The sequence below is a fragment of the Rutidosis leptorrhynchoides genome, chromosome 3, assembly GCF_046630445.1.
Source record: "Rutidosis leptorrhynchoides isolate AG116_Rl617_1_P2 chromosome 3, CSIRO_AGI_Rlap_v1, whole genome shotgun sequence".
NCBI classification, from domain to species: domain Eukaryota; kingdom Viridiplantae; phylum Streptophyta; class Magnoliopsida; order Asterales; family Asteraceae; genus Rutidosis; species Rutidosis leptorrhynchoides.
Window position 1 is genome coordinate 131,163,872 of NC_092335.1, and position 72,089 is coordinate 131,235,960.

The 72,089-nt window shown below is 34.3% G+C and overlaps 2 protein-coding genes across 2 annotated transcripts; one reads left to right on the top strand and one right to left on the bottom strand.

Annotated features, from left to right (window-relative positions):
- The first annotated feature begins 24,500 nt into the window (after positions 1-24,500).
- LOC139896820 (uncharacterized) lies at positions 24,501-27,908 on the top strand. Its single transcript, XM_071879459.1, has 4 exons — positions 24,501-24,691; positions 25,854-26,513; positions 27,036-27,167; positions 27,264-27,908. The coding sequence occupies exons 2-4, from the start codon at positions 25,996-25,998 to the stop codon at positions 27,361-27,363; spliced, it is 750 nt and encodes a 249-aa protein (XP_071735560.1). The 5' UTR covers positions 24,501-24,691; positions 25,854-25,995; the 3' UTR covers positions 27,364-27,908.
- A 16,272-nt stretch (positions 27,909-44,180) lies between these two features.
- LOC139896821 (ninja-family protein AFP3-like) lies at positions 44,181-47,030 on the bottom strand. Its single transcript, XM_071879460.1, has 2 exons — positions 46,125-47,030; positions 44,181-44,861 (listed from the first exon to the last, which is right to left on the bottom strand). The coding sequence occupies exons 1-2, from the start codon at positions 46,714-46,716 to the stop codon at positions 44,458-44,460; spliced, it is 996 nt and encodes a 331-aa protein (XP_071735561.1). The 5' UTR covers positions 46,717-47,030; the 3' UTR covers positions 44,181-44,457.
- Between the last annotated feature and the right edge of the window lie 25,059 nt (positions 47,031-72,089).

The window sequence follows — 72,089 nt, forward strand, 5'->3', positions numbered from 1 at the left end:
ACATTAGAGATTACATAATCGTCATGTCGAACGAAGATAAATGATGTAGAACGTCATGTGGAATGATGATTATGCTCGAGGTACAGATTGTGATGTTGAAGCATGTGTTTTTGATGGTACTGGTATTGATGTTGATGAAGCTGGTACGTTTTGCACCATATTTTCCAAGGCTACAACTTGGGCGCGAAGCTCGTTGACTTCTGTTATTACTCCGGGATGATTGTCGGTAGGAACGAGCGAATGAATAAGGTTTAGAATCTGATTTATGATATAGTCGTGGTGAGATACTCTGGAAATGAGAGAGAAAATGGTGTTTTGAACAGGTTCACCGGTAATTTCTTCAGGTTCTTCGCCAAGAGGGAAATTTGGTTGATGGAAAGGATCACCTTCTTTTTGTCTCCAATGATTAAGTAGACTACGAACACATCAGACGAATTGGGGATGGCTGATTGGTTGATTCATTCTGATGACACTGCTTCCGGAGCTTAGGTGAATATCCATGTCGGAATAGCTATCGGAATAACTATCGGAATAGCTATCGAAATATGAGGGACTCGAACTGGTTGAGGGATTCATCTCGTACGGTCAGATGAAGGATTTTTGATAAGAAATAGATTATAGGATGTAGATTAGTACCCTGCAATACATAATTTACATATGCATATATAATACTAAAATCCCATAAGTTACGGAGGAATCTACGGAAGCTGTCAGGCAAAGGTAACAATAACAGATACGCTAAGATATGAATTTATCTATACACTGTCTATGCAATAGAGGCAGTAAGACATATCTAGACTAAGAATGATAAGTAGGTAATTTTCTAAGGATGATAAGCAGATGATTTCCGACTAGAATTGATAAGCAAAACTTTTGACATGCAGACACGGTCGAAGTCCAGACTCACTAATGCATCTAAACGACTATCAGTTAGACACACTAATACAAGACCTGGTTCGCTAAGACCACCGCTCTGATACCAACTGAAATGACCCGTCCTAATCCATCTAGACGAATAAATTACATTTGGTTACATCGTGAGGTACTTGACCTCTATATGATATATTTTACAAACATTTGCATTCGTTTTTAAAAGACAAACTTTCATTACATCGATAGTTAACGGCATGCATACCATTTCATAATATATCCAACTATAATTGACTTAGTAATAATCTTGATGAACTCGACGACTTGAATGCAACATCTTTTGAAATATGTCATGAATGACTCCAAGTAATATCTCTAATATGAGCAAATGCACAGCGAAAGATTTCTTTAATACCTGAGAATAAACATGCTTTCAAGTGTCAACCAAAAAGGTTGGTGAGTTCATTAGTTTATCATAAATAATCATTTCATAATTTTAATAGACCACAAGATTTCATATTTCCAATTCTCATAAACATACGTCCCATGCATAGAGACAAAAATCATTCATATGGATTGAACACTTGGTAACCGACATTAACAAGATGCATATAAGAATATCCCCTATCATTTCAGGAAATCCTTCGGACATGATAAAACAACATCGAAGTACTAAAGCATCCGGTACTTTGGATGGGTTTCGTTAGGCCCAATAGATCTATCTTTAGGATTCGCGTCAATTAGTAGATCGGTTTACTAATTCTTAGGCTACCAAGCAAAAGGGGCATATTCGGCTTCGATCATTCAACCATATAATGTAGTTTCGATTACTTGTGTCTATTTCGTAAAACATTTATAAAAATTTCGCATGTATTCTCAGCCCAAAAATATAAAGGGTAAAAAGACAAATGAAACTCACATATTGTATTTTGTAGTAAAAATACATATAACGGCATTGAACAACTGAACAATGCAGGGTTGGTCTCGGATTCACGAACCTATATCATGTGTTTATATATATATTAACACATATAATGGGAATTGAACAAATTTATTTATTATTATTAGTGATTTATATGTTATTTATGATTTATGTGTTCCTTTAATAACTTAAATATATATTCATTTTATATATCTTACTTAAAAAAATATATATATAAAAATATAGTTAGGTTATATATATTAGATATATTAATATAGTTAAACATATTTTTATATAAAGATCATTTATTTGTTAAATTAATAATTGTAGTAATACTAGATTAAGGATAATAATAATAATGATAGTAATAATAAAAATGTTAATTTTTAAAATGATAATTTTAATAAAGAAAATAACTTTAATAAAAATGATAATTTTACTAAAATGACTCTTTTAATAATAATATAGTTGTAATAATAATAATAATGATACTAGTAGTAAAAATGATAATAGTAATAATATTAATAATAGTTTTTAATAAAAATGACATTTTTAATAATAATGATAAATCATTTAATCATAGCTTAATTATATTCATAACTATTCTTATATATTATCTTAATCTTAGTTATCTCATAATACTTGAATCATATACTTCATATCATTATAATTATAATTATATCCGTCAATATATTCATCATGTTTTAAGCAATAAAAATATTAATAATACAATATTACTAACAAGTAGATAATAATAATACTAATACTAATAATACTAATAATAATAATAATAATAATAATAATAATAATAATAATAATAATAATAATAATAATAATAATAATAATAATAATAATAATAATAATAACAATAATAAAAGGAGAACTACCTTTAAAAGTTTTCCCAACAAAAATGCCCCAGACAAGGCTCGAACCCAAGACCTTTCGTTCAACCCCCAACACCTTAACCATCTAAGCTATTTCATTTTTCTATTTTAATATCATACCCGTATTTATTTATCCCATTTTTCCTTCGGTTTCTTCTTCTTCACAAGATTCAATCGATCAGAGATCATTTATCTTTTCCTAATCCTAATCACCTCATCATCTAATATCTTTATCATCATGAAAACAATTTCATAATCGCCATTTTATCATTATCGTGGACTTCATTCATCTCCCATCACCCGTTCAAATAAAGGAGCAAGTGGGTTTGATTAGGGTGTATCAACTTAGGAAGCCCACAACAATTTGGCCCAATATTTGGCATTAAAGGTTTACGGCCCAAAATAAAGGAAGAAAACTGATGGCCCTAGATAATACCCATTTAGTTTATTCGATGATGTGTTCGTATTTAAACAGATTCGGTGCCAATCTTTCCTTGGTGGTGGGTTCTTGTTGTCAGGAGAATAGGAAACACAATATAACAATTGAATGATTATCCATTCCCTTTCTCATTTTCTATCATTATTTATAATGTAACTTTAATATATCCTACTTACTATCACCACGTAGCATTATTGTTTGTGGATTTAGAACTAACACAGAAAACAAGTATTAGTGTAGCAGCAATCTCGTGGTACCATGGTGAGGTTTGAAGTTTGGTTCGAACAATGATTAACAAAACAATAGCCGGTGATTCTTGGTAATTTACGTTTGAGAGTGGTGATGGGTTGAAGAAAACAGAAAACGAAAAAAAAAAATTATATATATATATATATATATATATATATATATATATATGGATGATGATGATGGTTTAGGTTGTTGTTGTGTTCGGAATAGGAGAAAAACAAAAGGGAAGTCTAATTGGTTTTGGTGGTTTACGAATATCATGAAATAACGATAGCAGCAAAAAAAATATATCAAGCAGGTGCAGCGGTTACAGTGGTTTGTAATTTATCATGGGCTCATCATCCTCTCTATATCCTGGCCCAATTCCTTTGATCCAAAAGTAATTATCCCAAGTCCAATATATATACAAGTCCAAAACATATATGGTTGGTTTGGTGGTACAGTGGGACAACCGCAGGAAATAAAGAATCAATATATATATATATATATATATATATATATATATATATATATATATATATATATATATATATATTATAAATATATATATATATATTGGCAGCTATGAAAAGTAGGTCGACCAGAATAAAGTGGTAGGGCTGTTATATATGAAAATATAAATAAGGAGACATGAGTGGTTGGTTGTGTGTGGGTCACGAAGCAAAAGAAAACAGTAAAAGGGATTTTGATATTGAATAATTGGTAACCGAATGACAGCTGTAGGGTATTATTGGGTTTGATTTTGAGATGTTTTAACGAAACAGAAAGTCAGAAGATTGAGTTGCAGGTTTTAGAGTTCTATTCGTTATCTTTAATGATGATGGTGATCGAGTAATAAAGCAGAGAAGAAGACATGATGAAGGTTTGTTTTGAAACTAAAAATTAAATAGAAAACTGGCTTGGTTCGAATATCAGTTCAACAAGGAGGTTTTGTTTGCAGGTTTTAACATGATTTCATGATAATGGTGTTTAGTGATTTTGTTCGAACGGAACTGAAGCAAAACAGGATGGTGATCAAGAGTGATTGTGGAGGTGAAGTGGTTTTCGAATAAGCATATAAACATAACGAGTAGTAGTGGGTTGTTATGATGGTTGAAATGGTAGTGATGTTCTTGTGGGTGAGGGTTTCATTGTAGGTATAGTAGCAGCAAATAGGAGCTCGATGGGAGATAGATGGAAGTGTTTGTTCCGGTCTGAACAGGAACCGTTAAAGAGAAAGAAAGTAATATCGAACATAAAGGAGGCCATAGTAGCAGTTTAGTTGGTCGATGGTGTTTATGGCTTAATGGTGTTGTGTGGGTTAATGAAGGTTGATCGACGGTGACTATTTTGCATCTCGAAGCATGTGATATAACAAGGAAATAAGTAGTTTGCTTGTGTGTGTCTCATGAGGACTGAACCAGAAGCCGTTAATGTTGCAAGATAGTTGGGTTGATGATTGGGTGTTGGTTGTGTTTTTGCTATATCCTTTCCATATAACCATATGCTTATAATATATAGAATGGAGAAAGAGATAGATTACTTATAAAATTCAAAAGTGATCATAAATATAATATACATATATATGTAAAAGTAAAATGTGTGGGATCCAAATTAATTCACACGCATGACTATTATGAACTTAATTAAGTCCGTGATTTTAAATTTGGATTTAACATGCCGACAGTTTTAAAATACTGTATTAATTCGTACTCCGTTGATAATTAGTGGCGGATAAGAGTCTTCGGAAAAATCCCATATTTTTAAATTAACTATTTTTATTTATTTTGGTCATTATGGTATAAAATTCGATTAATAACTATTAAATAAAAATTACATTAATTATTCACTCCCAATCCCAAGTAAAATATAAATTTTTTTAAAATTCAACAAATAGTTCCTAAATACATTTTTAATAAGCCTAAAATTTATATTACTCGTTATCGGATCACCGTTTATTTTAAAATTACCTATAAGTTTGAATTTAATTTGCTTAATATCAATCGAAACATCAAACGAGTATTACAATCATTTAATATTTATTTTTAATATACATTATTTATATATAGAGATATATTTTAAATAATAATTATTATAATATCCTATTTTTATTTTATTAATCTTTAATAACAACAACATATAATACTTCGAATTATATTTCGAATTATTATTTATATATACATACACACATATTTATTTACAATTAATTGTTCGTGAATCGTCGAGAATGGTCAAAGGTTAAATGTATACATGAAAACAGTTCAAAATTTTGAGATTCATTTAAATAGACTTTGCTTATCATGTCGAAACCATATAAAATTTAAGTTTAAATTTGGTCGAAAATTTCTGGGTCGTCACATCTCCAATCTCACCAATTCACCATCTCACTTTCCTTTTCATCACATCCATCTTTTCAGTTCATCCTTGAATGGTTTAATCAGCTTTCCATTGTTTTGGACTGGACTATGGTTGGGAATACTCGGTATAAGCTAGTGAAGAAAGGCTGGTTCGTTAAGGAAAGGCGGAACAAGAAGACAATATTTCGGAAGATTGATATTAAGGTAGGTAGCGATGACATAAGGGATGAATCGTTCTATGTTACTAATTTCCCTGAACATGCTGATGTTAATGCGCTATGGGATATTTTCGAATGCTATGGTTGTTTGACTGATGTTTTTATTGCGAGAAAACGAGCTAAATCGGGTAAACGGTTCGTCTTTATTAGATTCATGGGTGTAAGGAATGTTCTTGCTATGGAGAATAGACTAGCAGATGTTTGGATGGGTTCGTTTCATCTGTTCATTCAAGCTTCTAAGTTTCCAAAACCTACACAGGTACAAAAACCTAAAACTAACTTGGATACTAAACCAACATCGCCTAAAGTTGTTCAAGATGATCCCAAACCTAAGGTATTCATTGTCCGAGATGGCCATTCGTCAACATCTAAGACACCTGATGAGGTACCTATTTTCCAACCAAAGCAGAAAATTATACTCGATGATTCTGATCTCGTCTGAAATGTCCCGTTCTTATTGATTAAAAACGTTCCATATTAATTGATTTCGTTGCGAGGTTTTGACCTCTATATGAGACGTTTTTCAAAGACTGCATTCATTTTTAAAACAAACCATAACCTTTATTTCATGAATAAAGGTTTAAAAAGCTTTACGTAGATTATCAAATAATGATAATCTAAAATATCCTGTTTACACACGACCATTACATAATGGTTTACAATACAAATATGTTACATCGAAATCAGTTTCTTGAATGCAGTTTTTACACAATATCATACAAACATGGACTCCAAATCTTGTCCTTATTTTAGTATGCAACAGCGGAAGCTCTTAGTATTCACCTGAGAATAAACATGCTTTAAACGTCAACAAAAATGTTGGTGAGTTATAGGTTTAACCTATATATATCAAATCGTAACAATAGACCACAAGATTTCATATTTCAATACACATCCCATACATAGAGATAAAAATCATTCATATGGTGAACACCTGGTAACCGACATTAACAAGATGCATATATATAAGAATATCCCCATCATTCCGTGACACCCTTCGGATATGATATAAATTTCGAAGTACTAAAGCATCCGGTACTTTGGATGGGGTTTGTTAGGCCCAATAGATCTATCTTTAGGATTCGCGTCAATTAGGGTGTCTGTTCCCTAATTCTTAGATTACCAGACTTAATAAAAAGGGGCATATTCGATTTTGATAATTCAACCATAGAATGTAGTTTTACGTACTTGTGTCTATTTTGTAAATCATTTATAAAACCTGCATGTATTCTCATCCCAAAAATATTAGATTTTAAAAGTGGGACTATAACTCACTTTCACAGATTTTTACTTCGTCGGGAAGTAAGACTTGGCCACTGGTTGATTCACGAACCTATAACAATATATACATATATATCAAAGTATGTTTAAAATATATTTACAACACTTTTAATATATTTTGATGTTTTAAGTTTATTAAGTCAGCTGTCCTCATTAGTAACCTACAACTAGTTGTCCACAGTTAGATGTACAGAAATAAATCGATAAATATTATCTTGAATCAATCCATGACCCAGTGTATACGTATCTCAGTATTGATCACAACTCAAACTATATATATTTTGGAATCAACCTCAACCCTGTATAGCTAACTCCAACATTCACATATAGAGTGTCTATGGTTGTTCCGAAATATATATAGATGTGTCGACATGATAGGTCGAAACATTGTATACGTGTCTATGGTATCTCAAGATTACATAATATACAATACAAGTTGATTAAGTTATGATTGGAATAGATTTGTTACCAATTTTCACGTAGCTAAAATGAGAAAAATTATCCAATCTTGTTTTACCCATAACTTCTTCATTTTAAATCCGTTTTGAGTGAATCAAATTGCTATGGTTTCATATTGAACTCTTTTTTATGAATCTAAACAGAAAAAGTATAGGTTTATAGTCGGAAAAATAAGTTACAATTCGTTTTTGTAAAGGTAGTCATTTCAGTCGAAAGAACGACGTCTAGATGACCATTTTAGAAAACATACTTCCACTTTGAGTTTAACCATAATTTTTGGATATAGTTTCATGTTCATAATAAAAATTATTTTCTCAGAATAACAAATTTTAAATCAAATTTTATCATAGTTTTTAATTAACTAACCCAAAACAGCCCGCGGTGTTACTACGACGGCGTAAATCCGGTTTTACGGTATTTTTCGTGTTTCCAGGTTTTAAATCATTAAGTTAGCATATCATATAGATATAGAACATGTGTGTAGTTAATTTTAAAAGTCAAGTTAGAAGGATTAACTTTTATTTGCGAACAAGTTTAGAATTAACTAAACTATGTTCTAGTGATTACGAGTTTAAACTTTCGAATAAGATAGTTTTATATATATGAATCGAATGATGTTATGAACATCATTACTACCTCAAGTTTAGTAGGTAAACCTACTGGAAGTGACAAGAAATGATCTAGCTTCAAAGGATCTTGGATGGCTTGAAAGTTCTTGAAGTAGGATCATGACACAAACACAAGTTCAAGTAAGATTTTTACTCGAATTAAGATAGTTTATAGTTATAGAAATTGAATCAAAGTTTGAATATGAATATTACTTTGAATAAGAAAGATAACCTACTGTATATAACAAAGGTTTCTTGATCTTAGATGATTACTTGGAATGGATTAGAAAGCTTGGAAGTAAATTAGTAAACTTGAAGGGATTTTTGAAGTGTTCTTGAAGTGTTCTTCCTATGATGATTATAGCTTGATTCTTGAAGTGATTTTTGATGAAGATTATGATTAACTACTGGAAAAATACATTCATAATAGTGTGTGTGTGTGTGTGTTGAGAGAGATTTAGAAAGAGAATTGGAAGTGAAATGGAGTGAATGATGAGTGGTAATTGGTGAGTGGTGAGTGGGGTTAAATGGAGTTCTAGTTAGTTGACTAGCTCATGGTAGAAGTTAAAATTGATTAGTCATAAATGACATAATCAAGAGTGGAATCCCATGCTAGTTCCTATTGGTATATACTCATAGTAAGTACGTTTTGAAGCTGTGTATAATACGGGTAAGAATACGACTAGAATTCTTGATGAAAGAAAAGAATGGAAAAGTAACTGTAACCATTTTCGTTAAGCATGAGTGTTTTGATATATGTCTTGAAGTCTTTCAAAAGTATTTTAATACATCTAAATACACTACTTGTATATACATTTTAACTGAGTCGTTAAGTCATCGTTAGTCGTTACATGTAAGTGTTGTTTTGAAACCTTTAAGTTAACGATCTCAATTAATGTTGTTAACCCATTGTTTATTATATCTAATGAGATGTTAAATTATTATATTATCATGATATTATGATATATTAATATATCTTAATATGATATATATACATTTAAATGTCGTTACAACGCTAATCGTTACATATATGTCTCGTTTCGAAATCCTTAAGTTAGTAGTCCTGTTTATATGTATATAACTCATTGTTAATATACTTATGGAGATACTTACTTATCATAATCTCATGTTAACCATATGTATATCCATATATATATCGTCATGTCATTTTTACAAGTTTTAACGTTCGTGAATCACCGGTCAACTTGGGTGGTCAATTGTCTATATGAAACATATTTCAATTAATCAAGTCTTAACAAGTTTGATTGCTTAACATGTTGGAAACATTTAATCATGTAAATATCAATCTCAATTAATATATATAAACATGGAAAAGTTCGGGTCACTACAGTACCTACCCGTTAAATAAATTTCATCCCGAAATTTTAAGCTGTTGAAGGTGTTGACGAATCTTCTGGAAATAGATGCGGGTATTTCTTCTTCATCTGATCTTCACGCTCCCAGGTGAACTCGGGTCCTCTACGAGCATTCCATCGAACCTTAACAATTGGTATCTTGTTTTGCTTAAGTCTTTTAACCTCACGATCCATTATTTCGACGGGTTCTTCGATGAATTGGAGTTTTTCGTTGATTTGGATTTCATCTAACGGAATAGTGAGATCTTCTTTAGCAAAACATTTCTTCAAATTCGAGACGTGGAAAGTGTTATGTACAGCCGCGAGTTGTTGAGGTAACTCAAGTCGGTAAGCTACTGGTCCGACACGATCAATAATCTTGAATGGTCCAATATACCTTGGATTTAATTTCCCTCGTTTACCAAATCGAACAACGCCTTTCCAAGGTGCAACTTTAAGCATGACCATCTCTCCAATTTCAAATTCTATATCTTTTCTTTTAATGTCAGCGTAGCTCTTTTGTCGACTTTGGGCGGTTTTCAACCGTTGTTGAATTTGGATGATCTTCTCGGTAGTTTCTTGTATAATCTCCGGACCCGTAATCTGTCTATCCCCCACTTCACTCCAACAAATGGGAGACCTGCACTTTCTACCATAAAGTGCTTCAAACGGCGCCATCTCAATGCTTGAATGGTAGCTGTTATTGTAGGAAAATTCTGCTAATGGTAGATGTCGATCCCAACTGTTTCCGAAATCAATAACACATGCTCGTAGCATGTCTTCAAGCATTTGTATCGTCCTTTCGCTCTGCCCATCAGTTTGTGGATGATAGGCAGTACTCATGCCTAGACGAGTTCCTAATGCTTGCTGTAATGTCTGCCAGAATCTTGAAATAAATCTGCCATCCCAATCAGAGATAATAGAGATTGGTATTCCATGTCTGGAGACGACTTCCTTCAAATACAGTCGTGCTAACTTCTCATTCTTGTCATCTTCTCTTATTGGCAGTAAATGTACTGATTTGGTGAGACGATCAACTATTACCCAAATAGTATCAAAACCACTTGCAGTCCTTGGCAATTTAGTGATGAAATCCATGGTAATGTTTTCCCATTTCCATTCCGGGATTTCGGGTTGTTGAAGTAGACCTGATGGTTTCTGATGCTCAGCTTTGACCTTAGAACACGTCAAACATTCTCCTACGTATTTAGCAACATCGGCTTTCATACCCGGCCACCAAAAATATTTCCTGAGATCCTTGTACATCTTCCCCGTTCCAGGATGTATTGAGTATCTGGTTTTATGAGCTTCTCTAAGTACCATTTCTCTCATATCTCCAAATTTTGGTACCCAAATCCTTTCAGCCCTATACCGGGTTCCGTCTTCCCGAATATTAAGATGTTTCTCCGATCCTTTGGGTATTTCATCCTTTAAATTTCCCTCTTTTAAAACTCCTTGTTGCGCCTCCTTTATTTGAGTAGTAAGGTTATTATGAATCATTATATTCATAGATTTTACTCGAATGGGTTCTCTGTCCTTCCTGCTCAAGGCATCGGCTACCACATTTGCCTTCCCCGGGTGGTAACGAATCTCAAAGTCGTAATCATTCAATAATTCAATCCACCTACGCTGCCTCATATTCAGTTGTTTCTGATTAAATATGTGTTGAAGACTTTTGTGGTCGGTATATATAACACTTTTAACCCCATATAAGTAGTGCCTCCAAGTCTTTAATGCAAAAACAACCGCGCCTAATTCCAAATCATGCGTCGTATAATTTTGTTCGTGAATCTTCAATTGTCTAGACGCATAAGCAATCACCTTCGTTCGTTGCATTAATACACAACCGAGACCTTGCTTTGATGCGTCACAATAAATCACAAAATCATCATTCCCTTCAGGCAATGACAATATAGGTGCCGTAGTTAGCTTTTTCTTCAATAACTGAAACGCTTTCTCTTGTTCATCATTCCATTCAAATTTCTTCCCTTTATGCATTAATGCAGTCAAGGGTTTTGCTATTCTGGAAAAGTCTTGGATGAACCTTCTGTAGTAACCAGCTAGTCCTAAAAACTGGTGTATGTGTTTCGGAGTTTTCGGGGTTTCCCACTTTTCAACAGTTTCTATCTTTGCCGGATCCACCTTAATACCTTCTTTGTTCACTATGTGACCGAGGAATTGAACTTCTTCCAACCAAAATGCACACTTTGAAAACTTAGCGTACAATTCTTCCTTCCTCAATACTTCTAACACCTTTCTCAAATGTTCACCGTGTTCTTGGTCATTCTTTGAGTAAATAAGTATGTCATCAATGAAAACAATGACAAACTTGTCAAGGTATGGTCCACACACTCGGTTCATAAGGTCCATGAACACAGCTGGTGTATTAGTTAAACCAAACGGCATGACCATAAACTCGTAATGACCGTAACGTGTTCTAAAAGCAGTCTTTGGAATATCATCTTCTTTCACCCGCATTTGATGATACCCGGAACGTAAGTCAATCTTTGAATAAACAGACGAGCCTTGTAGTTGATCAAATAAGTCGTCGATTCTCGGTAGTGGGTAGCGGTTCTTGATGGTAAGTCTGTTCAACTCTCGATAGTCGATACACAACCTGAATGTACCATCTTTCTTCTTGACAAACAAAACAGGAGCTCCCCACGGTGATGTGCTTGGTCGAATGAAACCACGCTCTAAAATTTCTTGTAATTGGCTTTGCAGTTCTTTCATCTCGCTGGGTGCGAGTCTGTAAGGAGCACGAGCTATTGGTGCAGCTCCTGGTACAAGATCGATTTGAAATTCAACGGATCGCTGTGGGGGTAATCCCGGTAATTCTTTCGGAAATACATCGGGAAATTCTTTTGCAATGGGAACATCATTGATGCTCTTTTCTTCAGTTTGTACTTTCTCGACGTGTGCTAGAACAGCATAGCAACCTTTTCTTATTAGTTTTTGTGCCTTCAAATTACTAATAATATGTAGCTTCGTGTTGCCCTTTTCTCCGTACACCATTAAGGGTTTTCCTTTTTCTCGTATAATGCGAATTGCATTTTTGTAACAAACGATCTCTGCTTTCACTTCTTTCAACCAGTCCATACTGATTATCACATCAAAACTCCCTAACTCTACTGGTATCAAATCAATCTTAAATGTTTCGCTAACCAGTTTAATTTCTCGATTCCGACATATATTATCTGCTGAAATTAATTTACCATTTGCTAATTCGAGTAAAAATTTACTATCCAAAGGTGTCAATGGACAACTTAATTTAGCACAAAAATCTCTACTCATATAGCTTCTATCCGCACCCGAATCAAATAAAACGTAAGCAAATTTATTGTCAATAAGAAACGTACCCGTAACAAGCTCTGGGTCTTCCTGTGCCTCTGCCGCATTAATATTGAAAACTCTTCCGCGGCCTTGTCCATTCGTGTTCTCCTGGTTCGGGCAATTTCTAATAATGTGGCCCGGTTTTCCACATTTATAACAAACTACATTGGCATAACTTGCTCCGACACTACTTGCTCCGCCATTACTCGTTCCGACACCATTTGTTACTTTCGTTCTATTAACCCCTGGTCCGTAGACCTCACACTTCGCCGTGCTATGACCATTTCTTTTACACTTGTTGCAAAATTTGGTGCAGAACCCCGAGTGATACTTTTCACACCTTTGGCATAGCTGCTTCTGATTGTTGTTGCTGTTGCGGTTATTATTGTTGTTGGGATGATTGTTGTAGTTGCTGTTGTTGTTGTTGTTGTTGTTGTTGTTGTTGGGCCGTTTGTTGTAGTTGCGATTGATGTTGCGATTGTTGGGATAATTGTTGCGATTATTGTTGTAATTGCTGTTGTTGTTGTATTGGTGATTCTTATCACCGTTTTCCTCCCACTTTCTTTTGACTTGCTTCACATTGGCCTCTTCAGCAGTCTGTTCTTTAATTCTTTCTTCAATCTGGTTCACTAGTTTGTGAGCCATTCTACATGCCTGTTGTATGGAGGCGGGCTCGTGTGAACTTATATCTTCTTGGATTCTTTCCGGTAATCCTTTCACAAACGCGTCGATCTTCTCTTCCTCATCTTCGAATGCTCCCAGACACAATAGGCACAATTCTGTGAATTGTCTTTCGTACGTGGTAATATCAAATCCTTGGGTTCGTAACCCTCTAAGTTCTGTCTTGAGCTTATTGACCTCGGTTCTGGGACGGTACTTCTCGTTCATCAAGTGCTTGAATGCTGACCACGGTAGTGCGTACGCATCATCTTGTCCCACTTGCTCTAGATAGGTATTCCACCATGTTAACGCAGAACCTGTGAAGGTATGCGTAGCGTACTTCACTTTGTCCTCTTCAGTACACTTACTTATGGCAAACACCGATTCGACCTTCTCGGTCCACCGTTTCAATCCGATCGGTCCTTCGGTTCCATCAAATTCCAAAGGTTTGCAGGCAGTGAATTCTTTGTAGGTGCATCCTACACGATTTCCTGTACTGCCAGATCCAAGGTTATTGTTGGTATGTAGCGCAGCCTGTACTGCGGCTATGTTTGAAGCTAGAAAAGTACAGAATTCCTCTTCATTCATATTCACGGTGTGTCGAGTAGTCAGTGCCATTTCCTTCAAAATAGTCAAATGGAACAAGTTAATCATACAGAATATTAAGAGTAGTTAATAGTATTTCGTAGCATAATATGAACTCATTTATAAAAGCTTTTTCTTCATATTAGCGTTTTATAAGTTTAAATTCGGGTAGTACCTACCCGTTAAGTTCATACTTAGTAGCTAATATACAATTCAACTACTACAATTCTATATGAAAAACTGATTGTAATAATATTTCGCGTTCAAACTTTTATACAATATTTTACAAACTTACAATACCGCTTATTTTACATAAAGCATGAAATATAGCACATAATAACTTTGATACAAGATAGTTGTGAAGATAATTCTAGCTAGTACACAAGTCGTTCAGCAAAGGCAATAAAGACACGTAATTCATACGTCCAGAAACAAGTCATGCATTCTGGTTTTACTAGGACTACTTCCCATCCTTGGTCTTGTGGAACATAACCGTTATGGCCGTTGATAAGACAACGTGTTGTAACGTCGTCAAAGGGACGAGGGTTACGTAATGACCAACGGTCTCGTAATAACCTAAAAACCTCTTTTCTTACCCCAATTACCGACTCCGTCACTTGTGGGAACGTTTTGTCTAATAGTTGTAGCCTTATGTTCTTGTTCATACTTTGGTGAGAAGCGAACATTACTAACCCGTAAGCATAACATGCTTCTTTATGTTGCATGTTAGCCGCTTTTTCTAAATCACGAAGTCCTATATTCGGATATACTGAGTCAAAATAATTTCTTAACCCGTTGCATAAAATAGCATTTGCGTTCCCCGCAATATATGCGTCAAAGTAAACACATCGTAACTTATGGATTTCCCAATGTGATATCCCCCATCTTTCGAACGAAAGCCTTTATAAACCAAGGCATTCTTGGAACGTTCTTCGAATGTCTTACAAACTGATCTCGCCTTAAATAGTTGTGCCGAGGAATTCTGACCGACTCTAGACAAGATTTCATCAATCATGTCTCCGGGTAGGTCTCTTAAAATATTGGGTTGTCTATCCATTTTGTGTTTTTATACTGTAAAATAGACAAGAGTTAGATTCATAAAAAAATACTTATTAATACAAGCAATTTTTACATATATCATAAAGCATAAGCACACTATATTACATATATTACACCACACGAATACAACTATCTTATTCCGACTCGCTCGTTTCTTCTTGTTCGGTTTTGGTTCGTTTTGCCAAGTTTCTAGGGATATATGATGTTCCCCTAATACGAGCCGTCGTTGTCCACATTGGTTTAGAAAAACCTGGTGGTTTAGAGGTTCCCGGGTCATTGTTACAACTTAAGGACTTCGGGGGTTGACGATACATATAAAGTTCATCGGGGTTGGAATTAAATTTCTCTATTTTTATGCCCTTTCCCTTATTATTTTCTTTTGCCTTTTTAAATTCAGTTGGGGTAATTTCTATAACATCATCGGAATTCTCGTCGGAATCCGATTCATCGGAGAATTGGTAATCCTCCCAATATTTTGATTCCTTGGCGGAAACACCATTGACCATAATTAACCTTGGTCGGTTGGTTGAGGATTCTCTTTTACTTAACCGTTTTATTATTTCCCCCACAGGTTCTATTTCTTCTTCCGGTTCCGATTCTTCTTCCGCTTCCGACTCTTCTTCCGGTTCCTCTTCGGGAACTTGTGAATCAGTCCACGAATCATTCCAATTTACATTTGACTCTTCATTATTATTAGGTGAGTCAATGAGACTTGTTCTAGAGGTAGACATCTATCACATAATATCAAACACGTTAAGAGATTAATATATCACATAATATTCATATGTTAAAAATATATAGTTTCCAACAAAAATGTTAAGCAATCATTTTTAAAGAAAACACGGTCGAAGTCCAGACTCACTAATGCATCCTAACAAACTCGATAAGACACACTAATGCAAATCTTCTGGTTCTCTAAGACCAACGCTCGGATACCAACTGAAATGTCCCGTTCTTATTGATTAAAAACGTTCCATATTAATTGATTTCGTTGCGAGGTTTTGACCTCTATATGAGACGTTTTTCAAAGACTGCATTCATTTTTAAAACAAACCATAACCTTTATTTCATGAATAAAGGTTTAAAAAGCTTTACGTAGATTATCAAATAATGATAATCTAAAATATCCTGTTTACACACGACCATTACATAATGGTTTACAATACAAATATGTTACATCGAAATCAGTTTCTTGAATGCAGTTTTTACACAATATCATACAAACATGGACTCCAAATCTTGTCCTTATTTTAGTATGCAACAGCGGAAGCTCTTAGTATTCACCTGAGAATAAACATGCTTTAAACGTCAACAAAAATGTTGGTGAGTTATAGGTTTAACCTATATATATCAAATCGTAACAATAGACCACAAGATTTCATATTTCAATACACATCCCATACATAGAGATAAAAATCATTCATATGGTGAACACCTGGTAACCGACATTAACAAGATGCATATATATAAGAATATCCCCATCATTCCGGGACACCCTTCGGATATGATATAAATTTCGAAGTACTAAAGCATCCGGTACTTTGGATGGGGTTTGTTAGGCCCAATAGATCTATCTTTAGGATTCGCGTCAATTAGGGTGTCTGTTCCCTAATTCTTAGATTACCAGACTTAATAAAAAGGGGCATATTCGATTTCGATAATTCAACCATAGAATGTAGTTTCACGTACTTGTGTCTATTTTGTAAATCATTTATAAAACCTGCATGTATTCTCATCCCAAAAATATTAGATTTTAAAAGTGGGACTATAACTCACTTTCACAGATTTTTACTTCGTCGGGAAGTAAGACTTGGCCACTGGTTGATTCACGAACCTATAACAATATATACATATATATCAAAGTATGTTTAAAATATATTTACAACACTTTTAATATATTTTGATGTTTTAAGTTTATTAAGTCAGCTGTCCTCGTTAGTAACCTACAACTAGTTGTCCACAGTTAGATGTACAGAAATAAATCGATAAATATTATCTTGAATCAATCCACAACCCAGTGTATACGTATCTCAGTATTGATCACAACTCAAACTATATATATTTTGGAATCAACCTCAACCCTGTATAACTAACTCCAACATTCACATATAGAGTGTCTATGGTTGTTCCGAAATATATATAGATGTGTCGACATGATAGGTCGAAACATTGTATACGTGTCTATGGTATCTCAAGATTACATAATATACAATACAAGTTGATTAAGTTATGATTGGAATAGATTTGTTACCAATTTTCACGTAGCTAAAATGAGAAAAATTATCCAATCTTGTTTTACCCATAACTTCTTCATTTTAAATCCGTTTTGAGTGAATCAAATTGCTATGGTTTCATATTGAACTCTATTTTATGAATCTAAACAGAAAAAGTATAGGTTTATAGTCAGAAAAATAAGTTACAATTCATTTTTGTAAAGGTAGTCATTTCAGTCGAAAGAACGACGTCTAGATGACCATTTTAGAAAACATACTTCCACTTTGAGTTTAACCATAATTTTTGGATATAGTTTCATGTTCATAATAAAAATCATTTTCTCAGAATAACAAATTTTAAATCAAAGTTTATCATAGTTTTTAATTAACTAACCCAAAACAGCCCGCGGTGTTACTACGACGGCGTAAATCCGGTTTTACGGTGTTTTTCGTGTTTTCAGGTTTTAAATCATTAAGTTAGCATATCATATAGATATAGAACATGTGTGTGGTTAATTTTAAAAGTCAAGTTAGAAGGATTAACTTTTGTTTGCGAACAAGTTTAGAATTAACTAAACTATGTTCTAGTGATTACGAGTTTAAACCTTCGAATAAGATAGTTTTATATATATGAATCGAATGATGTTATGAACATCATTACTACCTCAAGTTTAGTAGGTAAACCTACTGGAAGTGACAAGAAATGATCTAGCTTCAAAGGATCTTGGATGGCTTAAAAGTTCTTGAAGTAGGATCATGACACAAAAACAAGTTCAAGTAAGATTTTTACTCGAATTAAAATAGTTTATAGTTATAGAAATTGAATCAAAGTTTGAATATGAATATTACCTTGAATAATAAAGATAACCTACTGTATATAACAAAGGTTTCTTGATCTTAGATGATTACTTGGAATGGATTAGAAAGCTTGGAAGTAAATTAGTAAACTTGAAGGGATTTTTGAAGTGTTCTTGAAGTGTTCTTCCTATGATGATTATAGCTTGATTCTTGAAGTGATTTTTGATGAAGATGATGATTAACTACTGGAAAAATATGTTCATAATAGTGTGTGTGTGTTGAGAGAGAATTAGAAAGAGAATTGGAAGTGAAATGGAGTGAATGATGAGTGGTAATTGGTGAGTGGGGTTAAAAGGAGTTCTAGTTAGTTGACTAGCTCATGGTAGAAGTTAAAATTGATTAGTCATACATGACATAATTAAGAGTGGAATTCCATGCTAGTTCCTATTGATATATACTCATAGTAAGTACGTTTTGAAGCTGTGTATAATACGGGTAAGAATACGACTAGAATTCTTGATGAAAGAAAAGAATGGAAAAGTAACTGTAACCATTTTCGTTAAGTATGAGTGTTTTGATATATGTCTTGAAGTCTTCCAAAAGTATTTTAATACATCTAAATACACTACTTGTATATACATTTTAACTGAGTCGTTAAGTCATCGTTAGTCGTTACATGTAAGTGTTGTTTTGAAACCTTTAAGTTAACGATCTCAATTAATGTTGTTAACCCATTGTTTATTATATCTAATGAGATGTTAAATTATTATATTATCATGATATTATGATATATTAATATATCTTAATATGATATATATACATTTAAATGTCGTTACAACGATAATCGTTACATATATGTCTCGTTTCGAAATCCTTAAGTTAGTAGTCCTGTTTATATGTATATAACTCATTGTTAATATACTTATGGAGATACTTACTTATCATAATCTCATGTTAACCATATGTATATCCATATATATATCGTCATGTCGTTTTTACAAGTTTTAACGTTCGTGAATCGCCGGTCAACTTGGCTGGTCAATTGTCTATATGAAACATATTTCAATTAATCAAGTCTTAACAAGTTTGATTGCTTAACATGTTGGAAACATTTAATCATGTAAATATCAATCTCAATTAATATATATAAACATGGAAAAGTTCGGGTCACTACATCGTCATGGTTAAGCCTTCTGATTTCATCATCATGGCTAAAGTACGTAACTTTGAGACTCTTTTTTTGGTTAAACGCTTGTGTATTGCTGAAGGTTTTGATGAAGTTTTATCTCAATACGCCGGAGGGTATTGGTTATGGTTCAAGTTTGCAACGGAAGCAAGCTGCGCTGCGTTTAAATCTAATACAAATTTAAAGTCTCTGTTCTCTTGTATTAAAGATGCTTTCGATGACTTTGTGGTGGATGAACGTATTGTGTAGGTAGAGGTCTCGGGTTTACCAACGTGTGCTTGGGGATCGAGTGCCTTTAAAGGCTGCTGGTCTTGCTGGTCGATTTCTATTCTTTGAAGTTAACAGTAAAGTTCCTTTGTCGTTTGGTCGAGTGTGTATTGCTACCCACGCCAGGAATACCATTTCTATCAATGAGACTATTGGCATTAATGGTATTGATATACCCGTGCGTATTCAGGAATTTGGATCTTGGGTTTTTGATTTCGAGTCTACTGGTGTTACCAAAAGTGATGAATCCTTAAATGATGTTGATGGGATGCTGATTCTATTGATACTGCTTCGAGTATTGGTGATCAGGGAATCACAGATCACCTTAAGGAGTTCGAGGGGGTACAACTGGAATCGGATTCAAATAATTATGCTTCTGTTCAAGATTTTCCTCATGTTCCGGCTTGTTCTAGAACTAAGTCTGTATTTGGTGGAAGTTCTACTCCTTCTCATCCTCCTGGTTATACTCGAGATCCTATTATCGATAAAGCAAAATCCTTTTCGGGTGGTTCTGTTAACTGCCACACTCCTTTTTTACCGGGTGGTTTACATGAAGGAGTTCATGAGAATTTGGCTCAAGATTCGGATGATATCTTTGGTATAGGAGAGTTACTTGGTTATAATTTGAAAGGTTGTAAATCGTTTTTGGGTTGTGAACGCGTTTCTACCGGTTTTCCATAAAGATTCTTTCTATTAATAGTTGCGGGTCCAAGGATTTTTTGAAACATCAATGGATCAGAGATACTTGTGCAAAGTCGAACGTTCAATTTATGGGGCTTCAAGAGTCAAAGATAACTCGCCTTAAGATGTATCGTCTAAAGTCGTTATAGGGTAATCATCAATTTGATTTTGCTATTAGCTTAGCTCGTGGTTTTTCAGGTGGTATTATTTCTTTATGGGATCCTTTTGCTTTCTCCAAGGAACATATATGGAGCGATGAAAATTATGTTATTGTGAAAGGGTGATGGATACGTGAGGACGTGGAGGTTTACATGGTTAACGTTTACGGCCCCCAACAGTTATATGATAAAGTTAATATGTGGTCCAAGCTTTCTCGTTTCATAGTAGATAATGTAGGAAAGTACATTCTTTTTGGGGATTGGAACTCGGTACGTTCTGAAGAGGAGAGGTTTGGAACTGAATTTTGTTCCCGAGATGCTGAAGCTTTTAACGAGTTTATTGATTTGTAGTTATTATTTGAAGTCCCTCTTGGCGGTCTTCAATTCACCAGGAGGAATAAGCCCGGTTCGAAGTTCAGTAAGCTTGATAGATTTTTTCTTTCTGCTAATGTCCTCGATCATTTTGATAACCTTAAAGGTATCGTTTTGCCACGTGGTTTTTCGAACCATTCGCCTGTCTTTTTGTTTCAGGATATCGTTGATTTTGGTCCCAGTTTTTTCAAGATTTTTGATTCATGGTTTGTAAGGGATGATTTCGATTCTACTGTCCGGAGTGCTTGGGCTGATATTACAGCCAACATTGGTGGTGATATTATGTTTAAGTTTCGCCTTCTAAAAGCTAAGTTACGTTCGTGGATACATAATACTCGTTCTGTTAAGCATGCCCTCATTAATGTTCTGTCAAAAGAAATAGAAGACCTGGATGTTTTGATTGACATGGGATCGGCATCTCCCGATATTGTTAATAGACGTAACTCATTGTTTCAAGATAAAGGAGATCTTTCTAAGTTGGAAGCTATGGATTCGTTACAGAAGGCTAGAATAAAATGGGATGTTGAGGGGGACGAGAAAACTAAATTCTTTCATCGTTCTATTAAATATAAAAGGCGACAACAAAAAATTCAAGGTTTTATGGTTGATGGTGCGTGGGTGGACGATCCGAACACAATTAAAGATAATTTTTTTGACTTTTTCAAAAATAAGTTTGCTGCTTCCAACAGTGGGGCTGCGTTCGGTAATATCACACCACATTCGTTATTGTCTTCGAATGATTCTACGTATTTAGAACGAGATTTTGATGTTGAGGAAATCAAATGTGCGGTTTGGGATTGCGGAGGTTCTAAAGCACCAGGCCCCGATGGTTTTACATTTCGCTTCATTAAGCACTTCTGGGATATTTTACATTCTGATATTTGTACCGAGGTTCATCATTTTTTCGCTACCGGATCCATGCCACACGGTGCAAACTCAGCTTTCTTTTCGCTCATCCCTAAAGTGAGCAACCCGGTTCACATCAATGATTTTCGCCCGATCTCTCTTGTAGGCTTTTTCTATAAGATTATCACTAAATTACTCACGAATCGCCTCGCTAATGTTATTGACAAGATAATTTCCCCGGTTCAATTGGCCTTTATTTCAGGTCGTCATATTTTAGACGGCCCGTTGATGCTTAGTGAAATCATTTCTTTGTATAAGAAACAGAACCGTCAATTACTTTTATTCAAAGTGGATTTTGAGAAAGCCTACGATTCCGTTAACTGGGATTACTTACTTTTTATGCTTTCATCTCTTGGTTTCGGTCCATCTTGGTGTAAGTGGATTCGTGGTTGTTTGTATTCTGCTAGAACCTCAGTGTTGGTTAACGGAAGTCCAACGAAAGAGTTCTCTATTGAAAGAGGATTACGTCAAGGCGACCCCTTAAGTCCGTTTTTGTTTATCATTGTTATGGAAGGTCTTCACTTAGCTTTTCATCGTGCTATGGCTACAAATTTAATTAGAGGCATCCAGGTTGGAGGTATTCGCCTTTCTCATTTCTTGTATGCGGATGATGTTATTATTTTGTCTGAGTGGCACAGAAATGAATTGCATCATATTCTGCTCGTTCTTCAAATATTTTATTTAGTGTCGGGGCTTAAAATCAATGCGGCTAAATCACACATTTTTGGTATCGGAGTTGATATTATTGAAGTCGATAATTTCTCATTGGAGGTCGGGTGTTGTTCAGGTACTTTTCCTACTATGTATATTGGTGTTCCGATAGGTGTTAATATGAAACGTGTTTCGAGTTGGGATTCCCTCATTGATAAATTCCGTTCGAATCTAGCTACTTGGAAAGCTTGTCTTTTGTCTTCGGGTGGACGGTTGACTCTTTTGAAATCCGTCATGGGTAGCCTTGGGATTTACTTTATGTCGATTTTTAGATGCCCGTCATCGGTTCTTAAAAAACTTGAGGCGATTAGATCTCGTTTCTTCTGGGGTGGTAACGAGAGTGTAAAAAAGATGGCGTGGGTCAAATGGGCGTCTATTCTCGCTCCTCATGATCTTGGCGGGCTTAATGTCGGAAGTCTTAATGCTTTTAATTTGGCTCTTATTCTTAAATGGCGATGGCGGTACTTAAACAACAATGAAGACATGTGGGTGAAAGTCATTAAATCTTTACATGGTGACAATTTTGAAAAGACTTTCGAGGGTATCAGCACTTGGTGTAATATTGTTGGTACGTGTTCTAAAAATTTTTCAGATAACTTACTACCTGCAAAATCTTTTTTCATGGAGGTTGGCAATGGTAATAAGGTTCGATTTTGGCATGATGTTTGGCTTGGTAATTCGAGCTTGGCTTCTAGGTACAATCGTCTCTTTCATCTAGACCTTAACAAAACGGATGTGGTTGCTAGCAAATTTATTGATGGGGATTGGTTGTGGACGTGGAACCGTGAGCGGATTGGTACTAGAAACGAGGAAGCTTTAACCTCTCTTTGCAACGAACTGCAACAAGTTTCTCTTCGGGACCAAGATGATCGATGGGCTTTTTCTTTGAACTCGGATCTTATGTACTCGGTTAAAACAATACGCGATCACATTGACCGAGCGTCCCTTCCATCGTTAAATGTTAGTACCAAATGGTTTAAGTTTCTTCCCAGAAAAGTAAATATTTGTTGGTGGCGTATAAAGTTAGATGCTCTTCCTCTTCGTTGGAACCTTTCTGCTAGAGGCTTAGAGATTAATTCTATTAATTACCCAATTTGTATCAACGGTGTTGAATGGCGCACACATTTATTTTTTGAATGTTCAGTGGCTAGACAAATTTGGAGAAAGATTCGTTTATGGTCAGATTGTAGTATGCCCGTTTTGTCATCGTGGGAAGAATTTGATAGTTGGATCGGGAACGCGACTCTATCTGCGTCTTCTATGATTCGATTGACTGCTGTTGTGGTGACTTTCTTTTGGGTTATTTGGCATATTCGGAACGGAATCGTATTTAACGAACCTTTTTGTAGTAGATTTAATTTATTTGATGTAATTAGATCCTATTCGTTTAGATGGCTTAAACATAGGGGCCATGTAGTTTCCAATTGGAACTCATGGCTCCTTTCTCCGTTGTAATTTCTCTTTTAGCGGCTTGCTAGAGAACGTTTTTATTTATATTTGATTTGTGGCTGTTAAAAAAAAAACGTGCATCTTCTTTTCATTGATTACGATTATCGTCCACCAAGAGAGAGTAACGATGAGGAAGGATGAGTTAGCGATGATACGATTGATAAAAAATATTGATAGTCTTAATATTATGTGTTCGTATTTATATGCTTAATTGTGTATTTTTTTTTTTTTTTGAAAAATGTAATCGTATTTATGTTTATCAATAAAAGTGTTGTTTAAAAAATTTGTATTAATAATAATAATAATAATAATAATAATAATAATAATAATAGTAATAAATATTACTGTAATAAAATATGTGGTGTCATGTGATGGGGAGGGAGGATGTCATGGTTGATAGTAGTGTGTGATGGAGAGGAAGTGAAAAATAAATGGAGAAAGGAAGCTGATGTCGCGGTGTCTCCGGAGAAAGTACGTCAGGTTGGAGTGTCTAATGGCGCGAATGTAAGTTGAGGAAGCTAGGCGTTACTTGAAAACAGAAACAGTACGAAATAATCGCAATGCCTTTCGATCGATCTTTCATCTCATCAAACCCTAAAAAAACCCTAATTTATTTTATTTTTAAATTTCCCCTTTTTCTCACCAAATCAAAAGGGGAAAACACGTTATCGTTTCAATTAGCTCCACTTGAGGTACGGAGTATTTCGCAAACTTACACATAATTATTTTAGGTGCACGATGTTCGTTCTAAATTCTAAGTCTCCGTATACAATTTGTGCGCTTTTCAGGAAAATTGACAAATTTATGTTTTTCAGGTTCTGATTCTGTAATATTTTAGGTGTCGATGAAATATAGGGTTTTTGAGATTGTGTTTAAATCAACCAAGTCCTTAATTAGCATGAAATATGATATTTGGTTTTGAGTTTAGAAATTTAAGTGTGCCATTGATAATAATTACAGTACATTATTGTACCTGATTATACTTTAAATAATGTAGAATGAGAAAGTAGTATTTCGACCCACTCTATGCCTCAGGTTGCCGAAAATCTACCAACCTATACTTTAAACTCACACTCTAGTTTTAAATGCAAAAACGAGAGAAAAATACGTAGAAATCAGTCTTTTACGTGTACTTAGGGGATGTTTACTTTTTTTCTGAATTTGCCTATGTTTCCATGTGCCTCTGTTTGGGAAGGGGTGTCTGATTCTATGTTTCCTGAAAACAGACTGATTTTCAGATTAAGTGACAAAGAAACAACAATTAAGAGTTGTACAAAAACAGATCATTAATAGATCATTAAGTGGAAATGTAAGCAGGCTCTAAGACTTGTTTATAACATTGACTTGATAGTTTTTTTGGATGTGATCACTTTACAGGATCTGTTAGGGAGTGGTTCTAGCGTACAGAAACCAAGAGATGTATCCATAGCCCAAACATTAGGACATGACATAGAGGATAATTATTAAGATACGTATGGGATGTTATTAACGGGTTAATAGCTTTGTTTGCTGGTTTCAAAATATTGACTAATTGGTCAAACAGACTGTCAATTGTCAATTGCACTAGAATTACAGTTTTAATGAACTCTTGTGCAGAGAAGCCTCTAAAGGTTTCCACTCTCTGATACAAACAAACCTTTTCGATATATGAACTACAACACGGCAACAATTTTTGGTGGTAGATCACATATGTTGTTGTAATATTTTGTTTATTAGACGAGATATTATATGATATATTGATGTCATCACACTTTTTGTTTACGGTCATTATGCATGAAAGATAAGAGATGAATATTATATATGATGTTTCTTTAACTAATGAGGTCTAACTCAGTTTAACTTGTCATTTTTTAGACCGGATCCTGAGCTATGCTGGGAAAGGAAGAATTTCGGACGCTCATGTAAATCATGACCATCTTTGCGCAAGAATTTCTATAATCCTTCCTTTTCCAATACTTAAATCAAATTCATACGTTTGTTGAGTTGATTTTGAACCATGGATCCAGACCCGCTCTCGGGTCCCACCACCCCTACTGATTCCCCTAAAATTCAAAGTACTTCTCAATCACCCGTTAAAGATGAAACCTTTATTAAATCAGACGACCATAACAAGCGTTCTTCCGATGCCGTGTCATCACCCACACAATCTCCTACACTTCAAGTAATGGAAAGACTCGAAGATTGTTCGAATCGATGTTCATCGTCATCAGAATGGAGCTCGGTATCAAACGAATCGCTTTTCAGTATTCATATTACTCATAGTGCTCATTTATTGGTTGGAGATACATTCAAATATGATGATTTGATGAATTCTATGGATCATTCTAGTCAAAATGACATGAATAGTTTGAAAGTCGATAGCTTGTCTAAATCAAATGTCCACACGTCTAGTTTAGATGAACCTCAGAAAGTTGTTCGGTGGAAAACTCAAGTTGAACGTCTTGCAGATGAAAAAGTGCCAGGTCAGCAATGTGAATCGTCTCCTATAAACATTCAAAACTCCAGTGAACCAAAGTAAGTTATGTTCTTTTTATATTTCTTGAAACGTTTTTGAGAACTTATCAACTTGTCAAGTAACCTTTAGTTGAAAACAAATCTTATTCATGTGAAAATGCAAAGAAAACACATACCTAGACTGGGTATTCGACAAAAGGTGCCATGTAAGATTTTTAATGTGGATATATTAATTTTTTTAATAATTGCTTGTTCTTGCAAGTTATATACTTGTATTAGCAACGAAAAACCAAGAATCTGATTCAAAAAGTTTAATACTTTAATAGATTTTGATAACGACGCCCTAAGGGCTGTCATTAGTGTCGTTAGTGTGCTTTAAATTGTTGTACTGAGCGGTTGCTTACTGACTTGAAAGCGACACTTTTTATAAATTGTACAATTATTTTTATGGATGTTAACGGACAACCCTTAGGACCGTCATTAGCAAAATCTTTTCTACTTTTAATGTGTATTATTTATGAAGTTTGAATATTATTCTTTGATGATACGTATCTATCATTGTATCTATATACTTTATTGTAGCAAAAAGAAGTTTTGTTGGTCAAGATGTGAGTGTGGCTCCTGTAATCCGCTAAAGTGGTCATGTTGGAATGATTGCTGGAAATGCATGAGCTGTTCTAACTGTAAACCAAAAAAAGTTGGTTCATCTAATCCGTAAGTTTACAATTTATATCAATTTGTATAACTATTATGGCTTTTATTCTTTTAAAACCCTAGTTTATGATTGAAGTTTACTTTCATTCTTTGCAGTACCGAAGCAGGGTTGCCTGAAAGTGCTGCGCCAAAAAAGCCGGATTATAAACTTTCGAAGGTGGCTTATTTAAAAAGGATGTGTTGTTGTAAACCTTGATTTACCTGCTCCGTTCATGGTTATACCTTGTCGTTGGTGTTGAAAAAGCATATACATTTGGAACATCACGAGTTAGAAATTCGTCTTATTTTGAGGCCTGATGTTAGAGGTGGCGAATTGGGTGTTATGTTCTTCTCAGATTCAATTGAATCGAAGATGAACTGATCGAACAACTAATGAGCTGGAATAAGAACAAGGCTCCGGAATTGATCGAACAATCAAGTCTGCTATAAGGGGTCTAAACTTGTACTTTTGGCATGGTTCAATACAGGTCAGATTGGGTTGACCCAAAACACCTTTTATGCATTTGAAATACTTTTGGGCATTTTGACCCGTTTGGAACGTTTCTTTTTAAGCTAATTATGTTGAGTTTTCCCATGACCCTTTAAGGATAAACGATACCTGAAATTACCCATTCATAAGTAAGTGGGTCGAATTTACCACCTTTAATTATTTACCTTGGCTAATAAGGTCTCAATCTGTTCTATGGCAGACAGATTTACAACGATGTGATTGTGGGGGCTATTTTGGACAAAGATAATAGAGGATTGATGTAACTTTTGTACATCCTTTTTTGTTATATAGTGACCTATAAACAAATTTTCACTCTTTATTGCACAATTAAAAAAAAAAATGAGAATCACATATACATATCTTCATTACCTTGTTATGCACGTCAGTCCCATTAGATAAGTTACCGTTGTAACTCTTGAGTGGCCGATATATACATATCTTCATTACCTTGTTATGCACGTCAGTCCCATTAGATAAGTTACCGTTGTACCCAGGGGCGGTTTTTAATGGGGACAGGCAGTGGATTTGCAATTTTCAGTGTAAAATTTTTGGATTTTTCGACTTTGCCCCAGTGGATTTTTTTTTTTGCCCCAAAACCATTAAATTTTGCCCAAAAATCTCCAAATTTTACCCCAAAACCTTCAAATTTTGTCCACAAATGTTAAAATTTTGCCCCAAAACCTCCATAATTTGCTTAAAAACCTCCATTTTTTGCCCCAAAATCTCCATATTTTGCCCAAAAAGTTGCCACGATTTTAAATTTTTTTTTTTGCCCCCGGTGACTTGGAATCCTGGTACCGCCACTGGTTGTACCGTTGCATCTTTTCACTTGTCAGATTGCCGTTCGAGCATTAATTACATGTCCATCATTGGTTGTTTGACTTTCTTAGTTCAACTGCGAAAAGTATATTTTTTCACTTGTGAACTGGGAGACTTAATGACGTGCATACTGTCTCGGATTTTGATGACGGATTCTCAGCTATAATAATTGATTGACCTAATACAATGTACGCGATGAAAATATGCTTAACTGGAGGGTGATCACATTTGATACTGCCTTGCGTGTTACCCGTTTTGATAAGTGTTTGGCAGTGTACACGATGAAAAGATGCTTAACTGGAGGGTGATAACATTTGACGCTTGAACTGCTGTAATTGTCACTTTAATTGGTCAGACCCGTTATTAAGGGGCGGTTACTCCATAACTTCCACCTCTTTCGTTATCCCTTGCCCAGTATAAATATGTTAGTGTTCAACCTGGATATAGGGATCGAAATTGAACTTAATTGCAAAAGATTGATCGCTCAAAACTAGAAGAGAGCCATGAATACAGTTGCCAAACTTTATTACAAACTGAATGCAATTTGTTACAATTGAGAGTGAATTGAGAGAGAATACAATCTGGTAAATACCAACTCCAACTAATTACAACTAGCTATTTAACAAAGGAACTGATTAACTAGAAAAGTGGCGGTTGAAATTCTGTTGTAAACAGAATTTTCGTTAACAGCATTTCACAGCAGTTCACGTGCTTGACATGTGAACCTCTAGCTGGTACAGCTCAAGTGATACGTAACAATACCCCCTTCTTAAAACGATTCTTGCCCTCAAGAATGATTGGACAGGACATCGAAGGTTGGAAATCGGAGCATAATATCTTCGATGGCTTCCCATGTAGCATCTTCAACCGTTCCACTAACCTATTGTGTCAAAGCATAAATCACTGCTCGATTATTACGTTTTACCAATTTCCTTTCAAGTATTTTGTAAGGTGTGCTAGCAATAAGGCCTTCGACATTAATTTGGGGTAGATTGCCCATTTGAGTAGGAGTGACACCATGATGACGTTTGAGTTGGGAGACATGAAACACGGGGTGAATTTGTGATGTCGATGGCAACAATAGCTTATATGCAACCTTCCCCACTCGTGCAATTACTTAAACGGTCCATAAAATTTCGGTGAAAGCTTGTGTTTTTTACCCCCTCTTAACGTAACTTGGCGGTGGGGTTGAAGTTTGACATAAACCCAATCATGGACGTTGAACTCGCTCAGAACGATGTTTGTCTGCAAATTGCTTCATTCTATCTTGTGTGCGCTTCAGGTGAAATTTTAAAACGTTAAGTGCCTCTTCTCTTTCCATCAGCGACCGGTCAACTGCCTCAACCTTGCTATCCCCTGGTGTATAAGTGATGGCCATTGGTGGCACTTGCCCATACACAACCTCATACGGTGTAGTACAAATGGAGCTATGGTAATTGGTATTGTACCAAAATTCGGCCAATGATAACCACTTAACCCAATCTTTTGGCTTATCACTCGTCATACAACGTAGGTAGCACTCCAATCCTTTGTTAACGATTTCCGTTTGACCGTCGGTTTGAGGAAGTCGTGGATAAATGCAACTCAACCTTGAGCATTTTAAAAAGTTCCTTCCAGAATAAGCTTATAAAGATTTTGTCTCGATCGCTAACAATTATTCGCGGTAAGCCATGCAATTTATACACATGATCAAGAAAAAATCGAGCCACCTGAGTTGCCGTGAATGGATGATCAAGGGGGAAAAATGGCCATATTTACTCAGTCGGTCAACAATGACGAATATCACCGTTTTGCCTTCAGACATTGGCAATGATTCAATGAAATCCATTTTTGGACCAAATTCGATTCGGAATGGGAAGCGGCTGTAGTAATCCCGGGTAACTACTCAGGTCAGACTTGCTTCGTTGACATATGTCGCATTGTCGAATGTAATTCTTCACTTGTCCTTAACTTCCGCCAATAATAACAAGTAGTAATCCTATGAATGGTAGAGTTAACCCTTGAATGTCCACCATTTGAGTCACTATGAAAGTGTTTAATGATACCAGCTCGCAATGTTTCATTCGATCCCACAACTAGTTTTCCCTTTCGTTTTAACAGACCATTGTGATCAGTATAATGTTTTTCACTCGATGGAGCAACTTGCAGTCTAGCTTTAATTTGTTGTAGATCAACGTCTTGTGCCACACTCTGAATTATTCGTTCTTCAAAGTCCCCAAAAATAGTAGTTGCAAACATTTGTTGTAATTGGGCCTCACCTTGTGCTCGTGACAGTGCATCAGCAGCCCAGTTCTCGCTTCCCTTCTTATAAACAATTTCATAATCGTATCCCATTAACTTGGGCAACCACTTCATTTGAGTCGGGGTAGTGATCCTTTGGTCAAGTAAGTATTTGAGGCTCACATGATTGGTTAAAATTTTGAAATGCCGATCTAATAAGTAGCCTCTCCATTTCTCAAGTGCATAAATGACCGCCAAAAATTCTTTTTCATACGTGGATAGAGTTTGGTGCCTAGGAGATAATGTTTTGCTCAAAAAAGCTATTGGGTGACCCTTTTGTTGCAACACGACCCTAATGCCTAATCCCGAAGCATCCGTTTCTACTACAAACTCTTTGTTAAAGTCGGGTAAACTTAATACCGGTGGAGTTTGCATAACAAGCTTTAATTTTTCGAATGCACGTGTAGCTTCCTCGGTCCAAACGAATGCATTTTTCTTAAGAAGATTCGTTAGTTGTTGACAGATTGATGCCCGTACCCTTTAATGAATCGTCGGTAGTAGCCTGTTAGGCCCAAAAAAACCTCGTAATTGTTTAATAGTCTTTGGTTCAGCCCACTTAGCTATAGCTTCCAATTTTGTTGGATCAGTTGCTACCCCTTGGCCCGAGATTACATGGCCCAAGTATTCAACACTGGTTGTCATGAAAACACACTTCGACTTTTTTGCGAATAACGTATGCTCCCTCATAGTGAGCAGAATCTTCTTCAAATGCTCAATGTGATCTTCAGGGTTGGCACTATATAACAATATGTCGTCAAAGAAAACTAACGTGAACTTTCGAAGAAAAGGTTTAAACACTTCATTCATTAAGGCTTGAAACGTCGACGGAGCATTAGTTAACCCGAAGGGCATTACTAGAAATTCGTAATGTCCTTCATGTGTCCGGAAAGCGGTTTTAGCAAATCGTCATCGTACATGCGTATCTAAGATCAAGCTTAGAAAACACCTTAGAACCGCTTAATTCATCTATAAGCTCTTCGATTATTGGAATTGGAAACTTATCTTTTATCGTATGATTGTTGAGTTCTCTATAATCCACACACATACGCCACGTTCCATCCTTCTTTTTACCGATTACAATGGGAGCCGAGAAGGGACTTTGGCTTGGATGAATTACACCCGACTGCAAAAATTCTTTTACCATTGATTCAATAGCATTTTTTTGCGTTGGAGTGTGTCGATAAGGACGAATGTTCAATGGTTGTGTTCCCTCCTTCAAAGGAATTCGATGGTCAAACTTTCTTCTCGGAGGTAATTTCGTTGGCACTTGAAAAAGGTCATCAAATGCTTCTAATAATGGTGCAATCTGATCATTTTGCTCACTGTCACTTTCCATCAGTACTTCCATAGAACACAAAGTAGTTGGGTAAACACATAAGAACATCGCATTGAGATGGGGTTGTGAACTAGCCAATGTTTAGTGACCCATTTTCCATCCAACCATTCCACTTTATTTTTCTTCATACCCCTTAATTCAACCCTTTGACCCTTAAATGTAAATGACATCGTCAACGTGTCAAAGCCCCACTGAGTTATCCCAAGTGGCTTAAGCCATAGAATGCCAAGAACCATTTCGCATCCACCTAATGGTAATAGCACCATTGTGCTTTCAAAAGTAACACCTTTGATCTGCCACTTTAGATTTCGACATTCATGAGTGCTACTTATGCGATTTCCACCCGGTATAGCAACACCCATAGGTACAATAGATTGCATTACACACCCTAATTTCTTGGCGGTTTCGTAGTCAAGAAAGTTGTGTGTGCTTTCCGAATCGATTAAGATATGCACAGGTTGTGAGTTGATTTGACCCGTTACCCTCATGGTTTGATAAGCATCGGTGCCTGTAATACCCGTAAATTTTTGAAATAATTATAGTTAATGGATATAATTATAATTATAAATAAAGATCATGGAGTAGAATGATAATAAAATATTATTATATTGTGTTGATTAAAAAAAAAATGAAAAGTAAAGTGATATAATTGAAAATGGTTAGTGGAAGCTTTTAAATTCATAACTTTCAGCTGGCCACATTAATTTTTAACTATCACTACCATACTACTTAAATTATAAGTATTAGTTAGTGGATGATGAATACATAACCTTTAACAAAATATAGAGTAATAATTGATAAATAAATTAATAAGCAATGATAATCGAAGATGTCTAACAATTGAATTGGTGTAAAGTTGCACTAACCATTAAATTATTAATTCAATTGAATGATTGTAAGGTATCAAACACTGAACAAACATATAAGTTAATACATAGTAGTTGTATAGTATGACTTGAGTACCTAACATTTTCTACTACGGAGTACAGAGTATTATTTTATATTAGTCCACTATTATAATTATTATCTTAATATTCTAGTAGTTGCTTTAAAATATCTCCATAATAGGTATATAATATATGTATATATGTATGCATGAACTGGATCCCTGGTTACTCTCAAATTTAGTAGCTAGGCAACTATATAATATACTATGCATGCTATTATAACTCTGACACTAAAACGAAATTAGTCAAAAATAGCGATTGAGTTTAGGAGTTTATATTCATTACCTTTGATTTCGCACGGCGTTTCATATTGAAGAACTAAATCGATTTTGTTACGTAGCTGTTTAATCTAATTTAAGGTACGGTTTCATCATAAATTTTTACATTGTCATTTATATGTCTCAAAATTATTTTGTACTTAGATTGATTATTTATTTGATTAATTATGGTAACACTAATTTATAAAGGATATTACATACTCCCTATTTGAATGTCTTTTGTGCTCATATGTGTGTATTTATTAGATTTGGATCGGTGATCGCATCCTTTGGTGGTATTTTGTTGTCTTTGGAATTTCATCATTCAAAATAAGGTACGGATATTCTAGGTGGTTTAGGATCGCTTCGGTAAATCTTTCCTCTCAAAACTTTGTTTCGAATTGTATATAAAAATTATTGGTATGACATGCTTATTTGGAAATTCGTTATATTTATTAGTCTATATATTGTGTTATGTTTTCCTCATTTTGGATGTACTAACGAGGTTGCTAATTATGTTTGTTAATTGAGGAAATCATAATATTTTGGCCTTTGGAAATTGTATCAAAACTTTGCCTCGAAACAGCCCCGAAAAATGTCGTAAACCTTTCGGTAAAGAACATGTGTGAGTGTGGTGAGTGGTACGGTGATTCGTATCGAGTGTCCCTCATTCCATGTGGCTTTACATGTCCCGTTAAGTCTCGTTTAAACATTGTAAGTATTTGGTCAAACGTAAAATATTTAAGTCATTTCATTAATTCTTTTTAAATATATTTTAAAGTCTATAAATCATATTAAAGGATATTTGAAAATTTATAATTAATAAATCGGTTAAAACGTTTTCTTAAAATGTGTGCCTAAGAGTAACCTATTCATGGAGGTCCCATGAGCGCATTATTGTGACACCGATAATGTGTCATCGACCGTAGCGGTGTATTTTGTTATATCTACGGCGTCTCCTTTTGATTTCCCGGTGGTGGTACGAGCTCATTATTATTATATATATTTGTAATAGGAGGCGTATGGATCGATCCTAGGATTTTGTTTTGACGGTGTACGTTCATCGTAGTGTCATACGAAACGTCACCGATATGGATGATTAGTGGAGTTGCTACCCTATGATTTCATTTTGGATAATTTGATATATATATTTGTTTAACTCTTAGTATGTGACTTTGATATTTTGACATATTCGTTATTAAGGATCTATACATATTTACACCTTGATTTTAAAATAAGTTAAATTGTAAATAAGTTGTTTTGAAATTTGTCATGCATGTCATACTACTATGTTCTTTGTTTTATCCGTTCACTGGGCTTTGGCTCAGTCGTATTCTTTGTTTTCCTTCTTATACGACAGGTAATCAAGGGGGCGTTGGGAACGAGGGAAGAGTGTAGAGTGGAGTGAACTTAGCACCTTGCCTTAGAGATTTCCATCAAGATTTAGTAGTTTATTTTGGTTTAGTAGTACTTTTGAATAAATTTGTCAACTTTGGTATTTTGACTATGGTTTAAATTCGAATAAGAATAACGCTCATTTACCTTTTAAGTTATCTTTATTTATACATTTTGATTGGCGTAAGATTAGGGTTGTTACAGATGGTATCAGAGCGTAGGTTCCCTCTTGTAGAAACTTACGTCCTAAGTTATGGCCTGTGAGATTTGGGTAGACTTTGGGTTAGGATTTTCTCTCCGCATTAATAATGTGTTTCCACTTCTCATATTCTCTTGTTATCCTTCTTACTAATCGTAACCGTTATATCCTCATCTCGTTCATAGATGGCACCGAAAAGAAAAGGGATGTCTGAGGAGGAGGTAGAAAACAAGATTAACCAAACAATCACGAATTTGTTACCCAACATTGTTGCTCAAGCTATTGACGCTTTGCGTAGGCAAGGTGGCGAGACTTTTAAGCATGAAGATGAAGAGGAGGATGAGTATGTGGAGATGAAAGCTGTAACGGGGGATGCTATTCATGTTTGGCTAGGACGGTTTCAAAAACAGCGTCCTTTGTCATTCAGCACTGCTAGTACTCCTGTTGAAGCTGAGAATTGGATCACTCACATTGAGAAGATATATCGCGTGCTTGGTTGTGAAGAGAGATTTTGGGTTCCTTTGGCTGTTTATAAACTAGAAGGGGATGCTCAGCGTTGGTGGATCGCTTTGAGACAAGCGAAAGGAGGTATCGATTTTGAGGATTCGTTAGATTGGGTTGATTTCAAGGAGTTATTTTTCCGTCAGTACTTTTCTGAGGCAGAGAAGGAGGCTGTGATTCGGGAATATGCTAATATTAAGCAAGGGGGTGATGAGTCTATCAATGATTTCACTAAGAGATTTTTGAGGCTCGTGGGATTGATTGGGGCTGCTGCTGGGTCTTCCGAGGACCAAGCCCGTAAGTACAAATGGGCTGTTCATGGGCGTTACCGCTCTAAAATGATTAATCTAAAATGTTTTGATGTCGCTGAGGCAGCCGATTATGCTCGGAATTTGGAGATGGAGCGAGATGAGTATTTGACTACTAAAAATGACGATGGTAAAAATAAGAGGGTTAAGAATGTACAACCACTACGATCTGTACTGCCACCGACTACCAAACAGGGTCAACAATCTGGGAACCAAGGGTATCGTGGTAATAATTGGAATAATAGAGGAAATCAGCTAAGGATTGAAAACGGGTCAAATAATAATAACCGTGGTCAATTACAAGTGTACCATCCCCAAGGGCAACAAAGGGGTAACGGAAATGGTGGTGTTAATGCCAATGCACCTTGTGGGACTTGGGAAAGAATCATCCCGGAAGAGTTTGTTATCGTAGTGCGGGTTCATGTTTTGCTTGTAGAGAGATTGGTCACTTAGCTAAGGATTGCAAGAATCCTAGACCTGGGTTTGTTCCGAGGGTTCCTCCTCCAGCTCCTGGTGGACGCGTCTTTGCCATGACTACTGCTCAGGCTGCTGACGCAACAGGTATATTCCGATCCCTTTTCATTTTAAAAAATATTTCCTTTGAGTTATTTGTTCATACATTCTTGATATGATTAGGTACTATTACTGGTCATGTATTTGTACACCATCGTGCCCTCTTCGTTCTGTTTGATTCTGGCTCTACGCACTCGATTGTGTCTGTTAAGAGCTCGAAATATTTGAAAGTGTCTCCAACTTGGTTGTCTACTCCGTTTACAATCTCTACCCCAATGGGTAGTATTGAAATTATAGATCGTGTGTATCAAAACTGCCGTTTGGAATTCAATGACTGCATGTTTCCCGCAAATCTCTTTCCTATGACCATGCATGACTTTGACATTATTCTTGGCATGGATTGGTTATATCATCATCACGCGACTATCGATTGTTATTCTAAGAGAATTTTGTTTGGAAATCATTCTATACCCGATTGTGTCTTTAATGGTGATCTTCCTGAAAAATCTATTAAGGTTATCTCAGCGCTTAAGGCGCAAAAGCTCATTTCACATGGTTGTGTTGGTTATTTGGCTTCGATTCAGAATTTGTCTATCGAGAGTCCTTCACTTGAAAATATTGACGTTGTTCGAGAGTTCCCTGATGTATTTCCTGACAAATTGCAAGGTTTGCCTCCAGTTCGTGAAGTTGAATTTTCGATTGATTTGGTTCCTGGTTCTCAACCGATATCAAAAGCTCCTTATCGTATGGCACCACTCGAGTTGCAAGAACTTAAGGAGCAATTGCAAGAATTGATAGATTGTGGATTTATTCGACCAAGTGTGTCCCCTTGGGGTGCGCCGGTTTTGTTTGTCAAGAAGAAGGATGGTAGCATGAGACTTTGCATTGACTATCGTGATTTAAATCGTATTACTATCAGAAACCGTTATCCGCTTCCTCGTATTGATGATTTGTTTGATCAACTTCAAGGTTCGAAGTATTTTTTCTAAAATTGATCTTAGGTCTGGGTATCATCAGCTGCGTGTTAAAGAAGAAGATATCCCTAAGACTGCTTTCCGCACTCGTTATGGGCACTATGAGTTTTTAGTGATGCCGTTTGGATTAACTAATGCTCCTGCGGTATTCATGGATTTAATGAACCGTGTGTTCCATGAGTATTTGGATAAGTTTGTGATCGTATTCATTGACGATATCTTGGTATTCTCAAAGAGTAAAGAAGAGCATGAGAATCATCTTCGTGTTGTACTTGAAACCCTCCGAAGTAAGAAATTGTTTGCAAAGTTCTCTAAATGTGAATTCTGGTTGCAACGAGTTGCCTTTCTGGGTCATGTTGTATCAGCTGAGGGTATAATGATGGATCCAGCGAAAATTGAGGCTATTACAAATTGGTCAAGACCTACTTCTGTTGTTGAGATTCGAAGTTTTCTTGGTTTAGCTGGGTATTATCGAAGATTTGTTGAAGGTTTTTCAACGATTGCTTTGCCGCTTACCAAGTTGTTAAGAAAAGGGGAAAAATTTGTGTGGACCGAGGAACGACAAAAGAGTTTCGATGAGTTAAAGAAAAGACTTGTATCAGCTCCTATCCTTGCATTACCATCAGGAAGTGGAGGTTTTCAAATCTATAGTGACGCTTCTAAGCATGGTTTGGGTTGTGTTTTGATGCAACATGGTAAGGTAATTGCTTATGCCTCGAGGCAGTTGAAACCTTATGAGGTTAATTACCCTACTCATGATTTGGAATTAGCTGCTGTGATTTTTGCGTTGAAAATATGGAGGCATTATCTTTATGGAGAAACTTGTGATATTTTCACTGATCACAAGAGTCTTAAATACATATTCACGCAAAAAGAGATAAATATGAGACAACGAAGGTGGCTTGAGTTATTGAAGGATTATGATGCCAACATTCAATACCATCCGGGTAAAGCGAATGTGGTAGCCGACGCTTTGAGTAGAAAAACATTTGGTAGTATCTCATGTTTGGTTACTCACATTCGAGAATTTGAAAGACTTGATATGGGATTGAGTAAAAGAGGAGCATCGGGGATGTTGGCAAATCTAAAATTTGAGTCTGATTTAATTACTAGAATAAAAGAGGCTCAATTGGATGACGGGGATTTATGGACAGTGTTTCAAAATTTGGAAGAGGGTAAAATGAAAGAGTTCAGAGAAGATGATGATGGGGTTATTTGGTGTGGGAATCGATTGTGTGTTCCTAATGATGATGCTATTCGTGAGGCTCTGTTGTCTGAGGCTCACAGCTCACCTTTTTCTGTACATCCTGGTTCGACCAAAATGTATCAGGATTTAAAGCAGCACTTTTGGTGGAGTGGCATGAAGAAAGACGTTGCTAGATACGTTGGGAAGTGCCTTACTTGTCAACAAGTAAAGATCGAGCACCAACGTGCTAGTGGTTTGTTGCAGCCGTTGGACATTCCGGTGTGGAAGTGGGATGATATCTCAATGGATTTCGTTTGTGGGTTACCAAAGACTGTTAAAAGACATGATGCTATTTGGGTGGTGATTGATAGATTAACCAAGTCGGCTCATTTCTTGCCTATTCGTATGGATTATTCGGTAAGTAAGCTATCGGAGATCTTTCAGCAGGAAATTGTGAGATTGCATGGGGTTCCTTCGTCCATCGTGTCTGATCGTGATCCTCGGTTTACATCTAGATTTTGGAAGGGGTTACACAAAGCTTGGGGTACGCGATTGAAGCTTAGTACTGCTTTTCATCCACAAACTGATGGACAGTCTCAGCGTACGATACAAATCTTAGAAGATATGCTTCGAGCTTGTGCTCTAGATTGGAAGGGAAACTGGGATGAGTACTTATGTTTGGTGGAATTTGCTTATAATAATAGTTGGCAGGCAAGTATCTGTATGGCACCATTTGAGATGCTTTATGGTCGAAAGTGTAGAGCGCCAGTTTGTTGGAATGAAACGGGAGAGAAGTTGATTGAAGGACCTGAGCTGGTTAGAGTGACTAATGAAAAGGTTGCTATAGCTACGAATCGACTGAAGGAGGCCCAATTGAGACAGAAAGTGTATGCCGATAAACACCGACGTTCGTTAGAGTTTGTGGTGGGTGATAATGTGTTTTTAAAGGTGTCACCTTGGAAGGGTATACGTCGTTTTGGTTTGAAAGGAAAGCTCAGTCCTCGATATATTGGACCGTTTGAGATATTGGATCGAGTTGGTGAAGTGTCTTATCGTTTAGCATTACCGCCACAGTTATCTCATGTTCATAATGTTTTTCACGTATCTCAGTTGCGGGGTTACAACTATCATCCATTGCACGTGGTGCAATATCCTTTTTCTGAAATTCGAGCTGATCTTTCTTATGTTGAAGAATCCGAGGCTATTATAGAACGCGAGGAGCGAGTAACTCGTAAAAGCTCCACCCCTTTCGTTAAAGTTCAATGGAAGAATCATCCTGCTAGCGAGGCCACTTGGGAACTCGAGGAAACCATGCGGGCCGAACACCCTCATTTGTTTTCTAATTGGTGCGTTTCAATTCTATAACTTCTTTCAATTTCGAGGACGAAATTTTTTAAGTAGGTGGAGTTGTAATACCCGTAAATTTTTGAAATAATTATAGTTAATGGATATAATTATAATTATAAATAAAGATCATGGAGTAGAATGATAATAAAATATTATTATATTGTGTTGATTAAAAAAAAATGAAAAGTAAAGTGATATAATTGAAAATGGTTAGTGGAAGCTTTTAAATTCATAACTTTCAGCTGGCCACATTAATTTTTAACTATCACTACCATACTACTTAAATTATAAGTATTAGTTAGTGGATGATGAATACATAACCTTTAACAAAATATAGAGTAATAATTGATAAATAAATTAATAAGCAATGATAATCGAAGATGTCTAACAATTGAATTGGTGTAAAGTTGCACTAACCATTAAATTATTAATTCAATTGAATGATTGTAAGGTATCAAACACTGAACAAACATATAAGTTAATACATAGTAGTTGTATAGTATGACTTGAGTACCTAACATTTTCTACTACGGAGTACAGAGTATTATTTTTATATTAGTCCACTATTATAATTATTATCTTAATATTCTAGTAGTTGCTTTAAAATATCTCCATAATAGGTATATAATATATGTATATATGTATGCATGAACTGGATCCCTGGTTACTCTCAAATTTAGTAGCTAGGCAACTATATAATATACTATGCATGCTATTATAACTCTGACACTAAAACGAAATTAGTCAAAAATAGCGATTGAGTTTAGGAGTTTATATTCATTACCTTTGATTTCGCACGGCGTTTCATATTGAAGAACTAAATCGATTTTGTTACGTAGCTGTTTAATCTAATTTAAGGTACGGTTTCATCATAAATTTTTACATTGTCATTTATATGTCTCAAAATTATTTTGTACTTAGATTGATTATTTATTTGATTAATTATGGTAACACTAATTTATAAAGGATATTACATACTCCCTATTTGAATGTCTTTTGTGCTCATATGTGTGTATTTATTAGATTTGGATCGGTGATCGCATCCTTTGGTGGTATTTTGTTGTCTTTGGAATTTCATCATTCAAAATAAGGTACGGATATTCTAGGTGGTTTAGGATCGCCTCGGTAAATCTTTCCTCTCAAAACTTTGTTTCGAATTGTATATAAAAATTATTGGTATGACATGCTTATTTGGAAATTCGTTATATTTATTAGTCTATATATTGTGTTATGTTTTCCTCATTTTGGATGTACTAACGAGGTTGCTAATTATGTTTGTTAATTGAGGAAATCATAATATTTTGGCCTTTGGAAATTGTATCAAAACTTTGCCTCGAAACAGCCCCGAAAAATGTCGTAAACCTTTCGGTAAAGAACATGTGTGAGTGTGGTGAGTGGTACGGTGATTCGTATCGAGTGTCCCTCATTCCATGTGGCTTTACATGTCCCGTTAAGTCTCGGTTAAACATTGTAAGTATTTGGTCAAACGTAAAATATTTAAGTCATTTCATTAATTCTTTTTAAATATATTTTAAAGTCTATAAATCATATTAAAGGATATTTGAAAATTTATAATTAATAAATCGGTTAAAACGTTTTCTTAAAATGTGTGCCTAAGAGTAACCTATTCATGGAGGTCCCATGAGCGCATTATTGTGACACCGATAATGTGGCATCGACCGTAGCGGTGTATTTTGTTATATCTACGGCGTCTCCTTTTGATTGCCCGGTGGTGGTACGAGCTCATTATTATTATATATATTTGTAATAGGAGGCGTATGGATCGATCCTAGGATTTTGTTTTGACGGTGTACGTTCATCGTAGTGTCATACGAAACGTCACCGATATGGATGATTAGTGGAGTTGCTACCCTATGATTTCATTTTGGATAATTTGATATATATATTTGTTTAACTCTTAGTATGTGACTTTGATATTTTGACATATTCGTTATTAAGGATCTATACATATTTACACCTTGATTTTAAAATAAGTTAAATTGTAAATAAGTTGTTTTGAAATTTGTCATGCATGTCATACTACTATGTTCTTTGTTTTATCCGTTCACTGGGCTTTGGCTCAGTCGTATTCTTTGTTTTCCTTCTTATACGACAGGTAATCAAGGGGGCGTTGGGAACGAGGGAAGAGTGTAGAGTGGAGTGAACTTAGCACCTTGCCTTAGAGATTTCCATCAAGATTTAGTAGTTTATTTTGGTTTAGTAGTACTTTTGAATAAATTTGTCAACTTTGGTATTTTGACTATGGTTTAAATTCGAATAAGAATAACGCTCATTTACCTTTTAAGTTATCTTTATTTATACATTTTGATTGGCCTAAGATTAGGGTTGTTACAGTGCCCGTTAAAGCACTTAGTGAAATTTGAGGTACACTTGTAAACATTGACTCTGTTGAACTTTCATTATGGTTATCTTGTTCTTCATACCCATAATCAGGCCCTGATTCTTCCTCACACCCTAACACTTCGATATTGAACATTTGCCCACTACATTTGTGCCCCGGTGTGTAACGCTCATCACAATAAAAACATAAGTTTTTTGACCTTTTCTCTTCATACTCTTTTTGAGACGATCTATTACGTGTTGGTGTGTAATCACTATTAGTTTTGTCAACACTATAAGAAGCAGAGGGTAAAGCCAATTGAGTTGAACTATTGGTTGGCATGGTTACTGTTTTGGAGTTCAGGTGTCTGTAGTATGTATTTTTTGAACTATGTACAATAGTATTACTCTTTGGAGTAGGTAGTATCGAATTATACCTCTTTTTAGTAATAGCTATTGTATCTTCCTGCAACTTTGCTAACCCGTATGCTTCTTCCAACGTTTTCGGTTTAAACATACGCACTGTTAATTCAATCTCCTTGTTGAAGCCTGCAAGAAACAAGCTGATGGCTTGCTTTGTGCTCAGCTCGACCTTGTTGAGTAACGTTTCAAATTCCTCAAAATAAGCTTCGACTGTTCCGGTTTGTCGTAAATTCTTGAGTTTCGAAAGTGGATCTTCAATCACTGTACCGAACCTTCTTAGAATTGCTTCTTCATACGTGCTCCAGTCAACATCGTTACCATTAAGTTTGATGAAGTGTTGGTGCCAAATTAGGGCTTTTTTGTGTAAGTGAATTGATGTTATTCGGACCTTTTCATCTTCATTAATCCGATCTACAGAGAAGAACTGATTACACCGGTACAGCCATTCTTTAACATCATTACCATCAAAACGTGGAAATTCGATCTTCGTTAACCGTGTATGCTATGACGTCACATTCCTGCTGCCTGATCCCTCACCGTTCTTTAATTTTGTAATTTCGTCCGTGAACCACTGATGTTGGATCATCATATGTTCGATTCTTCCATTGATTGAAGCAATTGATTGATTCAATCGCCCGAACGCAGCCTTCAAATATTCCGGCATCTGTCCTTCGCCGACGACCCCTGACCTTGTAGCTTGCACCATTTCTGCTTCAAAACTTGAAATTGATCGTGAATTCTGATGCAATTGGCCCAGAAAAACGCTCTGATACCACTGTTAGTGTTCAACCTGGATCTAGGGATCGAAATTGAACTTAATTGCAAATGATTGATAGCTCAAAACTAAAAGAGAGCCATGAATACAGTTGCCAAACTTTATTACAAATTGAATGCAATTTGTTACAATTGAGAGTGAATTACAACTAGCTATTGAATGCAATTTGTTACAATTGAGAGAGAATACAATCTGGTAAAAACTAACTCCAACTAATTACAACTAGCTATTTAACAAAGGAACCGATTAACAGAAAAGTGGCGTTTGAAATTCCGTTGTAAACAGAATTTCTGTTAACAGCCGTTCACAACAGCTCACGTGCTTGACATGTGACCCCTTAACTGGTACAGCTCAAGTGATACGTAACAAAATACAACTTTAGGTCATCATCTTACACACAAAAGAGAATCAATCATCAACATTTTTGATTTTGGAGTCTCACTAAAAGACAAAGACAATTACCACAATTGTCTTACCCACTTTTTTCGAAATCCACATTTCATATAGATTCACAGTGACAAGATCGAAGTATTAATGACAACCAAACCTATTGCACTCAAGTCAATTTTGACTTGATCATTATGAATGCCTAAAATATTGGCCTAAATATATCACTACTCAAAACTACAGTATTTGACACCTGTCTTTCACTTCTATAGGGCGTGTATTAAGTACGTGTATCATTTTTGTTTGTATAAAGTGTAGATCGGCAGCGATACCACATGTATCATTTTGTATGATTCATCTAAGTTTACAATCTCTTTAGTGAATGTGAATCTTTCTGCTTTACTTCTTTTAAGTTGTTTTAGAAGTTAAGCCAGATTACACACCTTGTTTAAGACAACCCTTCACTTCACTATTCTACATTAAAGCCCTTCTCAAATCCTAATTAGCCCATATAATAAGTTGAATATATAACCTTACTCAAAGTCCTGCAACAACTTAGACCAAAACAACCAACACCTTATTTATCACCAACTCAACTTCAACCTCTAGAACCATATCTAGTTATATACAGGGCTCCGAGATTCGATAAAAAGCGAACCAAAATAAACAACTGCCTTCTAAAAGCAGACTTTATGTAAACTATTGTGCTTAATAATGTACTTCCTCTCTTAAAATGGGCTTCGGTTTACAAGTTGTCCCTTGCTCAATAATATTCTCAAAAGGGGTGATGACAAAACACACACCACCATGTGATTACAAGTAATTTGAAGAAGAATTAGGGTTTACAACTATGTGCTTCAAAGGATGATCAACATCTGTACCACCAGCATGTTTCACAAACTCCGCCGGTGACAAAAAACTCCCGTGACAAACGCACATTATTTTCACTTCTTCACCTTTACCATATTTATAAAGGATCCCATCGATTCTTCTGCCACCTGGACCATCTCCTTGCGTGAACACGCATGGCATGTCGACTGTATTTGATCGTATCTCTTTTCCCTTATTACTGGAGGATGGATTTTTGGTCTTGGGTCTAGAAGGTCGGACTGCGGGGTCCACCAGTTTTGATCTAGATGAACTGCTTCCTTCTTGATTGCTTCGTTCTCGGCTAGATTGTACACTTGCTGGGCTGACTTCACCTTCGTTACTGGATCCTGCAAGTAACCAACAAAGGCTGAAGTTGAGTTTGCATCATCATCAGAGTTATTATTAAGTGATCAATGTAGCAGAATAAATGACTAGCAGGATATATATTTTGGATGTGTTTCATACTTTGAAATGGTAATAATCAAATAATTAGATTGTGAAGGTTAAGGGAAGGGATTATTATTTTACCATTTGACGATCGATTTTGTTTTGTTGTAGCTAGTACTTGAACAATTATCCAAACAAAAAACTACCATCCTAAGGGTGCGTTTGTTTACCTCTTAATTGAACGGTTCAGCATTGAATGTTTGTTGAACCATTCAACATTCAATGTGTCAGATGGTGCTGAATGGTACCATTCAGGACTGGAACTAATTCTTAACCATTAAACACTTACATTTTATATGATATGCTCTTTAAATTATATAACTTATCAAACAACTATATCGTAGTTTTTATTCATGTCAAAGGTTAATAAGGTAATTTTATATCATTCATATTATTCGTTCAAAAAGATATCAAACAGCTTATTTTCATTCAGAAACAAATTCATTCAGAACCTTTGAATCATTCAGATTATGAACCATTCAACGCTAAATTATTCAGTTTTATCAAACACACGCTCAATAAGACCGTAAAAGGAGGTCCCTACCCAATCAAACTGATCTTAGACAACATCTTGTTGCTTTAATGCAACTTGTATGATATATCAAGTTGTCACAGCTTTTTTAGTCAAATCAGGTATACTCCATATTATTTAGCATGTGGGGAAGATTTGGATTTGGCTTATGGCTTGTTTGCTAAAAGCTCGATTAAGTTTTGTAGAATTAAGCTTAAACGAACAAACCTAGTCTACGGATATTATTGATTAGCATAAACATAAAGATTAAGAAGACACTTTTTGTGTCTAACTGATTAAAAGATCAAATAACAAACTGAATTCCAATCCATTAGAATTTCGGAATTAGAAATTAGGATTAGAGATCATCAAGTTCAATTCATTTTCTATTGACTAATATCCCTCTTAAAATTTAATTAACTTTATCTAGAAATAGATTTAATCCAACCAAACCAAGGCATAAGTGTTTCCATATATTACTAAATAACTTATTGCACCTAAGCTTACGAGCAGGTAATTCCCTAATAATAAGTAATTTTAATTTTATCATAAGCTTTAGACTATTTAAGTACAGCACAACAATGCAATAAATCCCACACACGAAAAAAAAAAATGTTCAAAATTGTATAATTGAAGCCCAAATTATAATTACCTCGAATAACTTTACTCTCAAATTCCAACACGCTTGAAGCTTGTGATTCCACTGATCCGGGTACAGACGGTGTCCCATCCGACGTGGCACCACCACCAAACTCCCAATTCCCGGATCCTAATCTCGGTCCAACCGAAGAACCGACCCGACCCATAGCCGCCACATATTCATCCCTTTCTACCTTACTCAAATTCCTCTGTTTTTCCGACCGTCGTCGCTTCGCCGCCAGCCTCCGTAAACTCTGAAGCTCCTTCCTTTTCCGCCACTCGTCTTCCGTCTCCACCGGTAACGACGCCGTTCTGATCAAACCCGAATACGACCCGCCACCCGAACCCGTTTTTTTACTACCACCCAAAACGTCGTCGTCGTCTCTAACAACTGGTAAAATTGTAGCAATTGATGATGATCTGATTAACTTACTTTTATCCACACCAAATCTTCCATGTAACGATAACCCAAGATTCAGCTCCACTTCGTCATCCGGGTCGATTCTACCAGAACCACCCGACCCGGAGAATCTCTGTAATAAATCTCGCGAATTTTTTGTTTGTAAAGATAAATTACACATTTCATTGTTTGTTTTTTCGCCCATTCTTTTCAACTTACACAAAAAAGTATCAATTTTTCTTACTTATCAGATAGAAATTGAACTAGTTCATGGTCCGATTTGACTTGAATCGGACTGAAATTGGTGGGTGGAATATGCATCTTGTTATAATTTTGAGGTTACGAATTGTAAAAATGATTATATGAATGATTGAATATAGTGAAAGAAGTAATCGGCAGAAACAGGGGAGAAATTGGGGTCTGTTTCAGATTTGTTTGATTGGATTTTGGAGATATGGGTGTTGGGGGTGAAGTGATGGAGGAAATCAAGAAGAGAATCGTTGAAAGGTGAAACAAAAATAAGAAAGAAAAAGAAAAACACTAATTGAAATTGAGATTGATATAAATTTCAAGTTGCACCCCTTGAGTTTTAAAACTAGTGATAGTATCACATTCCTCAAATTAAATCAGGAAAGATAATTGAATAAAATATCAACATCGGGATATACTTTAGAAGTCATTATTATAGGATAATTACGTGTTTATTTACATGAGATTATCTCATCTAGTACACATGTATGAGTTTTAATAATTAAAAATTGAAAATTAAGGAAAGAGTTATTTTAGAAAGTTATTATTATTTAATTTAGTTTAATTGAAAAAATAGCACGTGTGCAAATTTAATTCAAATTAATTCAGAAGCCGTCACATAGGATTATTGTTACACGCTTTATAATAATGTATAGATAGATAGATATATTAGTTAACTAAACCAGCATATCAGTATATGTTTGTTAAATTTCTTAGTTCTAGACAAGTTAAGTTAGAGATGAGAGAGAGTGTTGAGAGAGAAACAACTAGGAGAGGTGGCGCGGCGGCGGCAAGCAACGGAAAAGCAACGGAACATCACAACCGGAACAACTATGAGAACCGAAACACGAGCAAAAATCGAAACCAATTAACTTCGTTCATGTTTTTCAATTTCCCTGAAGATTGGAAAGTGGTGGACCTTTGGAAGTTATTCAAGAAGTATGGTGCAGTCAGGGACGTGTACATGGCAAGTAAGCGTCTACGCAATGGAGTGAATTGGAAACCGGTGTTAGACAAATTCGATAACAGATTGTCAGATTGGAAGGCACGTTTTATGTCTATTGGTGGACGTTTAACGCTCGTTACCTCGGTTCTTAGTAGTATTCCCTTGTATTATTTCTCGCTCTACCGTGCCCCGTCCGTCGTGCTTAAAAAGCTTGAGAGTGTAAGACGTAACTTTTTTTGGGGCGGGTCGGGGTGTGAGAACAAAATTTGTTGGGTAAAATGGGATACCGTCCTTCGCCCTCACGAGGAAGGCGGTTTAAATGTGGCATGTGACGATCGCTCCAAATCCATATGGACGAACACGTCATTCATTGATTTCATTGCGAGGTATTTGACCTCTATATGATACGTTTTGTAAACATTGCATTCTTTTCAAAAGGTACACAATAAATGAATATCAATTTCTAAGGTTTTCAACGTTTGATGATTTCTACATATAGACAATCACCATAAATAATAGTTTACCATAATACATCCGTTGACAGTTGTGACGATCGCTCCAAATCCATATGGACGAACACGTCATTCATTGATTTCATTGCGAGGTATTTGACCTCTATATGATACGTTTTGTAAACATTGCATTCTTTTGAAAAGGCATACCATAAATGAATATTTAATTCCAAGGTTTTCGACATCTGATGATTTCTACATATAGACAATCACCGTAAATAATAGTTTACAATAATAATACTTCCGTTGACAATGCAGTCAAAATAGATACATGATGATGGTTTTGTGAATGCAACGTTTTCTTGAATAAAGCATGCAAGACTCCATGCACATAGCTTGTATATCATGTAAGCAAACAGCGGAAGACTTCTAGGGAACCTGAGAATAAACATGCTAACAAGTGTCAACACAAAGGTTGGTGAGTTCATAGTTTTAATGTTTCGTATAATCTGTATATAAAGGTGGATCACAAGATTTCAGTTGTTTCATCCAGAAACTTTTATCAATAGATTATATAAAAGTGGATCACAAGATTTCAGTTGTTTCATCCAGAAACGTTTATCAAAATATTCTACGAAATTGAGCACCCTGGTAACTAAACTTTAACGTATATATAATTTGTACCCTTTGTATAATCATCTTAATAATACACGCAAACCAACGTGTACGCTTCTCAAATAACATACGTCCGTTAAAAGGCTAGTGCTCTAGCTCGGACGGGGATATCAAGCCCTATGGATCCATATACTACTACTCGCGCCCACCAGTTCTTATAACTGGCAGTTACTAGTTACCAAAGCTAAGGGATTTTCGGTTCAAACTCAGTGTAGAATTTAGTATGTACTTGTGTCCATTGTTTTTAAAATAAAGTGCATGTATTCTCAGCCTAAAAATATAGATTGCAAAAGCAATTAAAAAGGGAGCAAATGAAACTCACACATATAAATATTGTATATCGGTTAATAAAGCATTTGCATGTATTCTCAGCCCAAAAATGTAGAGAGTAAAAGGGATCTTATGAAACTCACACAAAATCAGTTTTAGTATTTGTATCCATTTAGTAAAACAATTTATAAAACTGCGCATGTATTCTCAGCCCAAAAATATATTGAGTAAAAGGGATCATATGAAACTCACACATATAAATATTGTATATCGGTTAATAAAGCATTTGCATGTATTCTCAGCCCAAAAATGTAGAGAGTAAAAGGGATCATATGAAACTCACTGTTTTATATTGATATACAATATTGCAGGAAAGCACGTAGACGCATTGGATATAATAAGCACGAGGTTTGATTCACAAAAATACCCCCGAATATTACCCATAACCTCCTTGGCAATAACCCATATTTTCCTTAGCTCTAGTTTTCTCGGAAACTCGTTTTGAAAAATTACTTGGACAGCACTCCGTCGTAATATTTTATGTACATTATTATTTTTGTATCGCAAAAATAATAACACTAATAATAAAAATAATAAGATTAATAATAATCTTATTATTAATAATAATAATAATAATAATAATAATAATAATAATAATAATAATAATAATAATAATAATAATAATAAAATAAATAAATACGGAGTAAAAATAATATATGTGTGTGTGTGATTTATCTGGCCAAAACTCGAGAATTTATAGCACTTGGCCTGAAATCTGGAGTCATGCGACTCGCATGGAAATGGCCTTCTGGCCATGCGACTCGCATGAGGACCAGGGACAGCTCACATTGTTTTTGTCCTAACATTTGTCGACATAATAAAATATAAATATAATATATATAATTTAAATTAATTAATTATATATTATATTAAATTCACGTGCATAGTTGACTTGTAATTTTTGTTCCGATAAGTCGTACGTTGTCACTCGACTTATGTCCCGGTTCCGGTTTTTCGAACGCCCTTTCGTACGCTGAGAAAACTTGCATTTTACATTTCGTGACACGTACCTTTGTCAAAATATAGCCTTAAATTATCCCTTAATTATATCACTCAAAGTGTATCTTAAACTTTCGAGTGTTTTGGTCATTTACTTCTATAAATCATCGTCTCGCTATTTGTTAAAACACATTTTTATAATAGTGTTTTACTGTAGCAAAGTCAAATTTTACTGTAGCAATTCACTGTAGCAAAGTCAATTTCACTGTAGCAAATAGTGATTTTCGAAAACACTGTAGCATTTTGAGTAATGTGGCAATTTGAAAACACTGTAAAAAATTAGTGTTTAACTGGTTCATCTTAAACGCTTTAGTTAACTTAACTAAATATCAATTGAATCAATAAACGAATGTTACTATCGTTTATTATATATATGTATATATCTTTTTAATATACATAAATCAGTTTTTAAATACACATTGGAAGTTATTTATAAATAAATTTTAATAATAAATATTTCAACTTATCATATACATTCAAATAGATATTTAAACCAATAAGTTTAATGTACGGTATCAAATAATTAATACATTGTTACCTTTTCATGTTATAGTATATATGTATCTATTTACATATAATTGTTCTCGAATCGTCGAAAATAACCGAAGGGTATTTAAATATATAAAAGTAGTTCAAAAATTTTGAGATTCAGTTTTACAGACTTTGCTTATCGTGTCGAAAATGTTAATCATACAAAGATTAAGTTTAAATTTGGTCAGAAATTTCCGGGTCATCACAACAGTGAAGTCAAAATAAGATACACGGTGATGATTTTGTGAATGCAAAGTTTTCTTGAATAAAGCATGTATGACTCCATGCACATAGCTTGTATCAAATATAAGCAAACAGCGGAAGACTTCTAGAAACCTGAGAATAAACATGCTTAAAAGTGTCAACACAAAGGTTGGTGAGTTCATAGTTTTAATGTTGCACATAATCTGTATATAAAGGTGGATCACAAGATTTCAGTTGTTTCATCCAGAAACGTTTATCAAAATACTCTACGAAATTGAGCACCCTGGTAACTAAACTTAACGTATATATAATTTGTACCCTTTGTATAATCATCTTAATAATACACGCAAACCAACATGTACGCTTCTCAAATAGCATACGTCCGTTAAAAGGCTAGTGCTCTAGCTCGGACGGGGATATCAAGCCCTATGGATCCATATACTACTACTCGCGCCCACCAGTTCTTATAACTGGCAGTTAACAGTTACCAAAGCTAAGGGATTTTCGGTTCAAACTCAGTGTAGAATTTAGTATGTACTTGTATCCATTGCGTTTAAAATAAAGTGCATGTATTCTCAGCCTAAAAATATATATTGCAAAAGCAATTAAAAAGGAATCAATGAAACTCACCTTAGCAGCATATAAAGTCGTTCACCAAAATGTGATCGAAACTCGGATTATCAAATAACCATAGATCTCAACCTAGAGAATATATGTTGGTCAATAAATGTCTATCAAGCTAGGTCAGGTCATAGTGTATCACAATCCTAATGCTCAAGATCGACATACAAAAGTTATCCAAAGTCGTTTCAAAAAGTCAATTTTGACAGTTGTTTAACAAAACGAGACGTACCTTATATAAGGATTCATTTACTTGGTTGGTAATATTCAAAAATCCAATTTATCAATCTCGTAAACAAGTTGTTTAAATCTTAATTGCAGATTCAAAAGCAATTTCAATTAACGTCAATCATAATTCAGTTGATCATATCTTTTAACCCGTTCATCGAATTTATTCGATATCTAAATGAAAAGTTATTGATTTTTCGCCAGCTTTCCGAAAACATGTATATCATATACCTTTTACCAGTAATATATGTATTTAATTCGTGATTCATTATAAACTGTTTAATGACGAAATTTAGTATCCAAGTATGTATAAATATATATTCGAGCACTAGACATGGATACACTATTAATATATAATAGATAAGATATAAATGCTTACATATCAATATTGTGATTTAATATTGTAGGAAGGTACGTAGACGTAACGGAGATGATAAACACTAGATTTGATTCACAAATATACCCCCGAACATTATCCATAACCTCCTTGGCAATAACCCATAATTTCCTTAGCTTTATCCCGCTCATAAAACTTGTTTTGAATTTATTCGAGCAAAACCTCGTCGTAGTATTTTATGTGTAATACTAATAATAAGAATAATATTAATAATAATAAGATTTAATATTATTAATATTTTTAATAATAATAATAATAATAATAATAATAATAATAATAATAATAATAATAATAATAATAATAATAATATAAGTAAATAAATACGGAGTAATGGAATGAATCAGAAACAAATATGCTCGAGCTTTTATAGGTGTGGCCTGAATTCAGACCCCATGCGATCGCATGGTTCTGAAGGCCATTTGCCATGCGATCGCATGGCCCGTTTTTACAGCTCACATATTTTTGTAATTTAGCTCGTCGACATAATTTAATATAATATATATAATATATTTAATTTATATAATTAATTATATATTATATTAAATTCACATGCATAGTTGACTTGTAATTTTTGTTCCGATAAGTCGTACGTTGTCACTCGACTTATGTCCCGGTTTCGGTTTTTCGAATGCCCTTTCGTACGCTGAGAAAACTAGTACTTTTCGTTTCGTGACTCGTACCTTTGTCAAAATATAAACTTAATCATTGATAACTATGTCACTCTAAGTGTAGCTTTAATCAATTAAGTGTTTTGGTTATTTACTTCTATAAATCATCGTCTCGTAGTATATACATATACATACATACATATATATATATATATATATATATATATATATATATATATATATATATATATTTTATTTTGAAATAGTGTTTACTGTAGCAAAGTCAATTTTTACTGTAGCAAAGTCAATTTCACTGTAGCAAATAGTGATTTTCGAAGACAATGTAGCATTTTGGGTACTGTAGCAATTTGAAAATACTGTAGCAATTTAGTGTTTTACTGGTTCATCTTAAACGCTTTAGTTAACTTATCTAAATATCAATCGAATCAATAAATGAATGTTACTATCGTTTACTAAATAACTTGAAATTATATATATGTATATATCTTTTTAATATACATAAATCAGTTTTTAAATACACATTGGAAGTTATTTATAATTAATTTTAATAATAAATATTTCAACTTATCATATATATTCAAATAGATATTTAAACCAATAAGTTTAATGTACGGTATCAAACAATTAATACATCGTTACATTTTCAAGTTATAGTATATATGTATCTATTTACATATAATTGTTTGCGAATCGTCGAAAACAACCGAAGGGTATTTAAATATATAAAAGTAGTTCAAAAATTTTGAGATTCAGTTTTACAGACTTTGCTTATCGTGTCGGAAATGTTAATCATACAAAGATTAAGTTTAAATTTGGTCAGAAATTTTCGGGTCATCACATGGCATCTTTAAAATCAAAAAATATGGCTTTAATTGGCAAGTGGTGGTGGCGGTTTAAAACCGAACCCACCGCATTGTGGGTTAAAGTCATCAAAACTTTATATGGGGTTTCGGGGGGTTTCGATGCGGGTGGGTCTTTATTAACTAATTACACTTCTACTTGGAGTTCTATTGTGAAAACATGTTATGAAATTAATGAGATGGGGATCGACTTTTGCAATTCTTTCAAGAAAATTGTTGGGAATGGCAAGAACACCATCTTTTGGAAGGAACCTTGGCTTTGTGATATACCTCTCGAGGAGAAATTCAGTAGGCTTTTCAGGGCTGAATCGACTCCAACTGTTATGGTTGCTGATCGACTTCATTGGACGAACTCGGCATCAATGTGGACGTGGAACTGGATGCGACAATTAAGGGGCAGAACAATGGCTGAATTCGATACACTTTTGCACTTGCTGAACGGATATGACTTTAAGGCAGAGAACATGGATCGATGGTCTTGGAGCATGAGTTCAAAAGGGCATTTTACTACAAAAGTGTTATCTGATGCAATACAAAGCAAGATTCTACCTTCGAACACTTCGGGTATTGAGACGCTACGAAACAACTTAGTTCCAAAAAAAGTGGGAATATTCGTGTGGAGGGCCTTGAAGGGTAGATTACCCGTCTTGTTCGAACTTGACAAGCGGGGAATCGATCTTCACTCTATACGATGTTCCTTATGTGATGATGACACCGAAACAATTCAACACTCCCTATTTCATTGCTCAAAAAATGTTGAGATATGGGAAAAGGTTCAAAATTGGTGTGGGATAAGAATAACAAACTTGGATCTATCTTGTGCGTTTAAAGGAGAATCTTCAAGTCAAATGTCGAGTGAGGGTGTAAAGGTGTGGCAAGCGGTGGAGTGGACATGTGGTTATCTTATTTGAAAAAATAGAAATCAAAAGGTTTTCAAGAATATTTGTTGGACTCCTCCGGTTGCGCTTAATGAAATACAAGTAAAAAGCTACGAATGGATTTCGAAGAGATGCAAGACCGTGAAGATTGATTGGCATAATTGGTTGATTAATCCTCAAAAGTTTTTTGAGTAATATTGGATCATCTAGTAGGATACCATCTTAGCATTCTCTAGATTACCTTTGTATATATTTGCGGATGTAGATGTAATATCGAGTCTTATAGCAACATTCTGAGTCTGTATATGTATCCTCGCGTTTATAAATGAAATTTCTGCCTTTCCAAAAAAAAAAAAAAAAAAAATCACATTAGTGTTTATTCTTGTTTTAAGTATGTAAATTGCACAAGCAGAAAAACAATTTATCCATAAAATATGAGAGGTGATTCTCACACGCCACTTTTTGATTTATACACATTTTTGTTTCATAAACTTACAGTTATATCCCTAGATTAATTTATAGAGTTGAACTTATATTATTATTGTAAGTATAATTAAGTGTATCATAGGTAATTAGATGTACATAAATTAAAATGTGATATGTGAGGATCACTTCCTATAAAAGATTGAGATCACTATACTTTATACAAATATTTTATAATTTAAAGTTATGAATATCAATCGGAAGGTAATATTTCCAAATATAAATTTGATAGATCCACTACAATTTTAGACTAGTTTCCAGAAATGTCCTCCAATAAATTCTAACAAAAAACTTGTTGAAGATATAATTTAAGGATAGTTTAGTACGGAGTACATTTTAGTAGATGTATCAAATTTATGTTTGGAAATATATATAATCTGGTTGTTTTATGTTACCACACTACAGTATTTATATTCAGATAGGGATAGGGATCTAGTAGACAACGTTTCGTACGCGAAAGACTTTACGGCTGCTTTACCCACAAGTTAATTACGGAGTAATTTGTTGTTAACATGTTGTGTTTACATGTGTGCCTAAATTAAGACAACTTGGTGAGTCATGTAGTTGGTCTAGACTCTAGACTTTTATTGTTATTCAATTATTAAATTCTTTTATGTTGTTGTCAAACTTGACACTAACTTATATTATAATTCAAAACTAGCTAAAAGATTTAATTTCTGGTAATCCAGTGCTAGCTTATGAATTGGTTGGAATTAAAACCCGAAAACATCTACTATATGTGAGTGTTATATCATGTTACTCCTATTATTATTAGTTAAATTTTGTTTCCAGAATTTACTTGTGCGTTTGTAAAACCAAATCTAGTTATAATAAAATTAAGTTAATCTTTTTAGAATAACTTTTTACTCTATTATATAACGAAAAAATAATTTAAATTAAAGAAGCGATCCGGACATCACTACAACTTAAACATGTTTCATAATATAATGATAAAAAATTTGTATTATCATACAAATCAACAAACAACCTTTTTTTTCAAAAAAGACTTTGATTTAACTTGAAACCTATAAATGCAAGTTATTACTTCCTTTGTCGTTAAATAAGTATCAACATATTCAGTTAAGCTCTATTTCAAAAGAAGTGTTCTTTTTCAAAAATAAACAAACGACATTTTTAGTATTAGTTTAAATGTTTTCTCATTTTTAAATCTTTTCTCAAAGTCTATGTAAACTAAACGGTAAAAGTGACATTTAACATTAAAATTAATATTTATATTATATTTAATATTTTCAAGCACTTAAATATTTTATTTTATTTTTCATACGGCGAATTAGTATTCCTTCAGTCTCATATTTATTGTCATAAAAAAACACACAATTTATGAATATAATCATTATAATGTATTTTTTGTTTACTTTTCGGTTTTAACTTTAACTTTTTTTTTTCTTATCTTTTGTCTTACATACATATTTTGACGGTATAAAAGAACTTTAGCTTTTTTATTATCATTTTATAGCTATTTTGGGGGTGTGGTTGTTAAGCCAATTATAAAGACTCGAAAATGTAATGGTAAAGGTTAAGGCAAAGCGTGGCGAGTAGTGTTAGAGAGGTTTTAATGGTTTGTTGTTTTTGTGGTTACTTGGTAAAATTTAGGTTTTTTTGTATTGTTTCTTGTAGTTGTTTGTGTCCCGTGATCATTTTGGTGATTCAGTTGCTCACGGCTTCGATTTAGTTAGCTTAGGCTCTTTTATTAGTGATATGATTCTTTCTTCGATTTATTCATCTATTGATGAATAGACTTTATTTTATGTTATTTTTTATAGAAAAAAAATGAATTTGAATATTGAATATAGAAACAAAAATTGTACTAACATGTATTATATAAGGGTAAATTGTGTAATTTGAAAAAAAAATAGAAAATCAAAACTGGAATGACAAAAGTACCCTCTATAAGGGTATAGGGGACCAATGAGGAAAGTACCTATGAAAGGACATGTGACAATGACAAAAGAGAGGTAGTGGTGACACGTATGTTAATTTGTTTTTATAATAATTAGAAAAAGAGTTGTCCAGCTACAGTGGGGTAAGGCAACGTGTCGAAAAACACCCAAGGAATAGAAATTGGCCACGTGCTGGAATGTTGTGCTGTCACTCTATTTTTATATTCTGACACCTGACGTGGCAAAGACATCGTAGTAAACCAACCCGTGGGATCTGCTGGTTGATCAAATATTAAATACTCCGTAGTTGCAAAAAAGTTACTCCGTACAAGTTTATTTTTATCTAAATTCTTCACTCTCCTCTTAAAAATTTGACTCCCTATTTTAATCTTCATTAATTTAATTAATTGAATTTTGTCTATGTTCACCACCTATTTTTTTGATACCCAAAAAAAAAAAAAAAAAAAAAAAACGATTTTCTGATTTATCAAAGATAATATAAACCGCTTACGATAAGATAATAAAGAATTATAAACATTTTTTTTGAAAAGCTAAATTTAATTTAATGATAACCAAGAATTTACAAGAGCTCACAAGATGAGAAACGGCACCGTTTTATTGTAGGAATTTTGTTTTTTTTGTTTTTGTTTTTACCTTATCTACTAACCATTGGTCTAAGTAGTCGCCTTGTGGTCTTAATGGTACCGATTTACGGAGTGACTCCTGGAAGGTTTTACCGGCTCAGATTCCAAAATTTCCGTCCGCTTCGTCTGCCCCTCGAGATCATTTAAGGATCAGGTCATTGTAATGAGGTTTGGGTATCCGCATGAAAGCGCATGCGTGCGTAAATAATGATCAGGTGGATGAGTTATTCCTTCGTCGATAATTTCAAATTCTTGCCTTTAAAAAACTAATTGTTCGTCTAAAGTGTAGTATTACAACATAACGCATGCTACAACTAATATATACTCCGTATCATATTATGTAAAAAATTGTTCTTATCATGTTTATCGGTTACCGGTTGTATTTTTAACTATTTGTTATTTTATTATTACACAAAATTATTATAATAATATATACTGAAGTTTTTTTTTTTTTTTGGGTAAAGGGATTCACCCGGTAAATATTATTTATAAAAAATAATAAAAACATACAATTAAGAACAGCAACCGCAAGCGTGTCTAGCGGCCTCACAAACTACCAAAACAAACCAAGCTAGAACCTACACAACAAAAGGACTAGCAAAACCAATAACACATACGACACACTTAGACCAGGACCAATAATTCCACCTACAACCACCCCGATTTCATGCCAAACGGGGCTGTTGTCTTGATATCCTTTTTTCCTGCCATAAATCTTGCTGTTTCATCTTCATCAGATTCTACATCGCTCGGTTCATCAATAAGAATTCCAAACGAATTATTAACCTTTATACCTTTCTCCTTTGTGCTCGTTCCTACATCATCATAATTAGTCACCTTACTCACACTAGGTGCCTTTAGGAGCCTTCTTAATAGGACGATATACTACCTTTTGTCTGTTTTTCCCCAGTGCAAAACCATCCTTCTGATTCAGACCATTCACCTTCGCATTCTTCTTGTTCACAATAGTAAAACCATCATCATCTACCTTTTTCTTCCCCTCTATGATTGGAACTCTATGAGGGCATTGTAAGTCACAATGTCCGAACACCTTACACTCCGAGCATCTTGGAGGTTTTCATTCATATTCTACCCGAACCGTATCTAACACTTTCTTCTCATTAACCAAATTCAGAGTAGCAACACGAAGAGATTCTTTTAAATCTTTTTCAGCAAAAACCTCTATCATGGCACGCGCATAGTCTGGACAACCCCAAGATTCCAAACACATCATGCTTGTAAGAGAATCCAACATCATCGGACGACCCACTTTCGATGCTATAGCACTCAACCCAACTTCGTTAAATCCCGCAAGAGGAATATCGTGCAACTTAACCCATATTGGCACTTTCGTTACATTCTCTTTAGTAAGAGAAATATCCGGAGACCATTTATTCAAAATAATCGGGATGGTTCTAATCATCCAAGGTCCATTCTCCAAGACTTCTCTCATCCTTTTTTCTGCGTTGAACTTGAAAAAGAAAAACCCCTTAGCGTTCATCATCACTTTTTCAATACCGAACTTTTTCCACACATTCATCACATAGCTATTAACCACCGGAAAAGCAATCCGCTTACCAAGAAAATACCCGTATAAAGTATTACTATATCGGATTGACGCTTCTTGAACAGTCTCTATCGGGATTTCCACGTCAATACCATCATCCAGAATCTCATTCGATTCATACAAGTAAAACTTTACCTTACGCTTTTCCGATTGCCCACCGAGCGCCTTCAGATAGTTTTTAGAGTTTATCTCACCTGTATCATGGATCTCGTTATTCTGTGAACCAAGCTTCTTCCCATCCTCTTCATCCGACGAACTGGTTGTAGCATGAACACTACACTTATCATCTTGATCCATTAGTTTCCCATGCTCGTTCGATGTATTCAGCACATCATCTTCGATATGCGCATCAGTCTTAACCAGATCCTCATCATCTTTACCTGTATTAACAGGTTTATATATAGATTCCACACTAGTCGAATCAAATTTCTTATCAACACCAATCACTCGACTCCGCAACACCTTCGTTTGAGATGGCTGGGGATTCTTCTTATGAGTTCCTCCCGACGATTTACCCATCGTCAAACACCGATCAAAATAGAACAAGAATGAACCAGAAAATAAAATCAATCATTAAAGAAACTTCAAGCTTTACCTTTTCGGTTTAAGATGAATACCGTTTGGTTCGAGAAGATTCTGAACCTGGTAATCAGTTATGAAGATCGACGAAAGTTCGTTTGATGTTTAGGATCAGAGATCTAGTGTTAATTTTGTTTCACAGATCTTAGAAAATGCAGTAGAAGGTGGCGGCTGTAAGTAAATTAGGTTTGGTGATATTCCGTAGATTTTTGAGAGGAAAAGTCAAAGGGAGGTCTATATATACTAAAGTTTATAGAAAACTGTTTTGCAAACGTCTTTGATAACCATTTTCTAGGAATTTTTTTTGCAAATCCATTAGAAACATATGACATAGACGCATAACTCCTTCAAAAAGTGCTAAAAAGTCTTCCGGATAAGTTGTGCCATCATATATGCTTATTGATGATGGTATCACCATATTCTCGGCAAGAGGATAATTTGCTATTCGGATAATAAAATATTGTGTGCATTCTAGCCTTATTTGTGCGTTTGTTCCGCTAGCTTATGATTATACTTCGGTGGAGCTATTTTGGTTAAAATGTCATCTAATACTTTCCTTGCCACATTTTCTGGCATAAAATCTTATTCATCTTCTTCATCCTTCACATTCTCATCTTCTTCTCTTAGAACCAACTCTTCTTTCTCTTCTTGCTCTGTGCCTTTAACAGAAATACCTAATCTCTCTATTAATTCGAACCCTTGTTGCTTAGTCATTGCTTGTTTTTTAGCTACGTGTTTTGCTTTTGTCGTCTCCTTGAAACTGTATATGGTCCTCTTCGAGCATGCCAATTGACTGTTTTGGATGGATTGGTTGTTAATTTTTTAGAATGACTTGATCTTCTTTTATAATTTCTTCTTATATTTCTTTAATAAAATTTTCTTCTTCCTCAACTGGAACTTCCTATAAAGTTCATTTCCCTTTCTTGCTGTACTTTTTTTCGTTCCTGAGATTTTTTGAAACGGATGACACCATATGTTTATACATATTTTCTGGTATCGATCACAAGTATAAGTACAAGGTCGAAATTCATAGCGGTGTGTATTTCCAATTGACTGTTTTTCCTCCTGACAGCGTTCGTGCAGACCCTGATCACGATGTGAGAACCGTGGGGTGGTTTAAGTCAATCTCCGGATCCAAAATATGGATTGGTTCGTCTAGTGTATTGATGTTGCTACTTTGAGTTCTAGAGAGAAAAAGTACCGTGAGAGAGAATGTATGTTCATTGACACAAGTCCAAGTGTCCCAAAAAATGATGGCCCAGATATCCTATTTATAGATGTCGTGAGCTTCAAGAAGGTTCGGACACCTGTCATGCCACCATTAGTTGACTAGCTTATCCGAAGAGTGCGTAATCGACTTACCACATATATGCTGGCATGCCACATGTGATGTAGACGTGCACTATTCTTTAATGCTTAAGGGCATATCCATTAAAAGTGGTCTGCAAAGCTTATGCTATGCGTTGGACGGCCTTATATATATTTAACTGGTATTTCTTGCCCGAAGACGCTAGTCTTCATTTTGTTAGAAATGCCTTTTACTTAGTTTTTTGTAGCTTTCAATTATGTTTTTCGTCTTTTGAGGTTATTCCATCCTTCTTTATGCGTGTAAATCATATGGTGCATCATTAATATTCGAAGAGGTTCGTATCTAGAAAGCAATCGGTATTAATGGTTACTCAAATGTATAAGTATTAAATTTGGTTTCATATTTACCCACTAATAGTGTACCCTACCTCCGGCACGATTACCAGCTTCGCATTTTGCTTCGGAGGATCTGGCCACAATATGTGATACGAAGGAAGCTTTGAGCTACAATGAACGAGGTCCTGAAATCAGAGCAAGAATAGTGATCTTAGAGCCCATAAAACCTCGGTCAATTACAAAGTCAAGCTAGCAAAACTATTCCTAGCTCGGCTGCATGCCTGTACAACAAAGGAAAGGGACAAGCCCACTTTCCTCTGCAGGTTTACCAAAAGGGAAAGGTCAACTAGTATTCCAAAATCATTGAGAACTAGCAAGCTGGTATATGAAGCCGGTCCATCCCACTTATAAATAGATTAGAATGGAGGATACATTCCACATTCAACACACACACACACACACACACATAATAACACATCATGTTATATCATTTGCTTCAGTGGCGTAAAACACTCACCTGATTGTTACCTTCGGGGAATCGCCATTGAAATAAACTAAAACTATAACCACTCAATCTCTAATCTCAGTGACTTGTATATCCCCATTTCAATACTAATCGCCGGTTATTGTACAAACAATTGGCGCCATCCGTGGGACTCATATCTTATTCATCTTGTTGAGCAAGAACCGACGTCATGGCGGAGTCCAGTCACATACCTCCGGGTTTCACACCACCCAGAAACCCACAAACCACAGAATCAGCACAGTTAGAGTTCTCGACTGTGGGGACCTTGACCAGGTCACCAGCCACTCCTGCTGCATTCCTCTCAACGAACTATCAAGGTTCGCATTCTGCAGAACCACCTCCGCTGATAGATAAGACCTTCGTTTTGAATAATTACGATCATATCAAATCGATTATAAGGATTTTAAGGCACACGAGGATCTTGCAAAGTAGAAGGGTGCTAACGTACGAAAGCGAATAATACGATGAGGAGCTGGAAATGGAATCTCTGAACCAAAACCCGCAGCCCCGAAGTTTGCCGAAAAACCCGTCAACAGCCACTACGACTCAGACAAGTGAAACCAAAAGTATATCTCAGGTAACCCTCACTATACCTACGACACCCCTCTATACCTGCAATGTACCAGTTCCAACCGTGTCCATAGCGCCCAAGCATTTGATGACCCAAAAATTTCCGATCAAATTTAAACTTTATCTTTATATGATTTCGACAAGATAAGCAAAGTCTGTTAAACTAAATCTCAAAATTTTTGAACTGTTTCATTAAATCATTTAACCTTTGACAATCCCGACGATTCACGAATAATTGTGTGTAAATAAATATGTAAATGTATATATATATATATATATATATATATATATATATATATATATATATATATATATATATGATTTCTATTAGTAATTTTTTATATATAGTGTAACAGATACAAAATATATGAATATTAAATATTCAATAAATATCATCATGTAATATATGAGATAATTATTAAATGTTACATAATTAATTGTAAAAATTAATTTATTAAATGTAATTACAAGTTTAATTATAGTTGTTACATTATTATTACATTTATTATTATTATTAATATTAATACCAGTAATATTAATATTATTAAGATTATAACATGAAATTCGATACATTTGATTTTATTATTATTATTATTGATATCATTATTAATATTCTTATCATAGTATTCGTTATTGTTATTATTATAAAAATAAATAAAATTTATTATTAAAGTTTGTAATAATATTATTATTATCATTATTACAATTAGTATTATTATTATATCAGTACTATTAAGATTATTAATTGGATTTCTATTTGAAATATATAATAAGTAACGGTATTATCATTATTATTTTATATTAAACTATTATTATTTCTATTTTATTATTGATCTTAATATTAGTATTCTTATTAATATAAAAATGAATGTTAATAATATTATTATCATTAATACATTAATAATTATTAATACTAGCTAGATTTAAATTATATATAATTACAGATATATATAAATACATACATGTATGAAATACAGGTTTATATATATAATCACATATACAAATATATATATATATATATATATATATATATATATATATATATATATATATATATATATATATATATATATATATATATATATATATATATATATACGAATATAAACATAAATAAATATAAATACATACGTATTTTTGTTATATATGGTTATCAGCTGTGAGTAAATTTTGTCTTGTGTCTCCAAAACTGATTACAATATCAATTCAATTATAACTAAAAGTGAAGGCAGTACAAATCATTATCAAATTTTCATTATTTTTCTTCTTCGGCTTATTCTTCTGTCAATTTAATTGTCAGAAATTGTTACGCGTCCACATCTCAATTCTGTACCCAACAATTTAGGGGCCTAAAGATAGATCTATGGGCCTTGACCTTGCCACCAATTGACGCGAATCCTAAAGATAGATCTATGGGCCTTGACCCACCCCAGTCAGAGAATTTGAACTGCTTTAGTACTTCGATTATATGTTTGGGGATATTCTAGATGCATTTTGTTAATGTCGGTTACCAGGTGTTAAATCCATATGAATGATTTTTAAACACTTGCGAGTGTATGATTATTGAATAAAGGAAATCTTGTGGTCTATTAAAATTATGGAAATGATTGATTACGATAAACCTATGAACTCACCAACCTTTTGGTTGACACTTGAAAGCATGTTTATTCTCAGGTATGAAAGAAATCTTCCGCTGTGCATTTGCTCATTTTAGAGATATTATTTGGAGTCATTCATGACATATTTCAAAAGACGTTGCATTCGAGTCGTTGAGTTCATCAAGATTATTATTAAGTCAATTATAGTTGGATATATTATGAAATGGTATGCATGTCGTTAACTTTCGATGTAAAGAAAGTTTGTCTTTTAAAAACGAATGCAATATTTGTAAAATGTATCATATAGAGGTCAAGTACCTCACGATGTAACCAAATGTAATGTATTCGTCCAGATGGATTAGGATGGGTCGTTAAAGTTGGTATCAGAGCGGTGGTCTTAGCGAACCAGGTCTTGCATTAGTGTGTCTAACTGATAGTTGTTTAGATGCATTAGTGAGTCTGGACTTCGACCGTGTCTGCATGTCAAAAGTTTTGCTTATCATTTCTAGTCGGAAATCATCTACTTATCATCCTTAGGAAATTACCTGCTTATCATTCTTAGTCTAGACACGTTTTATTGCACTGACTGCATGAATAGTGTATAGACAAAATTCATATCTTAGCACATCTGTTACTATAGACTTGCCTGACATATGCCGTAAATTCCTCCGTAATCTACGGGATCTTCTGTACTAAATATAGATATTCTATGTAATTAGAATATCATCCGATATCCTAAAATCATTTCATATCGAAAACCCTTTACTTAACCATGCAAGATGGAACTCGCAACTAGTTCAAGTCCCTCAAATTCCGACAGTTATCCCGATATGGATTTCAATTCGAGCTCCGAAGACAGTGTAACTGGAATGGATCAACCAATTAGCCATCATCAGCTCTGGATGAATTGGGAATGGGTTTGTAGCCTACTTAATCATAGGAGACAAGAAGAATGTGATCCTTTCCATCCACCACATTCCCCTCTTGGCGAAGAACCTGAAGCACTTACTGGCGAACCTGTTTGTAATACCATTTTCTCTCTCATTTCCAGAGTATCTCACCACGATTATATTCTATCTAAAATTCTAAACCTTATTCATCCGCTCGTTCCGACCGACAATCATCCTGGAATAATGGAAGAAGTCAACGAGCTTCGCGCTCGAGTAATCAATTTGGAAAATGTGGTGCAAAACCTACCCGCTTCAGCAACAACACTGGCAGCAACAGTACCACCATCAGTAGCACCAGCAGCATAACCAGTACCACCATCCACAACATCCACATCCCATGATTCAACATCACAATCTGTGCCTCGAGCATCAACGTCACACGCACCATAGATACCAAGGAGTACCAGCAATCATAACCGATGAAGTATTGATCCATAACTTCATTGGAGAAACATTCGGTGATGATTATGTAATCTCTAAAGTCTTAGGGATTATTTATTCTAGCTCAAACCGGAAAGCAAATGAGTTTAATATTATAATTGACTCATTAAATCCATGATTACATCTGAAGAAAATATATATGTATATATGTTTTCGTAAAGATTGTAATTAAACGTTCATTCGTACAAACTGATAATGGTGAAAATATTTTAACGGGTAGGTAATACCCGAGGAATATTTAAGATTTCACATTAATAAGTTACACTGTACATTCTTCGAATCTGATTCAACAGTCATTTACTATCCTACTTACATTCACAGATATACGAATCCGTTCACCACAGAATAACCATTTTCATTCAATTTCATATTTGGATTTTGACTTATCAGAATCCAACAAGTGGCATAATGAAGAAAACATTGGACAAAATAAAATTTGTTAGAAACAAACAAATTAACTATGAGAAATTTGGTTAAGAATCCACGCTAACAAAATCCTAGCTAACTGTTCCTAGCTAACTGTTGATTCTATATTACATTTATTTATCGCAATTTATTATCGCAATTTTAATTCTCGCAATTTTATTTATCGTCATTTAATTTCTGTATTTATTTTACGCACTTTAAATATCGGGACACATATACAATGTTTTGACATATCATATCGACGCATCTATATATATTATTTGGAATAACCATAGACACTCTATATGCGGTAATGATCGAGTTAGCTATACAGGGTTGAGGTTGATTCTTAAATAATATATATACTTTGAGTTGTGATCGAGTCTGAGACATGTATACAATGGGTCACGACATGTATTAATTAATTCGAATATTATATATTAAACTATATATGAATTGTTGAACTACCAATTGTGGACTATTAACTGTGGACTACTAACATTGGACAATTAAAATGAATTAAAATATTGATTATAACATATGAAACTAAACATTACTTAAAGTTTGCCACTTGATTTCATCTTAAACCTCTTTTGTATCTTGACGATTACAATCTGCGTTCAAACCTTTCATGATTCTTGAAAACACCTCAATCGAGAGGCTGAACTAACCGCACTTCACCTACGGAAGGAAAGATATATATATATATATATATATATATATATATATATATATATATATATATATATATATATATATATATATATATAGTTATGCACCTAAAAAACTCTCGGAACCTGAGTAAACGTTTAACACGTATCTGTGCTAGCTACCTTGGCGTTGTTATTATCGAAAATAACTTTGCAATTCCTTTTCAAAGTAGACAGTTTTGTCACAGCTCCAGCAAACCAACTTCAATGGTTCATACGAATAAGCCTTATTATAACGATTACCCCTTCATCATTGTTACCGGGGAACCATTTATATCCCACCACATTAGCAGTAAACTTACCAACAACTTCATTAATCTCTGACTTTCAGAAAAATCATTATATTCATTGAAATCCTATCATATACTCATCCGCATCTTGTAACGAGAATTGCCATACCAATTACCAAGAATCAGCAATCGGTATTTTGAAATCCCGCCGCATGTCTACATCAACAGTTATAGGTATACATATAACCTTTATCTCTTAGAATTATGATCTTTCATTCTGAAATTCTGAAAAGCACCCAGTCTATGAACCAATACTCTGAACTTTAAAAAATGCTGATGAAGCAGCAAAAACTGTAAACAATCTTAACAGTCAAAAGTTTAATGATAAAGAATGGAGTGTTGAAAACACTCAATGGAAAAATTGTACTGGAAAAATAGATTGAGCAAACCATGAAGGAGACTCTGAACAAATCACAAGGACTAAACTTGTACATAAAGAATCCTGATGATTCTGTTTCTGATGAAATCTTTAGCGAATACCTTACTCCTTAACCGCTCTAAATCATCGTGAATGAATTTCTTTATCACAATGTGATTCTGAAATTCTAAGATATCATCGTAACTTTCTTTATTAACATCCTCAATATTTCTGAAGATATCTTCATAAATATTCTTGTCCGATATTAATTATCTCTCCGCTCTATCTGTGTTATATCGTAAAAGAAACTATTTTAGTTTCTAAAATTCTGAAAGATTTGAATTTGAATTATGAATGATTTTGAAGTAGTGTTGGAAATTGATGCATGAGTTAGTATAATATAATGACACTTGATCAACGTGATTATATTACAGTAAGTCATGCTGAGTTTCTAATGGGACGTGATGATTCACAGATCATAACGTCATCATGTGCCATGTTACATAACTCTTTCATTCTGCTTAACTTCTGAACATATCAAAAAAGTATATTCTTGATAGTTCTATTCTCAGTGATTCTGGTAATTTGACAAATCGAATCGTGCAATTACGTTCTTTCTTGTTTAGAACATTAAGTTCATTCAAAACTCCATACTTACAAATTCTGGACTGTTACTCGCTTTACTAGAGATCGAGAGGATAATAAAAAGGCAAAGAGCTCCAAAATATAAGAGAAAATATAAAGCCCAATAACAACACGCAGGTTACAAACCGTGGATATTAATACGAATAGCAATATAAAGACACGGTATAATTAAGAATAGTATCATCCCAAGGTAATAGTAGAAGTAAACAGATTCTTCTGGTGGAAGATTGAAAAGAAGGATGACAGAAATGATTATTAGGAAAATATCAAGGATTAGAATTGGATTAAGCATTTTCACAATCTTTTGGATGTATGAACTAAGAAAGAAAGTATAGGAATGGTGAGAATAATGGAACAGAAGAGTTTAATTTATAAAGGAAAAATCAGACGTAATAATCGAGACAGATGACCGCATTTAATTAAAGAGATCCTAATTCCCTTAAATCCCGAAGAATCGAATCTTATATAGATTTCAAATATTTTCTTTAAATCCCTTGAATTCCGAAAATCAACCGTGACTACGTCACTGGTTAAGACAAATCTACAATTACTCATTTCACACTTTTGTGATAGCTTCACTCGTACTCTTCGAATAAACGAATGATTTTATCCATATTACTCCGTGGTAATAAAACTCTATCTATCAACTCATATTTGTCATGAAAACCTACTTATTGTCAACCATGACCATCCCAATCAAATTTCGGGACGAATTTTTTTTAACGGGTAGGTACTGTAGTGACCCGAACTTTTCCATGTTTATATATATATTAAATGAAATTGTTATTTACATGATTAAGTGTTTCCAACATGTTAAGCAATCAAACTTGTTAAGACTTGATTAATTGAAATAGGTTTCATATAGACAATTGACCACCCAAGTTGACCGGTGATTCACGAACGTTAAAACTTGTAAAAACTATACGATGACATATATATGGTTATATATATAGTTAACATGATTTTATTATAAGTATGTATCTCATTAGGTATTTTAACAATGAGTTATATACATAAAAATGAGACTATTAATTTAAGAAATTCGAAAACGATATATATAACGATTATCGTTATAACAACGTCTTACTAGGTACATATGAATCATATTAAGATATTGATATACTTGGTTAATTATGTTAAATGATAAGTAAATATATTATTAAGTGTATTAACAATGAAATACATATGTAAAAATAAGACTACTAACTTAATGATTTCGAAACGAGACATATATGTAACGATTATCGTTGTAACGACATTTAACTGTATATATATCATACTAAGATATATTATATATCATAATATCAAGATAATATAACAATTTAACATCTCATTTGTTATAATAAACAATGGGTTAACAACATTCAACAAGATCGTTAACCTAAAGGTTTCAAAACAACATTTACATGTAACGACTAACGATGACTTAACGACTCAGTTAAAATGTATATACATGTAGTGTTTTAATATGTATTCATACACTTTTGAAAGACTTCAAGACACTTATCAAAATACTTCTACTTAACAAAAATGCTTACAATTACATCCTCGTTCAGTTTCATCAACAATTATACTCGTATGCACCCGTATTCGTACTCGTACAATACACAGCTTTTAGATGTATGTACTATTGGTATATACACTCCAATGATCAGCTCTTAGCAGCCCATGTGAGTCACCTAACACATGTGGGAACCATCATTTGGCAACTAGCATGAAATATCTCATAAAATTACAAAAATATGAGTAATCATTCATGACTTATTTACATGAAAACAAAATTACATATCCTTTATATCTAATCCATACACCAACGACCAAAAACACCTACAAACACTTTCATTCTTCAATTTTATTCATCTAATTGATCTCTCTCAAGTTCTATCTTCAAGTTCTAAGTGTTCTTCATAAATTCTAAAAGTTCTAGTTTCATAAAATCAAGAATACTTCCAAGATTGCAAGTTTACTTCCAAGTTTTCTAAATCCATTCCAAGTAATCATCCAAGATCAAGAAACCTTTGTTACTTATAGTAGGTTATCTTTCTAATACAAGGTAATAATCATATTCAAACTTTAATTCAATTTCTATAACTATAACAATCTTATTTCGAGTGGAAATCTTACTTGAAATTGTTTTCGTGTCATGATTCTGCTTCAAGAACTTTCAAGCCATCCAAGGATCCTTTGAAGCTAGATCCATTTTTCTCTTTTCCAGTAGGTTTATCCAAGGAACTTGAGGTAGTAATGATGTTCATAACATCATTCGATTCATACATATAAAGCTATCTTATTCGGAGGTTTAAACTTGTAATCACTAGAACATAGTTTAGTTAATTCTAAAATTGTTTGCAAATAAAAGTTAATCCTTCTAACTTGACTTTTAAAATCAACTAAACACATGTTCTATATCTAGATGATATGCTAACTTAATGATTTAAAACCTGGAAACACGAAAAACACCGTAAAACCGGATTTACGCCGTCGTAGTAACACCGCGGGCTGTTTTGGGTTAGTTAATTAAAAACTATGATAAACTTTGATTTAAAAGTTGTTATTCTGGGAAAATGATTTTTATTATGAACATGAAACTATATCCAAAAATTATGGTTAAACTCAAAGTGGAAGTATATTTTCTAAAATGGTCATCTAGACGTCGTTCTTTCGACTGAAATGACTACCTTTACAAAAATGACTTGTAACTTATTTTTCCGACTATAAACCTATAAGTTTTCTGTTTAGATTCATAAAATAGAGTTCAATATGAAACCATAGCAAATTGATTCACTCAAAACGGATTTAAAATGAAGAAGTTATGGGTAAAACAAGATTGGATAATTTTTCTCATTTTAGCTACGTGAAAATTGGTAACAAATCTATTCCAACCATAACTTAATCAACTTGTATTGTATATTATGTAATCTTGAGATACCATAGACACGTATACAATGTTTCGACCTATCATGTCAAAACATCTATATATATTTCGGAACAACCATAGACACTCTATATGTGAATGTTGGAGTTAGCTATACAGGATTGAGGTTGATTCCAAAATATATATAGTTTGAGTTGTGATCAATACTGAGATACGTATACACTGGGTCGTGAATTGATTCAAGATAATATTTATCGATTTATTTCTGTACATCTAACTGTGGACAACTAGTTGTAGGTTACTAACGAGGACAGCTGACTTATTAAACTTAAAACATCAAAATATATTAAAAGTGTTGTAAATATATTTTGAACATACTTTGATATATATGTATATATTGTTATAGGTTCGTGAATCAACCAGTGGCCAAGTCTTACTTCCCGACGAAGTAAAAATCTGTGAAAGTGAGTTATAGTCCCACTTTTAAAATCTAATATTTTTGGGATGAGAATACATGCAGGTTTTATAAATGATTTACAAAATAGACACAAGTACGTGAAACTACATTCTATGGTTGAATTATCGAAATCGAATATGCCCCTTTTTATTAAGTCTGGTAATCTAAGAATTAGGGAACAGACACCCTAATTGACTCGAATCCTAAAGATAGATCTATTGGGCCTAACAAACCCCATCCAAAGTACCAGATGCTTTAGTACTTCGAAATTTATATCATATCCGAAGGGTGTCCCGGAATGATGGGGATATTCTTATATATGCATCTTGTTAATGTCGGTTACCAGGTGTTCACCATATGAATGATTTTTATCTCTATGTATGGGATGTATATTGAAATATGAAATCTTGTGGTCTATTGTTTCGATTTGATATATATAGGTTAAACCTATAACTCACTAACATTTTTGTTGACGTTTAAAGCATGTTTATTCTCAGGTGAATACTAAGAGCTTCCGCTGTTGCATACTAAAATAAGGACAAGATTTAGAGTCCATGTTTGTATGATACTGTGTAAAAACTGCATTCAAGAAACTGATTTCGATGTAACATATTTGTATTGTAAACCATTATGTAATGGTCGTGTGTAAACAGGATATTTTAGATTATCATTATTTGATAATCTATGTAAAGCTTTTTAAACCTTTATTTATGAAATAAAGTTTATGGTTTGTTTTAAAAATGAATGCAGTCTTTGAAAAACGTCTCATATAGAGGTCAAAACCTCGCAACGAAATCAATTAATATGGAACGTTTTTAATCAATAAGAACGGGACATTTCAGTTGGTATCCGAGCGTTGGTCTTAGAGAACCATAAAATTTGCATTAGTGTGTCTTATCGAGTTTGTTAGGATGCATTAATGAGTCTGGACTTCGA

Bases quoted from the DNA above. Each gene is read 5' to 3' on its own strand.
- LOC139896821 (XM_071879460.1), bottom strand. From the start codon at position 46,716: ATGGGCGAAAAAACAAACAATGAAATGTGTAATTTATCTTTACAAACA. The intron at 44,862-46,124 runs GTAATTATAATT...GGTTACTTGCAG, and splicing joins TGAGAGTAAAGTTATTCGAG to GATCCAGTAACGAAGGTGAA.
- LOC139896820 (XM_071879459.1), top strand. From the start codon at position 25,996: ATGGATCCAGACCCGCTCTCGGGTCCCACCACCCCTACTGATTCCCCT. The intron at 26,514-27,035 runs GTAAGTTATGTT...ACTTTATTGTAG, and splicing joins CAAAACTCCAGTGAACCAAA to CAAAAAGAAGTTTTGTTGGT. The intron at 27,168-27,263 runs GTAAGTTTACAA...CATTCTTTGCAG, and splicing joins AAAGTTGGTTCATCTAATCC to TACCGAAGCAGGGTTGCCTG.